General features: G+C 40.5%; 4 protein-coding genes across 7 annotated transcripts; 2 read left to right on the forward strand and 2 right to left on the reverse strand.

The window, feature by feature from the left end:
* Window positions 1-2,394: 2,394 nt before the first annotated feature.
* LOC105039250 (anthocyanidin 3-O-glucosyltransferase 7) lies at window positions 2,395-5,563 on the forward strand. Its single transcript, XM_010915330.3, has 2 exons — window positions 2,395-3,045; window positions 4,565-5,563. The coding sequence occupies exons 1-2, from the start codon at window positions 2,529-2,531 to the stop codon at window positions 5,434-5,436; spliced, it is 1,389 nt and encodes a 462-aa protein (XP_010913632.1). The 5' UTR covers window positions 2,395-2,528; the 3' UTR covers window positions 5,437-5,563.
* Window positions 5,564-20,805: 15,242 nt separating this feature from the next.
* Window positions 20,806-22,539, reverse strand: LOC105039251 (transcription factor MYB36). The gene is made up of 3 exons (XM_010915331.4): window positions 22,135-22,539; window positions 21,789-21,918; window positions 20,806-21,718 (listed from the first exon to the last, which is right to left on the reverse strand). Exons 1-3 carry the CDS (start codon window positions 22,268-22,270, stop codon window positions 20,989-20,991), a joined length of 996 nt encoding a protein of 331 aa, XP_010913633.1. The 5' UTR covers window positions 22,271-22,539; the 3' UTR covers window positions 20,806-20,988.
* A 7,181-nt stretch (window positions 22,540-29,720) lies between these two features.
* On the forward strand, window positions 29,721-43,567 carry LOC105039252 (26S proteasome regulatory subunit 4 homolog A). 4 transcript variants are annotated; one of them, XR_002164001.3, is made up of 8 exons: window positions 29,722-30,318; window positions 34,364-34,609; window positions 35,352-35,521; window positions 35,605-35,821; window positions 36,031-36,171; window positions 42,134-42,243; window positions 43,201-43,228; window positions 43,369-43,567. XR_002164001.3 is itself a non-coding variant. In XM_010915334.4 (8 exons), the coding sequence occupies exons 1-7, from the start codon at window positions 29,839-29,841 to the stop codon at window positions 43,202-43,204; spliced, it is 1,338 nt and encodes a 445-aa protein (XP_010913636.1). In that variant the 5' UTR covers window positions 29,722-29,838; the 3' UTR covers window positions 43,205-43,228; window positions 43,369-43,567. The 4 variants fall into 4 exon arrangements, 3 of the variants coding, with proteins under 3 accessions (XP_073101369.1, XP_010913636.1, XP_019703974.1); XM_010915334.4 differs by having other exon boundaries at window positions 42,134-42,213; XM_073245268.1 differs by lacking the exon at window positions 43,201-43,228 and having other exon boundaries at window positions 29,721-30,318; window positions 42,134-42,213.
* Window positions 43,568-45,789: 2,222 nt separating this feature from the next.
* LOC105039253 (F-box protein AFR-like) lies at window positions 45,790-47,253 on the reverse strand. Its single transcript, XM_010915335.4, has one exon. The coding sequence runs from the start codon at window positions 47,100-47,102 to the stop codon at window positions 45,945-45,947; it is 1,158 nt and encodes a 385-aa protein (XP_010913637.1). The 5' UTR covers window positions 47,103-47,253; the 3' UTR covers window positions 45,790-45,944.
* Between the last annotated feature and the right edge of the window lie 24,836 nt (window positions 47,254-72,089).

Here is a 72,089-nt window from a genome sequence, read left to right on the forward strand (position 1 = left end):
GAGGAAAACGAAAAAGATCATCTATAAAGAAGGTCTTCTGTTGCTTCAAGCCTCTATTTTGTATTTAAGTATCAATTTTTGTCATCTATTATGTATGAAGGAAAATATTTAAGCAAGCATCTTCTGCATATATCACTCGAAATTATGGCACAGCAATGAGGAGGTATTCAAGGAAACATTAATATTATTCTGGATGGCCTGGTGCTCTACTTTGTTTGTTGGTAAGTGGTGATTCATTCTTCTGGCTGATGTATATCTATGTCTTGTAGTTATTACTCAGAGGGAACGAATGATAGTCTTAGACTCTATATTGTACAAAAGTGGTATGTGTGGTAAAATGATAAAAGGGCAAATGTTTCAAGAAACAATTATAGGCCCAAAATTGAACGGAAAAATATGGAGGGAAGGAAAAAATTTAGTATCATCAAAAACAAAAAACGAGGGGGGAGAGTTGTGAGAAAATCTCTAACTACTTATTTTTTGGTTGTTCATATGCGGATTGGATAGAGCCTCTTAGTACATCATACATAGCCCCCTCATTTTTCTAAGATTAATGTTGATCCACAATTTTGGAGCTGGTTAGTTGTTGGTCATATATAACATGTTATCGCTTCAATACAATTATCTTAATTTGGGAAGTATTCATAGCATCATAGTAGTATATGCAATCAAGATTCGTCTGCAGATACATATTACATAAATTAGTAATAAAGAGGAACAGGAGATAGATTACTTATGAAATATGTTTTATTATACTTCAAGCCTATGGTTTAACTTTAAGTTCCAATATTCATGTCATAGCATATATGAAGGAAAAGCTTAAGGCAAGATTCTTTATCATATGTTATGTGCAATTATGGCACAGTAATGAGGTGGTGCTTTCTTAATCCTTTGTACCATTTTGGACGGGTTGTTATGCCAGGCGATATATCGGCAAGTGGAAGATTGCTATTTAGGCTGATATTCATTACTCTTTCCTAGATGGGATTCAGATGAAATGCATGCTTCTATATGAGAATTCTATGTTGCATAAAACTATTAACTGTGGAGAAAAAAAAAAGCAAAAGGGCAAATGAAACGGGAAAAATTTATAGGCCCAAAAATAAATGGAAAAAATTCGAGAGATGGAAAAAAGCTGGAGGGAAAAGAAGAAATGAGGAACATCATTAAAAAAATAGAGGGGAGAGCAGTGAGGACTTGTCTAACATGTTTTTTGTTTTTTCATATATATGCAGGTTTGCTGGTCTTACCTAGAATGTTCTCCACAAGTTTCCTTTACTTCAAGCTTTACCGTTGGTCTACAATGTTTTTTAATGCATATGAATGTTATTCAGATGCGGGTTTCTAATTATTTTTTGCTTGATGGAGTGTTTTTGTTGGGCATCCTGGCTATTTTCTATTTCCTTCCCACAATATTGCTGATCAGCTTAAGGAGACTTTTCTGTCTATTTAGCATCACATTTTCAAGCTATACTAAGGCCTGCTGCTGTCAAATTTCCAACATTTATGTGACAAAATGGTGTCGGTTTTCTGCTGTAGCTGTTTTCACCGGTTGTTTAGCTGCTGATTATTATGCTCTGTCCCAATCTATGAGGTGTTTGCATTTATTTGTCTACTACACACTTGAAATTTCAATGTAATGACAGTTATACTTGTTATTGTGTTTCTTTCTTAACTCTTTTCAGTTTTAAAATGGACAGTTTCTGTAACCTTTTGGGTTTTTGTTTTTGGTTACTCTCATAGGTCCCTGATCCACCAATCCCGAGATCAGTCTTTAAGGTGTAGCTCTCTATAAAATCTTATTTCTCTTTTCTGAACCGGGCAGCTCCTTTGTCTTCTTGGCAGCCTGCTCAGGATTTTGTCATTGTATACTCTCTTTTGGTATGAAAAAACGTTAGCCTTTTTTTATCAAAGAAAAAAAAAAAACTTTTACTGTCTTATATCAAATTTGGAGGTCTCTATAATTTTCTCTAAAAAATAATAAAGAAATTATTTTATTGATCAGGTTTAAAAAATAACAACTCAATTATCAAAAATGAAATAAAATAAATTAATAACCCTGCATCGGCCATCCATGATGGATTCGGATTGTATCTTTTGTGTGAAAAAATGATTGATTTTTTTTCACTATATCAATCGTTAGACAGCATATTACGTGTAACGTGCCGCAGATGGAAGAACGCGATTGAAGCGTTTTGGAAGCTATGCAACACTCGATCCGCGCATGACTTACCACGCCCCACCCACCAGGCCATCGCCTCGGACTCGCGCTACGTACCAGCCCTCGTGGCATTCAAAAAGTGGATCAACGTGGCCCGGTCACTCGCCTCGCATTCGGCCTCGGACTTGATCAGTTGTCAATAAAAAGCTGACACCTTAGCGATCAGCATTGTGGAGGAACAGCAGGCCAATCTCCCGCTTGAATACTCCTCCCAGGTCTCTGCTTCCACTCTGCGACCCCCACGCCACCCCTCCGGCCTCCCTCCCCTTAACGTGCGCGCTCCACAGCAAATCGTGCGTCTTCCGCCATGGGCTCCCACGAACGCCGGCGGCACGACGCCCCGCATGTGGCGCTCCTCGCCTTCCCCTTTGGCACCCACGCTGCCCCGCTCTACTCCCTCGCCCGGGCCCTCGCCGCCGCCGCCCCCGGCGCGGCCTTCTCCTTCCTCAACTCTGCCCGGTCCAATGCCTCCCTCGCTCGCTCCGCCGCAGCCGCGGGCCAGGCCCCGGACAACCTCCGGGTCTACGATGTCACCGACGGGTGCCCGACGGGCTACGAGCTCCCCGCCGACGACCCGGAGGAGAAGGTGCGGCTGTTCCTGGGGGTGACGCCGGGGAACTTCCTGGTGGCAATGGCGGCGGCGGAGGATGGCGGAGGACGGAAGGTGAGCTGCTTGGTGAGCGACGCGTTCCTTTGGATCGCGGGGAAGATGGCGGAGGAGATGGGGGTGCCGTGGGTCCCTCTCTGGACTGGAGGGCCCGCAAGCCTCGCGGCCCACCTCCACACCGATCTCCTCCGCCTGACGATCGGAGCAGGAAAGCAAGGTAAACCCCCGCTGTGTACTTGTTCTGCTACTCCCTGTCGAGATCCGATGGCTACTCTGTTGACGTACAGGATTGCGGGTACTTTCGAATGTTGGAATCGGTCATGGTGCACCATGAAACATAGGCATTAGACGCTCTTATTACTACATCATAATTGCTACAAACCTTACACTTCATTCTGAACCAATCATTGCCACGTTTCTTGTTGGCCACTTCCTCAGGAACTTGTAGGATGCCAAGCCATCACTCTAGCAAAAATTAAAAAAATTTCTACAGTGCTCTAAAAAGTAAAATTATTTTTTATCAAAATCAAAATTATAGCCGTTTGATCCAAAATGAATAGTCAAAATTAATCCACTAAGAACTGCTTTTAGCTAGTCATGTGCATGCTGGAATGATAATTTTCATTAATTTCTTGACAAGATAAATGATAAAAGAGTACAATTTTCTCGAAATTGAGAGGCTATTCAACCCAATCACTAGGCTCTTATTGTGGAACTAGGAGGAGGAGAAGAACACTAAGCCACCAATGGAGGAGTAGAAGGAGGAAGGGCGGGATCTAAACAAAGAAAGAGGAGGAGGAAGGGGACAGTTGGGTCGGACGAGCTTGAGAAGTAGGAAGGTGGTGAAGGAGGAGGAGGAAGAGGAGTGATTGGGACGGATAAGGTAGAGCGATGAGAAGGTAGGTAGCAGAGGGAGGGAGGTGGGTCGAGGAGGAGAGTGGGGCGGCTAGGTCTGACAAGGCCGAGCGACGGGGAGATGATCGAAAAGGAGGAACTCCGTTCAAAGTGGTATGAATAAATCAGAAATTGATGGAGAGCATCTAAAAATAAAAAATAAATATATTTTTTATAATAAAAAATTTTTGGATAGAATTGACTCAGCCTAGAATATCTTGTTTGATTCAACCGAATCTAATTATTTTTTTAAAAAATAAAAAATAAATATGAACTTGACAATCAAGTTCTTAATCAGCTAAAGTGAAATTATCTCAAACTACTCTTACTAATGGATAGTTAAGATCTTTCCTCTTTTTCGTAAAATAATAAAAACACCATAGCATATCCCAACAAAAATAATACACACCAACAATATAAGTCATATTTATTATTTTAGAGGATATATCTTGATGCAATGTTAAGATTGTTTTATTATGATTTAGATATGAAATATTGAGAAAATGAAGGTAGTTTTTTCAAACACAGGATAAGGTTATGTATATCTGATCCTACGGAGAATCCTGTAACAAGGAGTACCATCCTTTCTCATATTGTCAAAGGATAGTGTACCATGGACCAGGCCAGGGACCAACCTTGGTTTTAGTTCATACTTCACATTCAAGACTGGCCTAAGTAGCAACTAACCTACGCTTATGAGCCTAATTTTGGTTTCATCAAATAAGGCTTAAAAAAAGTGAGCACGGATGCTCTGCGGTAATGCACTGTAGAACTATGATTAGTTTGTCACTAAGTTCTTGGTTGTAATTATTTATTTATTGATATTTTGATAATTCATGTAGCTATCCCTGCCCGGGCGGACCAACACCTAAACTTCGTCCCTGGCCTCTCCTACCTGCGGGTTCGAGACCTCCCAGAAGGCGTCGTCTTCGGCAACCTCAACTCCGAATTCTCCCGCCTCCTCCACAGAATGGCCGACGAGCTTCCCCGCGCTGCTGCTGTTGCTCTCAACACCTTCGCTGGCCTCGACCCCGCCCTTGACGCCGAGTTCTCGGCCCAGTTCAACACCTCCCTCCCGGTGGGTCCCCTCAACCTCGTCGCCCCCATCCCAGCCGGACCGGACCGCCACGCCTGCCTCCCCTGGCTCGACAGCCAGGCCCCCGCCTCCGTGGCCTACGTCAGCTTTGGCACCGTCATATCTCCGCCGCCGGCGGAACTGGCGGAGCTGGCAGCTGGCCTCGAGGCCAGCGGCGCGCCCTTCCTCTGGTCCTTGAAGGACGAGTGGAGGGCGCGTCTCCCGGCGGGGTTCCTGGACCGGACTGGCTCTCGAGGGCTCGTGGTGCCGTGGGTCCCGCAGGTGGACGTATTGGGACACGTGGCATCCGGGGCGTTCGTGACGCACTGCGGGTGGAACTCCGTGGTGGAGAGCCTCGCAGGCGGCGTGCCTATGGTGTGCCGGCCATTCCTCGGGGACCAGCGGATCAACGCCCGCGTGGTGTCGCAAGTGTGGGAGGTTGGGGTCGGGTTCGAGGGGGGTGCTCTCACGTGCGGCGGGGTGAAGGAGGCTTTGGACCTGGTTCTGAGGACGGAGGAAGGGAAGAGAATGAGGGAGCGAGCGGGCGAGCTGAGAAAGAAGGCGGTTCGGGCAGTCGGACCGGGTGGCAGCTCGGTCCAGAATTTCAAGGCTCTCGTAGGGATTGTCACGGGCAATTAAAAGTGCTTGTTTCGGTGACTGCCAAGTGCTCTTTTAATTTATTCTCGCATGGTGGGGTTATTCCTTTTTTTTCACGTCTGGTGGTTTAGAAGTTGATGGATGACTCAATAAATCTTCACTTAAAATAGTTTGGTGGTGGTTGTTTGCTGTGGAAGTACGATTATGTATAAGTTAGTGATGGTGATATTTGTCCTGTGCACTTAAAATTTTAGGATTTGAACGTTTTTTTTTTTTTTTTTCTCTTGGTAAAGGGATTTGAATGGTTTCACAAGTTGTGCAACATGTCTATTGGTATCGGTAAACTTTATGACATAAAGAAAGTATTTGATTCACCATCAAAATCAGAATTAGAATCGAAATAACTTAGTATTGAAATCGAAATGGCTAAATCCTTCGAAGCACTTGGTTTGTAATCGAAATCGGAATTGAAATAAAAATTTGAATCCATAAATAAGAGTAGAGATTGAGTTCTATATAGATTGGGTCATTGGACCATTTTCATTCCACTCTGGAACCAGAATGGAATTTCTTCCAACCAAATGATTGGAATGGGAGTCACCCATACCCATTCCGATTTCAAATCCCCACTTCTCCCAACCAAGCACCTTCAAAAATGTTTCTATGAAGGAGATGATGGCAAAGTTTTTATTCATTCTTGCACATCATGAAAAAAAATAGAATGGTGTTGACTACATTTCATAAATCTAGTGAAACAGTGAGTAGGCAATTTAATGAAGTGTTAAATGCAATCTTACATCTACATTCCTACCTATTCAAAAAATCAAAATCAGTACCAAATAACTCGACGGATGAGAAATAGAAGTGGTTCAAGATTGGTTAACTCTTTCTCCTAGGTTTGTCATTCTTATTATTTTTTGTTAATTGATGGTTGTTTGGTTAACATATCATTTTTTTTTTAATAAAGAACTATCTAGCAGTATTAGATGGGAACTATATTAGAGTTCGTGTGGATGGAGAAGGCAAGCCAATATGTTCCCAAGATATACAGTTCACATATGTATTGCCTGGATGGGAAGGGTATGATAATCAGATCCTTCATGATGCAATTTCTAAGAGAAGGGGGTTTAAGGTGCCAAAGGTAGGTTTGCACAACAAAACATGAAATTATATGTTCACCTCCAATTTTGTTTAAGGATTTAATGTTGAAGATATATTTTATGTTAAGTTTTTATTACCTTTATGACACTAGATACATCAATTGTGAGAGGTTTCTTGCTTCTTGTCGAGGCCAATAATATCACCTCAATAATTGGAGACAGGGGCATCAACCAACAACTCCTACAGAGCTTTTCAATATGAAACATTCACAAGCTAGAAATGTTATTGAGAGGTGCTTGGGACTACTTAAGCTAAGGTGGGCAATACTTGGGAGCCACTTATAGTATCCATTCAAAACCTTCTATTGAATCATTATTGCTTGTTGTTTGCTCCATAATTTTATTAGAAGGAAAATGAGTGTTGATCCGCTAGAAGTAGACTTAAGAGATGAGGACCTTGAAAGCACCCTTGAGTTATCAGAGGAGAGTATCACCGTAGTCAAGGCATCAAGTACTTGGAATGATTAGAGATATGAGCTTGCTAACCAAATGTTTGAAGAATGGCAACAAAGTAGACAATTATATATGGGATAATGATGTGTCATGAAATTATATCATGTTATGGTTATATTTGTATTTGGATAATGTTACGTTGGACAATGACGTGTCATGAAACTATGTCATGTTAAGATTATATTTTTATTTGATATATGTTGGACAATGATGTATCGTAAAACTATGTCATGCTATGAATATATTTGTATTTGGACAATTATATGTTGGGCAATGATGTATCATAAAACTATGTCATGTTATGATTATTTTGAGTAGCGTCATATAAGATGCTAGAGAGGATATCAAGGAGCTCACTAGTTGCTTCAACCCTGAAAAATATATAGCCGAAAAGAGATCAAAGATATATGGGGAGCTCTCCAAGATTCACTAACTGATAGGGACAAATTTACTGTTGGAGAGAAGATTATCAAAGACAACAATGAGGCTGAGTTCTTCTTCTCAATTCTCGAGAATATGAGGAGAGAATACATCCTTTCCATGCTTGTTCCAGACTTTTGATATGGTGAACAATGTTATGAGAGGGCATACAAGGATAGTCATATGCTTGTTCTAGTCTTTTGTTAGATGTCATGGTGTTTATCTACCTTTCTTCGGTATGTTTTCTTGAGAAAATTTTCTTTTGATATGTTATACTTGATATTATCATGAACCATATTATGAACTATGCTATAAACTATGTTGCTTCTATCATCTCATTTCTATGTTACTTCTTACTCATATTTCGCTGATGCTATCTATGAATTTATATTTTCTGCTTGTAATTATATTATTATCATGTTTGAGCAACCCCAGTTCTAGGCTGTGTATTTTGGGATTTCTAGATTTTTGAGTTGTATGTTGATTATAATAGTTCCTGTTATTGCCAACAATTTCTATTAATGAAGTTGCTTTTTTTACCCAAAAAAAAATCATGTTGATGGGTATAAAAAATGCTGTGAACTATGATTACAAACTATATTGATAGACATTTAAGAGCTTTTGCAAAAAAATCAAAATGTAAATGGCATTATGCAAAGAGCCATATGATTATAGTCATTATATAAAAACTGATTGGAGATGACAATGCTATTATAATACTATTTTATGTTGATGGATATATTTATAAATTTGATCATATTTTTATATATATTTATCTTCAACCAAACATAAAATCTTTTTTTAATGTCATTTTTTGGAGTAATTTTTTTCACTAACCAAATATAATAAAAATTATTTTCTTTTGCAATTATTTTTTCAGATAAATGATTAACAAAAATTATGAGATTATCCCATAATCTGACATATCCTAACCAAACAGGCCTTGAGAATAAAATGAATTGGGGGACTGCGGTGTAACCGTAAACCCCTATTGATCGGCATTGTACAAAATTATTGCATTGTAACTATAACACAAATATTGCAACATTGCATTTCAAAAGATGGTTGAACAAAATTATAATTATTTTTAGCATATAATTGAATTTATATTTTAATAAGGAAGGATTTCATCTAAAAAAATAAGCTGAAACATTTTATTTTATTCCTTGACCTTGTATCACTATCCAAGATTTGCTTGATGCTTAGTTAATATGAGGCTAATCACACACACACACACATATATATATATATATGAATCCTTACACAAATTTGGACTTTTGTGCAATACAAATTTTTGATGCAGACTAGTTAATGCCATAGTACACACTTAACATACCATGATACATAACTAATATTGTCACGCCTCGAACCCAACACCCGGGTCGGATACATGATGGCCGCATACTTCTTAGAGCAAATCCTAAAGAATATGCAAGGCCAAAAATATTTCATTACAACCTCAACATCCATAATATCTGATTTCAATAATAATTAGTAAAACTTATATAATTACAAATAAAATTTTTTCAATCCTCTGATCAGGTATCATGGCACTCTATCTATCCATCTGCTCACCCGTAAATCCAAGCCATAGCCAATCATCAACATCCTGTAACTCAGAGAAAAAAAAAGAAAAATAGAGGGGTGTGAGCTTTACAGTCCAGTAAGAATTCTCATATCACACCAGTATAATAATATAATATAAAAATAAAAATAAATAATAAAATATAAAAATCTCATATTCAATATTCAGAATAATACAAACATCTATAAATTATCTGTCTTGTCAAAAAAATGCATCATCATATGTTAACAGGTGAAATACTTTTGTTCAACAATTATTTCATGTCTTATTTTTTATTTCTCTTTTCATAATCACATAATTTTTAACCTTTTTCTTTTTGGCTCTGGACTAACCAAGTCTATACCTCAGTCATCATCCGAATCAATTTTCACTTAAAAGCCTTTCAAGGCTAAAAGCCTTTCAAGGCTATCCCAGGATGAGCTCCTGACCAGCTGTCCCACGTACGAAAGTCCGTGAGAGGCTATCCCAGGCATAAGCTCCTGGCAAGCTGTCCCATGCATGAGCTCCTAGCCGACTGATCCACCTATAAGCCAGTGGGGGCTATCCTAGGCATAAGCTCCTGGTGGGATGTTCCACATGATAAGGCTAGTCCATACCTTATCTCTCTTTTTCATTTAATCATTATGTGTTGATTTTATCAAATCAATTTTGACTTATATTATGATCAATTTAGATATGTCGTATCCATATAATCATGCCATCAATCTCTGATACATATATATTGACATAACATACCCATGCTCAAAAATATATAAGCAAATAATGGTATCTCGGATATAGCAAATTCATCGATCTCAAATCTAACGGTGCAAAACTAATGATGTAAGATCAACGATAAAATAGCATATATAATAGTGATCATGTACAGAGATTCTTATCTTTATCGGTGATTGATTCAAGCATAGAAATCAATATTCTTCTTCAATTTATGAATTTTAAAAATAAGATATTTCACTTGACATCTTATGCAAATAATCGTATCTCTTCATGATCCTAATCAAATATCAAAATCATATATGGAGAAAATTATCTGATAATCAATCCTAATAACACAAATCTAGGACCTCTCTTAGGATTAACCAAAATTAGGGTTTATCTATATGTCAGGACCCTCCATTGATCCATAAGATTTTTAGAGAGAGAAAATCCATGAAGAGTAAGAAAATTTTAGAGAGAGAAAGTAGAAAGAGAAAATGAAGAGAAAATCTTCGTATCCTTCAGATGATGCAATTCATGATTGAGATCATCAGAGATCATATCAAGATGACTCAATATGAATTAACCATGATCGATGTTATAAATTTCGAGTAAGGATCGGATTAGGATCCAATTTACTGTACAAATTTCGGAGCAATCTCTAGTCATCATATTTTTATCTCAAATTTACTAGAGTCTGTGATGCAATCAGAAAGAGAGAGAAAGACTCTAGAGAGATAAAATTTATAAAGAGAGAGAAAGGTCTAGAGAGAAAAAATAGAGAGAAAATAGAGAAAGAGGATGGAGAGAGAAGGTAGAGAGAGGAGAGAGAAGGTAGAGAGAGGAGAGAGAGAAAATTCTCTCTTTCTTTTTTTTCTCTATTTTTCTTTTTTTTCTTTTTCTTTTTATCTTTATCTTTTTCTTTTTCTTTTTTTCTTTTTCTTTTCTTCTTCTTCTTTCTTTCTTTTTCTTTTCTTCTTTCTCTTCCCGACTGAACAGAGGACAGACCAAAGGGGACTCGGTGACTCGAGCTCCGACGAGGGGCAGCGGTGTCTGGTCGACAATGACAGAGCAAAGGGAGGCGGGTGGTGAGGTTCGACCGATGAGAAACTTAGAGAAAATCAGAAAAACAGGAGATCTATCCCTTATCTCTTATTTTCCAGTCATTGGCCGGTCGTCGGCGGCCAAAACTCATAGGGAAGGAAGGCTAGGAGGTAAGGATCCTATCCTAGGGGTTAGATATCACAATCGACGATGTCGGTGGCTGGAAAAGAGAGAAAAGAGCCCGATCGAAATAGAGCAAACAGGGTTCACCCTTTTCATAAATTTTCTGGTGAGCTCGACGGCTGACAAGGGTGCACCGTGCCGTGAAAAGGAGGGAAAGGAAGAGGAAAAAGAGGAGAAGGGCTTACCTCTGACTCTGATGAGGTCTCAGATGAATATTTGAGATGAACACAATGAGGACATCCGTGGCTTCAACAGAAAAATTCAAAAAAAATAAAAGGAGAAATCCAATGCTCGTCGTGGCTAGCCATGGAGAAGGAAAGGGGAATTTTATAGAGTTCTTCCTAGGGTTCCTTGTGGCCCTAGGAGTCCTCCCAATCAGATGCAGGGAAGAAGAAGAAGACTCCAACGGGAGTCTTCTTTCAGAATTTTTTTCCTCATATGGGCTTGATTCAGGGCCCAATTGGGTCGGGTGTTATATTCTCCCCCCTTCAAATAATTTCATCCTCAAAATTAAGTTATGTTGTTGAGATACGTACTTAAAAATATACACTCATCGTATCATTCTCATACTTTTGATAATGTCTTACATATTATTTATTTCTCATAATCTTGTTAAAACAAAATTATTTAAAATTTTAAATTCATCCCTTCTTATTGATTTCTCAACTTTTTTTTTTGAAGAACAGTAACATTTTAGACTTATATTAACATACCACAGTTATTTATCCAATACATTTCACTCAAAGTTTATAATTGTCTCAAACTACCTATGATGTAAAAAATAAAGAAAGGTCGAATATTGGACACTCTTCACAATCATCGATTTATTTCTTCTTTTGACCTTCCAACAAATTTTATATGTAGACTCTCATCTTAAAAAAATCTTAATCTTCTATATCAGTCTGAGTAATAATATTAAATTTAAAAAAATATGAGATCTGTATCAAGATATTTTAAGTTTGAACTAGTAACAGAACTTACAAGCTGTTAATAAACTTGAGATATCTAGGATTTCTTGGTATTATCTACAATGAAGCAATCTATTGACAAAAATTATCCGACTATGATCAGATTAGATCAAAATCTATAGCATTCTTTCATTATCAATAAACTTCTTTTTTATTTGTAACTAATATCTTTCATCATAATAGCTTTTGAATCATAAAATTAATATTTTTTAATCAATTTAATCCATCACGCTTTTGCTGCGCACTCTAATCTTAATTTATCAAATTATATAGGTTTATCGAAAGATAAAAATATCTTTGTATGTTAAATCAATCATAGATAGATCTAACTTTCAAATTTCATTTAAAACATAGAGCAAAATTTTAAGTTTCTTTGTCTTTACTATCTCTTGGGCATAGCACATCAAAATTAAATCTTGATCCACTTTCTATATTTAAAATTATTGTATAAGCTTCATCACTCCTCAAAAATCTAATATATCTGAATTAATTAGAGTTAATCTTAGATTTACCTTACAATCATTTAGACAATTTTCAAACCAATCTTTCTTTGTAGAAGAATTAACTCTAACTTGAACAAACTAGAAGATAACTCAAGTCAACATCTTTGTAAGTAGAATCAACTTAGTTATTTCTTGTAGAGCTCTCTTCATCACAATCCTTAATATTAATCGATAAATTCATACAAAATCTTATCCCTTGTATAAGTCATTCAAAATTTAACACTAGCAAGATATCTTAGTTCAATTCAAAAATTTGAATTTTGACTTGAATAATTAATACACTTCACCATCTTCAATAATCATAAAAAAAATTAAAAAATCTAATCCAAAGATGGTAATACGAATTATTAAAGATTTCATCATAATTTGTATATCATACTCTGACAAAATAATTTTTCTTCTTCAATTTAACAATAATATCAAAATATCTTTGATCCATTTAGAAAAGTAAGCTTTTGACTTAAAATTCAATACAACTTGAAAGATCAAGAAATTATATTCAAAATATGATATTTTGAGTAACTAAAAATTTCATCAAGATGTGTATCTCATATTCTTATAATAAAATCCAAGCATATTTTCATCTAAATTCGAGTTTCATATATGATCCTCTTATAGATTCAATATTCAAAAATATTTTTCTCTCATATGATACAATTCTTTTTTAGATTATATCCTAATTAACTCCTTTTTAATAAGTCCAAAATTTATAATGCTCAGAAAATTAACATCAAAATCAGAAAAATTATCATGATCTCCACCCATATAAGTTTAGCATTCCAAAATTATCGAGTATACCTAACATAACCTATCAATACCTCCCACTTCATTTCAGGGTTAATACTTCTCATACTTAGGTCAACCTTATTAATTGATATCCAAGATATAACTTATCAATTTTATTATGGACATCATATGTCACTTATACATAAATTTCATCATCGTATCTATTGATTCAAAATCTAATTATTGAATTTTTTTCTTTTATGTCTATCATGTTCTTTATGATCATAACCTAAGTTCAAATATCACTAAAGTCACAATCTCGAATAATTATAACCTTAAACTCAAATATCACTTAAGTCATATTCTCTAGTAATCATAACCTAATCACATCCTAATGATCATAATCTTAAACTCTGATATTATCTATCATACTCTATTGATTATAATCCTAGAGTTTTAATATCACTTATATGACAATCCCTAGTGACCTTAAACTTGAGCTCTACTACTGTTCTGTCATATTCTAATCACTTGTATCATAGTCCCCAATGATCATAACCAAGCTCTGATATCATTCTGTTATATCTTATTGATCTTACATAAAGTTTTGATATCACTTCATAATCTCTAATGATCTTAATCTAAGCACTAATACCATTTTGTCACATCCTATTGATCTTACATAAAGTTTTGATATCATTTCATAATCTCTAATGATCTTAACCTAAGCACTGATACCATTTTATCACATCTTATTGATCTGACATAAAGTTTTGATATCACTTCATAATCTCTAATGATCTTAACCTAAGCACTGATACCATTTTGTCACATCCTATTGATCTTACATAAAGTTTTGATATCACTTCATAATCTCTAATGATCTTAACCTAAGCACTGATACCATTTTATCACATCCTATTGATCTGATATAAAGTTTTGATATCACTTCATAATCTCTAGTGACTTAAACTTAAGCTCTAATATCATTTTATCATATCCTAATCACTTATATCATAATCCTCAAATGATCATAACCTGAGCTCTAATATCATTTTGTCACATCCTATTGATCATACATAAACTTTTGATATCACTTCATAATCTTAGTGATCTTAAACCTAAGTTCTAATATTATTTTATCATATCTTAATCACTTGTATCATAATCTCCAAATGATCATAACCTAAGCTCTGATACCATTCTGTCATGCCCCGAACCTAACACCTGGATCGAATATGTGATGGCCGCATACTCCTTAGAGCAAGTCCTAAAGAATATGCAAGGCCAAAAATATTTTATTACAACCTCAACATCCATAATATCTTATTTTAATAATAATTAGTAAAATTTATATAATTACAAATAAAATTTTTTCAGTCCTCTGATCAGATATCATGATACTCTATCTATCCATCTGCTCACCCGTAAATCCAAGCCGTAGTCAATCATCAACATCCTGTAACTCTGAGAAGAAAAAAGAGAAATGGAGGAGTGTAAGCTTTACAACCCAGTAAGAATTCTCATATCACACCAGTATAATAATATAATCTGAAAATAAGGATAAACAATAAAATATAAAATCTCATGTTTAATATCCAGAATAATACAAATATCTATAAATTATCTGTCTTGTCAAAAAAATACATCATCATATGTTAACAGGTGAAATATTTTTGTTCAATAATTATTTCATGTCTTATCTTTCATTTCTCTTTTCATAATCACATGATTTTTAACCTTTTTCTTTTTGGCTCTGGACTAACCAAGTCTATACCTCAGTCATCATCTGAATCAATTTCTACTTAAAAGCTTTTCAAGGCTGTCCCAAGATGAGCTCTTGGCCGGCTGTCCCACGTACGAAAATTCGTGAGAGACTGTCCCAAGCATAAACTCCTGGTGGACTGTCCCATGTATGAGCTCCTGGCCGGCTGATCCACCTATAAGCCAGTGGAGACTGTCCCAGGCATAAGCTCCTGACAGGCTGTCCCAGGCATAAGCTTCTGATAGGCTGTTCCACATGACAAGACTAGTCCATACCATATCTCTCTTTTTCATTTAATCATTATATGTTGATTTCATCAAATCAATTCTGACTTACATTATAATCAATTTAGATATGTCGTATCCATATAATCGTGCCATCAATCTCTGATACATATATATTGACATAACATACTCATGCTCAAAATTATATAACCAAATAATGATGTCTCAGATATAGCAAATTTATCGATCTCAAATCCAATAATGCAAAATCAATGATGCAAGATCAATGATAAAATAGCATATATAATAGTAATCATGTACAGAGATTCTTATCTTTATCGATGACTGATCCAAGCATAGAAATCAATATTCTTCTTCGATTTATAAATTTTGAAAATAAGATATTCTATTTGACATCTTATGTAAACAATCGTATCTCTTCATGATCCTGATCAAATATAAAAATCATATATAGAAAAAATTATCCGATAATCAATCCTAATAACACAAATCTAGGACCTCTCTTAGGATTAACCAAAATTAGGATTTGTCTATGTGTCAGAACCCTCCACTGATCCATAAGATTTTTAGAGAGAGAAAATTCATGAAGAGAATGAAAATTCTAGAGAGAAAAAAATTTAGAGAGAGAAATTGAAGAGAAAATCTTCATATCCTTCAGATGAGATAATTCATGATTGAGATCATCAGAGATCATATCAAGGTGACTCAATATGAATTAACCATGATCGATGTTATAAATTTCGAGTAAGGATCGATTGGGATCCAATCTACTGCATGAATTTCGGAGCAATCTCTGGTCATCATATTTTTATCTCAAGTTTACTAGAGTCTGTGATGCAATCAGAGAGGAAAAGAAAGACTCTGAGAGATAAAATCCATAAAGAGAGAGAAAGGTCTAGAGAGGTAAAATAGAGAGAAAATCTAGAGAGAGAAGATAGAGAGAGAAGATAGAGAGAGGAGAGAGAAAAGAAGAAGAAGAGAGAGAGAAAATTCTCTTTTTCTTTTTTTTCTCTATTTTTTTTCTTTTTTTTTCTTTTTTTCTTTTTCTTTTTCTCTTGTTCTTTTCTTCTTTTTCTTTTCTTCTTCTTCTTTCTTTTTCTTTTCTTCTTTTTCTTCCCGACCGAACAGAGGATGGACCAAGGGGGACTCGATGGCTCGAGCTCCAATGAGGGGCGATGGTGTCTGATCGACGGCGATAGAGCAAGGGGAGGGGGGCGGCGAGGTTCGGCCGGCGAGAAACCTAGAGAAAATCAGAAAAACAGGGGATCTGCCCCTTACCTCTTGTTTTTCAGTCATTGGCCGGTCATCGGCGGCCAAGACCCATAAGGAAGGGAGGTTAAAAGGTAAAGGTCCTATCCTAGGGATTAGACGTCGCAATCGGTGGCGCCGGTGGCTGGAAAAGAGAGGAAAGGGCCTAGTCGAAATAGAGCAAAACAGGGTTCACCATTTTCGTAAATTTTTCGACGAGCTCGACGGCCGGCGAGGGTGCACCGTGTCATGGAAAGGAGGGGAAGAAAAAGGAAAAAGAGGAGAAGAGCTTACCTCCGACTTCGGTGAGGTCTCCAACGAGTATTTGAGATGAACACAATGAAGACATCCGCGGCTTCAACGAAAAAATTCGAAAAAAATAAAAGGAGAAATTCGGTGCTCGTCGTGGCTAGCTATGGAGAAGGGAAGAGAGATTTTATAGAGGTCTTTTTAGGATTCCTTATGGCCCTAGGAGTCCTCCCAATCGGACGCGGGAAAGAAGAAGACTCCAACGGGTGTCTTCTTTCAGAAATTTTTTTTTCCCTCATATGGGCTTGATTCAGGGCCCAATTGGGCCGGGTGTTACAAATATAACACAGTACACATTTAATATACCATGATATATAGTTAATATAATACAGTATATACTTAATATATCATAGTACACACTTAATATACCATAATACGAAGTTAATATACCATAGTACATAGTTATCAGATATCTGTGCACACTTAATATACCACTGTATACAAATAATATACCATAACATACAGTTATATACCTGGTGTACACTTAATATACCATAGCACACAATTAATATAACTAAGTATACACTTTATATACCACACTACATACTTAATTTATCACGATACACACTTAAGATACCATGGCATAATTAACACAACACCATATATAATTAATATAAACACAGTATATACTTAATATATCAATTTACACACTTAATATACCATGGCACACATTTAATATACCATAGCACACAATTAATATAGTTCAAGACTCACTTAAAATATGATAGTATACACTTATGATATACCCAGTACATACTTAATATACTATAACATAATTAATGTAGCTTAGTATACACTTAATATACCAACATACACACTTAATATACCATTGTACATACTATGTATGTATACAGTTAATATACCATAGTAAATACTTAATATGCTACAACACAAAGTTAATATACTATAATACATAGTTCCTAGATGTGTATATACTTAATATACTACAGTACACAGTTAATCTAATATAGTACATGGTTAATATAGAATAATATGCATTTGTTAATACAGTGTGATATACACTTAATATAATTTAGTATACAATTAATCCAATATGATATACATTGTATTAGGGTACACAGTTAAATAAATAAATATACAATTATTTTAGCATGGTACACAATTACTCTAATGGTGTATGTAATTAATTCAACATGATACTGATATACAGTTAATGTAGAATGATACACAGTTAATATAATATGATATACAGTTAATCTAATATAGTACATAGTTAAATAAATATAGTACATAATTTTTTTAGCTTAGTATATAGCTAATCTAATATGGTATATAGTTAAGGTATTATGGTACATAATTAAATAAATATGGTACATAATTATTTTAGTCTGATACATAATTAATCCAATATAACATACAGTTAATTTAATATGGGATACAGTTAAGGTATCATGATACACAGTTAAATAAATATGATACATAATTTTTTTTAGCATGTACACAATTAATCTAATATAGTACATACTTAACCCAATGTGGTACACAGTTAAAGGTATCATAGTATATAGTTAAATAAGTATAGTATATAATTTTTTTTAGCCTCGTACATACTTAATCAAACATAATACATAATTAATCCAATATAATATACAATTAAGATGTCATGGTACATAATTAAGTTATCATGGTATATAGTCAAATAAATAAGGTATACAGTTATTTTAATATTGTACATAATTTAATTCAATATGATATAAAATTAAGATATTATAGTATACAGTTAAATAAATATAGTACATAATTTTTTTAGTCTAATATGTATACTTAATCTAATATGATTCACATCCTAATGATATATGTTAATATATCACTGTACACAGTTAATATATCGTTATAAATGATTAATATATCATGGTATATAATTAGCAAACCACAGTACATAGTTAACTTTCGGCATGCTCCAATATCTCTTGGTACAGTCTGATACAAAGCTGTTTCTCTAGATTCGTACCTCATTTGTCGTGTGCGCTCATCCTCCACGGTTAAGGTCTCACTTAGATTTGGCTGCTTTCGCTGATGCAGTAGCATCCGTTTCATTTATTCACAGATTTAATCAAATATTTCCTATCTGGATGATGTTATGATTTAATAATGTAAAAAAACTACCCTATGAAGAATTTGTTTTGCGTAATCATCACATCTTGAGTCCTTCCAACAAAGGCTTCAGTAAATTCAGTGTAGTAGCCAGGGTAAACAATAATTATTCTGAAATGTGAACCCTGCCAAAAGAGAGAGAACCATCTCCCACCACACCATCCTCAACCACATAAGTGGCAAACAATAATTAACCAATCAAGAAAATAAGAATACACCAGCCAACGCCATATACCTTTTTATCTGTGAAAAATCTGTTCAATTAAGGGGGACCCACGTTGTGATCGCCGGAAGAGACTAGGAAAAGAAAAATCGCCCAACAGGATTGAAAAGAAAAGTGGATAGCTAGAAGCATTGAAGACAGACAAGAAAGAGCTGCTGATAAATAACATGCCAAGAAAAACCCCATTGATCCACAAACTGCAGCTGGCAACAGCATTCAGAAGCCAATGGACCAAAAGACTATTGATAGGAGGGCCAGAAGAACACAAGTTCCGTCCTCTGTAATAAACTCTTGACTTGTGAGTTCCAATTAGGAGCACCTGAAGATACTGGATCCCAATATATGTTCCTGAATGCAGTAGCCCTGAATCTGAACAACATAAACTTACCTGTGGTCTAGAAGTTTTAAAATTGGTCGACATGGCTTAACGAATAATGTCTGGTCCACTAATAGACCGGCCGTTAAATTCCACAGATTTGGAAGAATCTTTTGTGATCCTCTTTTTCTTATTCGAGGATACGATATATCAGTTTTGCAAATATTTTTTAACCTTCTCATTTATTGGTCCTGCCATCAAGTTCAAACTTCAAAGACTTTGTGGATAAGGTTGGTGACCCGTGGCTGGACCAACGGCCTCCACACCAAGTGTTTCGGATTGTGCATGTTGAAAGTTTTGGATTTGTTCGCTCAGCCCTGATGCTGTTACTGTAGCTTCACCAACTTGGCGTGGGCTGGACTTTGAGTGTTAAACCAAGCTCGGTGCGGAAGACACTCCCATTGGTTCAATCTAAAGCTAGTCCAAGTTTTATAGTTTGGCATCTTCCTTGCTTGAGTTTCCACCTCCATGTAAGGCATCAGTAAATTGACAAGATGGCCTTAAGCAAACTCGGTGGACTATAAACAAAATAGTCCATTGAATCTAGGGCATATTTGGTGAGAATGAATTAGACTCTAGAATGAGAATGGGAATGAGTGATTCTTATTCCAATCGAATTGAAAAAAATTCTATTTTCATTCTGATCGGAAGGAGAATGCGAATGCTTCAATCTTCCAAAACTCAATTCCTATTCTCTTTTGAGATTCAAATCTCATTTTAGTTTTGATTCTGATCACAAATCAAAGCATTGGAGGATATGACCAGCTCAATTCTTATTCCTATTCCAATTGTTTTCAATTCCAATTCTGGTCATGAACCCCTATAGTAATTTGGTTGTGTTTCCTAGTATCCGTAAGCCTGGACTCCCATGCCGGCCCGAATGGACATGTCTGTAGACTATAGCATGCTTAATGTTCGTAAATTTTCATGCTGTCAACCAAGAGACATGAACTTTTGAGGAGTAAAACGCTTCTAACTTTATGATATTTGCATAGAATATTATCATTCTCAACAAAATGTTGCAATTGGGACAGCAGGCCTTCCAACATGCCTCCACAATAGCGTACATTCTGGTAAAGATGCTGGTTGGGCTAAGATTGCCAGGTGGATGGCGTGTGGATGAAGGGAGCAACAACCATTCTCAATCCACATTAGTCAACCCAATTACACTCTATTAGAACAAAACTAGAAAAAAGTATTCTGCCTATACAACGTCATCAGTTAATAGAATTACATGAAATGGTTCTGAAAAACCAAACAAAAAGCAACAAAATTCTTTATAGCCATTACCCTGGTTCAACCTAGCAAGGAATCATGCCATAAAACAGTAAGGAGGAGGAAGGCAGATGGGCACCTCCGAGGCTGAAACTATGCGTATTGAATAACTGATGGTCAACATAGAAAAAACATTCTTCCAGAAAAACATAGATTAAGAAATGCCCATAAAAGAAGGGTGATGAAGTACACAGTGAGAAAAATAATACAGTATTATTCACCCATTTACATCATTACCTCCATCTATTTAGAGATAATTAGTACTGATTACCGAGTCAGAAATCTGGACCTCAATAGTACCTATAGCTCATAAGGCAATACATGTTGTTGAACCATCAAGTCATCATGGAGATTGTAAGAAGAGCCCAAAGAGCTCATTTGTGATTTCCCATCATCAAGATCATTAGACCACCAATTCATACTCTCTGCTTCACTATCCGTTTCCTTGAGACAGTCTAACTCATTGGCCCGGCGGTCCTCCTTCCCACCATAAAGCAACTCATGGAGCTCGGCCTCCACCGCGTTGAGTTTTGAATTGGACTGCTCACTGTTGAAAACTGTGGTGCTCATAATCGAAGAATGACCATTTAATGTAGCACCATCAAAATTTTCGATAATGTCTCCATTCATGGAATCGAGCAGAACGGGTTCCATTGGAGACATAGTCGAACAGGGTGGCTTGACCACGGTTTCATTGGAGACAACGCTGTATTGGCTTTGTAAGGTCCTCTCCCCCGGAGGAAGGAGATTAGGCCATAGCAAAGGGTTATTGTAGAAGGCAAACGGGTGGTGGAGGCCTTGGAGTTGCAGGTGGAGCTGCAACCTTTCGAGGGCCGACGTGCTGAGGGACTGCAAATCCTTGTTGTGATCCATGTCATTGGGCGGTTCTTTTGAATCGGTGGAGGAGAGGTGGCAGGAGTGAGGTCGATCTCTCCGCCTTCCGAGCAGCTTCTTCTTCAGTTTGGTATGCCAGTAGTTCTTGATGTCATTATCTGTTCTCCCTGGCAATTGGGCTGCTATTATAGACCACCTGATACATTTGAGCGCATTAGTAGTTAGCTTATGGCTAGTATATTTAGAGAGAGAGAGAGAAAGAGTACCTGCTCCCAATGCTTATGTAGAGGCTGCAGATGATGTGGTCTTCTTCTTCTGAGAAACCACCATGTTTGATGTCAGGCCTTAGATAGTTGAGCCATCTCAGTCTGCAGCTTTTCCCGCACCTGTTTAGACCTGCAATTCTCATTGAGGGATGAGAATTTGGATTAACCATGACCATAAATAGACTTGATTTTACTCAAAATTTCCCCCTGATTATAGGAATATATTGAACTAATAAACAAGAGACCTCTTTCTCTAGTTAATTATTTTGGATGGTGTAAATAGTTGGGCCTTAATTGTCCTGCATATGCCGGAGGAGAAGCTAGTGATGATGGGCTGAGGACTAACCAATCTTATGAGGAAGAGCAATCCAATTGCCACCAGTTCCATGCTCCTCAATGTAAGCCTTGAGCGTTGCATCTTCATCAGGAGACCATGGACCCTTCTTCACATTAGCCTTGTCACAGCAGGGAGCCCTACCCATCTCTCTGTCTCTCTGTCTGTCTCTATGAGTGCCAAAAGCCAACGTAGAAAATTAGGTCAAAGGTGGAAAGAAGTGAGAAGATCTGTCCAAGCTTTATAGGTAGAGCCATGACCAAGGGAAATGGGAGGGCGGAGAGAGAAAGGGATTGATATGATTTGATACAATGGTCGAGATAGGACAAAACTGTTGTTCAACGCATTTTCAGGATATTTTTGGATGGATGGAAAAGCTAAACTAAAACATTGACTTGTAGGTTCTAGCCTCAACGTAAAGAAAGGTTCGGCACCGGTGCAACCAGTAGATGAGGAAAAGCACGGAGACGCCTCCAAACCAAAAGGTAAAACATCATATATATAGAATCAATTACGGAAAGTAAAAGGGACTTGATTTCAACTAGGCAAGAAAAGGGAGGAGGGTGGGACCTTAGCTTCTTCTCCTTGTCCTCGTCTTGCTGGTGGAATCTCTGAGAGATATATCACGGCCCAATCTTCTCCTCATAAAATATGGAGAGCCGGCGGAAATGAGCGCAAGTGTTTTATGGAGGGGAAGTGGTGGCTTTAATGGGGTTGCAGGCTTAGATGAACCTAACTGGGTTTTTCTATTTTAGGATTGAGTATCGCATGCATGTTTATTCAAAACAAGAGAGCATTTAGCTTTTTTTTTTTTTTTGAGGGGGGAAAAAAAAAAAACAGAGAGAGAGCATTCCATCAGCACTTGTAATACCATCGATGGATGGAAATAATACCATCGATTAAGAGATAATATCTATGTTTTCTTTTCATTTATCTCACTTCATCACTTCATTTATCAATTCAATTAACACTATTTTGTTTTTCTTTAAAAAAAGGTAATAAATATAGTCCTCTCAACTTTAAGAGGTGGCAATCACAATATTATGAAAATAAACCAGTCACCGTGGGGAACTTAATAAAATTTAAAAAGGATCCAAACTTTTACAATGGCAAATTTTAGAAGACACTACATGAAGGCTTTAGAGTCCGGGACGCGTGCCTGGCTCAAGTTTTCACATTATGCATAGCAGAAGATAAGTTTATTCCCAATTAGCTATTTGGTTAGCTTCTCCATGCTCATTCTCATATACATATGTGAGAAAGCTATGGACTCGGGATAAAATGTAACCAAACAACTGGTACCTCTTTAGAGTAAACTATTACTTGGACACTTCTTTTATTTGTGTTTGAAAAGGTTCAAGCGGAATTATAATTTTAATTTCATGGGCCGGAACAAATTGTTCTGAGTGATGTTAAGTCCTGACCAGCAGATTTGGATTACGCCTGATTTCACCATGCCCAATCATGACTCAATCAAAGATTTGGCCACCTGCATCCAAATCCTCAAAGTCTACAATCCATAACTCATCAAGACTTCCATTCATCTCCACTCTAAAATTTTAAAAGAGACAGTGCCCATATCGGATCAGGTTCTGGTCGAATCCAGGTCTACCATGTTTTATTTACAGATAAATTCAAAGAAAAACCAGTAGGGCCGAGGTCGTTTCAAGTGCATGGTGAGAAGTCCATGGGCAGGTAGAGCGTCAGGAAAGTACGATGCAGCAAGAAGTGGAAAAGGGAGCGCTGGTGTCAGCCGCTTGACCTTGTAGAATTTCTCAACGAAGTTGTTGGGTTGGTAACTGATGATGCCAAAAACAAAAAAACCCAGACAGCGTTGAGGCTTGCGACTGTCAAAAAGTATGAGCTCTCTTCTCTCAAATTCAGTTTGCCTGCAAAATTACGAGTGTAGGCCTTAACCACCAATTTTTTTTCATATCATTATCTGCCATGTCTTCTTCTTCTTCTTCTTTTTATGGAAAAAGAAAGCAGTGAACTACTCAGCTTTTATTCAGATGGGTATGTATAAAGGGAAAAAGTATTCAAGAACAGAGCAAAGAACAGAATATTAAGGGCGACATGCTCCTCCAAACAACAGCATTGGGGTTACAGCAATAGTCAAAATAATAGGGATATACTTGTCTGCACTTGGTTAATATTATTAGCAAGACTCTCTCTACGCTTTTTTTCTTTTTCTCATGCTTTTTAAAGGAAAAACTTGCTTATCTAAACTGTAGTATTCTTGTCTAGTAAAATTCATAACCCTGTAATGCTGCTCAAAATTTATTGGAAAAACTATAGCTACTTACATTCATGTGTTGGCTAGTCATCACATGTCTTCCGACCGAAGCTGACTTGTAGCTTGGATTGGCGATGGCTGCTGGGAGACATACAAAACTTGTGGAAGAAATTAAGAGACCAGAATCTCTCTTTGGTGTGGCGTCGCTGTATCAGTATATGATAACACAGACACATCTTTCTCCTACCAATGCAGAGTACACAATTTAAGTTATATCAAAAAAAACAAAAGATTATATGAGCTCAAGATGTTTTTATCAGCTTTTTGTTCAAAATTATGAAATATATAACAGAAAAAATTGAATTGAAGCAACAAATACTGATATAGCAACCTCAGCCTCGCTCACAATTCTAGCAGCTCGCTCTCTCTATATATACATACTTAAACACTTACATACATATCATTTTTTTTGGATGCAAGAGACGGGCAATTCTAGAGATTATCTGAAAGGGAAGAAAGAAAATGTAGCGGCCATTTAACTTGGTCCTTTTGACGGGGAGGCTATTTTACTTGGTCATCATATGCTGTATTGAGAAATGAAAATCAGTAATTAAGATTATCACTAATATATTAAAACCATACCACTCATATGGTCGCATATATATATATATATATATATATACACACACACACACACATTTATAATAATTTGACCTTATGGACGGCTGCTGACTTTAAAGAGTGACTAAATTCCTTTAGTCATGATGCCTTATGTTGAGATTTTGATGAACTGGTACCATCGGCAAACTTGTAAGTCATGCTTCTCCTGTTATTATCTAACTATGCTGTAAATCCTTGTGTACTGAACTTCGTCTTTGATACTTAAAAATGGAAGTAGTAAATGCTAATCCTTTGCACAATGCCATTTGCCAAAAATTGACTCATGTTGGCACCATTAATCCATATTAAAGTAAGGAAAGAGCGAAAAATAAACAAGCCTTATCCGATCAATTATTCTAACTATTGGTAACGTGGGTTTGTTTAATCATTCTTGCCGTTTACCTTCTCTATAACATCAATGATTTGAAAAAAGCTCCCTCATAAAACAATGGTTTTCCAGTCCAACACGCTTCTTTGTTTTGAGAAATGCACAGCCCCTATAGAACCTTCCTTCCCTTAAATAATATATGTGCTTTTTTCTTATTTCATGTGCTATTTAATTAGTATCTAACTAGCACATCAAATTAGGTGCAGGATTAAAGGAATCGTAGTGGACAAACCATACATTTCACAAAAGAACAAAGCCTCCGTTAGCTAGGGCCTAGACTTCCTATCTTTACATTTTTATATTTGTCTGACCAACATGTTCTTGAGGTAAAGAGATGACCTTTTCCATTGTGAGGGTTGGTAACCAATTATCGATGTCCATAAATCAATATCTAAATATATGCTTGGTCCATTGTAAGCAGAACCATTCCACCAAAAATATTTGCAGTCAGAGTACGTACTCTGAAGTAAACTTGAAGTATTAAATATTTCTGCTGTGTTCAGCAATTTATGTCAAACTTATCAATACTCATCAATGTAATGTCAGACTAATCAATCATGAAGTTCTTAATTTTTGAACAGGACAGCCGTGAAACAAGCATCCAAAATTTGCTGTTGTCATCCCCCCCATAGGAAAGGTATATGCTGATCCTGAGACAATCTAACCAATGTCTCAGCTATTTTTCTATTTTCATTTAAAAAAAGGCCCAGACCACGTTTGATCCAGATGAAAACTTACGTTCTTAATTTGGAAAATGTCAGAATTTAGATATAAAAATAGGCTGCATGTGGAACAACATTAGCAAATCCCTTAAAGGAGAGAGATGGAAGAAGAATGATTACTGTCATGAAGCAAAGAAAAAAACTGAGAGGGACATTAATATGGTAATACCAATCAAACTGGGATTTGGGGAATAGGGATCACAGTATCTTCCAAGGAGAAGAAGAAAGTTGCTACCCTGACCTCCCTCTGCACTTGAGGGCATTGGAGTAGAGATACCTAAAACAATATCTATCCATGCTTCCTGAGGGTTTACGCCTTGGGAAATGCCTTGATAAATCTAATAACTTGGTCCACCATTTGGATAAAATGTGGTTGACTTAGTCCCTTCAAGAACCATAATTTGTTAAGCAAAGGTTTTGCTAGTGGTGTTGTTGATCTTCTTGATATATGGTTTATTTTCTCCATTAGCACTGACCAGAGTAGTTCAGGAGCAGGACACACTTTATTAGTTGACTAAGAGACAGCTTGTTAAAATGATAACAAGCATACATTGGCTATGTATTTTCTCCTGCTTTATCGAACCACTAAAGCTTGCTAATTGGATGTACAAAGGATGTGGAAGTTTACTTTTTGGGTACTGTGAGGGACACCTCGCAACCGTATGGCCACAAGCAGAGACAACGTTTGGTATGCTTTTATTTACAGAAGACAATCTTTTGAATGTCAAATTCGGTGCTTATGCTTTCTTCAAAAAGAATGCGGTGCTTATGCTATCCTGAGGGCTGAAGCAATATGGCAGTGAGGCAACAAGTTGACTAACAAAAATTCCATACATTGGCCATATAGTGTACATTTCTTATCCAAATCACACAAGATGGTTCATTAGTCATGGAAGCGTTCAGTAAGACTAAGCAATCTGGCTTACAATAGGGTCATACGAGATATTTTGTTGGTGACCATACTTTCAATTCCTTGAACATGTCAGATGATTTTTTTGACATAAATCAGATGCAGATGGTGAGTCATCTAGGCTTTTAATATGACCAAGGAAAAGGGAGAATGGCTCTGAGCCTTTGCACAAGTTTTTTTTATTTAAATATCACCATGAAATCTAAATGAGAGGAACCACATGGCTCTATAGGTTTTATATGTCCAGAGACAGAGGGAAAGGATCCAGTTCAGCAGACTCATTTCAGATGGGCCTTATAGTCTTACAGTCTAACAATTTTCAGGAGGGCAGTGACATCAAATTCGTTGGAGATCTAGATGATGAGATGAAGTTAATCAGCTTTGTGACGCATCTTGAGTTAACTATTATTCATTCATCTGTTGCTATTACTGGACCCTGCACTTCAGCATTCCTTACATATTGAAAAATTTGCTGGTAACCAGGGTTAGAATATACTGTTCTTGAAGAATTGCATCGACACTTTCTTTTTGCGCCGAAGATTGCAGAATAAGTGCACATGCAGTTGACGATGCAAACGAGATGGGCTTGAACTGTATGAAGGCAAGCCCAACCTAGCGTGGACAGTCCAGGGGCTAGGTGTAAGTGAGCAAACTTGGATTGTACTTGGGCCTGTCAGGTTTGTGTGAAAGTCCTAAAATGCTCTCAAGTCACAAAAGTATTTTGTATGACATGATGAAAGGAACTTGGGCTGTACTTGAGGCTGTCAGGTTTGTCTGAATGTCCTAAAATGCTCTCCAGTCACCCAAGATTTTTGCATAACATAACGAAAGGAACTTGGTCAACAAACTATCCTTGTAAAATACCAATTGAATAAATGAATTTTGCTAATATCCCTTGCTTGGTGATATTGTCTCTAAAGAGATATTGCACATGTATTACTATCCAGTAGCAACACATGGTTGCTTTTCCTCTGCTTCATAAAATATTCTTTAAGTGGATCAGCCGCAGATACATGTAGATTTCATTTTTGGCAAGTGAATGATAAGATAAGATACATGCTTTTGCTGATGATAATACCTCTAATATCTTGATTAATTATTATATACTTCCACAGAAACATAGATAGCTCTTTCTCACACCTGCCATAATAGTCCATTCCGGATTGCATATTTTGTGCCAAAGAAAGATTCTCCTTCCTCTCTATGAATCTTCCATTAAATCATGCAATGACCACCTTGGCGTTTGTGCAGATAGATGGATGGAAGTTCAGAGTGATTTGGCAAATATATCCATGTGAGATGCGATCCAACAATCACCGTCGCAAAATAAGATCAATCATTCATTGTGCGAAAAATCTATATGTAAACCCCATTGAATGAGAATGCTTTCAATCTTTCTTGCTACCATTTTATTTAAATAGAAATAAATGTTTTAAGCATGATATCGACTATTATAATTTTATACCAATACACGCATATTTTTGTCAATTTTTTGGCACATAATCTATAAAGTCAATGAAATATAGTAATGATCCTGTAACTATCATCCAAGTTGGCAAGCTTTAGCTCCCATATGCGTTGAATTGCATGTGATATGCTCGGATGCATGCAAAAGGCACGTATGGCCACTTCTGAGCTGAGCCTTGCAAGGGTATCATTCATTTGACAACTACATATTGGGCTAGATTTGGGCGAAAGCCCACAGTATGGCCTTTCTCATGTGTTGGACCAGCTATAACGGGCCAGCAAAGCCTCTCAAGTCACGAATCTGCAATTACGGTTGCCGTTGAGGCAGTGGCTTCTCTTGCTACCGCACACGAGTCCTAAGCAGGACTTGAACAATACATGATGTCGTGGTGTTCTTTTTGGGTGCGAAGCGGGTTGACCGAGTGAAAGATAAAGAGAAAAGAGAGAACGAGAGGAGAGAAAAAGAAGAAGGAACAGAAAAGGAGAGAGATTGGATAGGATTGTTTGGCCACTTCTGAGCCAATAGCCAATATATAGCTGGTCATGTTCTAGCCATCAGTTTTGTTTACTCATTACAAGTATATATCATCCTTCTAGGTCTATATAAAAATCATAAAATTTAAGACAATATCAAATCCCATGAGCTTTGGCTCAGAAACAATTGGGAATTATTATATAAAAATCAGCATTGGTACTGGATAATAATTATTTTCTTTGCAGTATAATGATTTCAGCTGATTAAAAATTAAGATATTCTCTACTCTGGATGTGGATAGTTGGGGCTAAATTTTTCATTCATAATCACCGGTGATGAAATGATAGTTGTGATTAAATAGGTTCTCGGGATATATAGGAGCCCATATATAATGTAGAATTTATCCAATCATCCATCATGAATGACAATTATTGGAAGAAGAGATGGATGGTGACTCATTAACAATCATTTTACGTGGAAATAAGAGAGCGTTTTTCTTTCTTATGAGAAAAGAAAGCAGGTATGTTCAGATGAGATGCCAACAACTAAATGATAATATGTTATTAGAACAATTAAGTATCGAGTCCTGTCCGCTTAATATCAGATATCGTGCATCCTGGTTCGGATTTGGTTTTTTTGGATCCGATCCGAACCCGAGTCCAAACTTGAACCCTTTTTACGCCGGTGTCGGTGATTTAAGGCTACCGATCGGCGATCGCTCCTTTTTTACTTCTATTTTAATCTCGCTTACTTTTATTCCTTTCTTCACCCTGAAACAAAAAGGCGGAGCGAGTAAACCCATTCGCTTCTTCTCCTCCCGACCTCAGAAGAAGAAGAAACCCTAGATCAGCGGCAGTCATGGGGCAGGGCACGCCCGGCGGGATGAACAAGCAAGGCCTCCCGGGCGACCGGAAGCACGACGGCGACAAGAAGGATAAGAAGTTCGAGCCGGCGGCGCCGCCGTCCCGCGTTGGCCGGAAGCAGCGCAAGCAGAAGGGCCCCGAGGCCGCCGCCCGCCTCCCCACCGTCACACCGCTCACCAAGTGCCGCCTCCGCCTTCTCAAGCTCGAGCGAATCAAGGATTACCTCCTCATGGAGGAGGAGTTTGTCACCAACCAGGAGCGCCTACGCCCCCACGAGGATAAGAACGAAGAGGACCGCTCTAAGGTCGATGACCTCCGTGGATCCCCTATGAGCGTGGGCAACCTCGAGGAGCTTATCGACGAGAACCACGCCATCGTCTCTTCCTCGGTCGGGCCCGAGTACTACGTCAGCATCCTCTCCTTTGTCGACAAGGACCAGCTGGAGCCGGGATGCGCGATACTCATGCACAATAAGGTGTGAAATTTTCGATCGCGATCTGTTTATTATCTGATCGTCGATCTAGGTTTTGTGAATTCTAGGGTTTGTGAATTAAGGAAGAACAATTTTTGTTGATCGATTTAAATTATATTTCGATTTAGCGTGGCTGAAGTGTTTAATTGCTGATCTAGGGTTTCGGATTTATCTATGTTTTGGGAGGAAAATGGTGGATCGATGAGTTTTTTCTATTTTTTTATCTGACTGATATGCAAGCGGTATAGGTAATGGGCTCGGTTTATTTGGGATCTAGGGTGCTTTGGGTCCTCGAGATGCATCTGGTTTCATCTTTGTGAAGAGATGAGATAGCTCGATATGAGGAATACTAATTTCTGCCACTCTTGCAGAGGATATAGTTAGGTTGACATGTTTTTGATTTTCCTTGTATCTTTGTTTCTTTAGTTGTGTTTAAATATTATGGTTCTTCATCACTGGATTTGGAAGGACAAAGATTTGATGTTGAAAATTGGTGTACTTTCTAGGCCAAGTTATGGTTTTGCTTTATGTTTTTCCCTGAATAGGTCATCATTGACATTATCATCTAAACCTCTTGCCATCAAATTAGCCATGGAACAAGACTCTAGGTAGATTAACCTTAATTTGCGGACCAATTGCAAATGCGACATTAGGCTTCTAAATGTTGGTGCCTGTAGATGAAAGCACCTTATTAACCACATAGGGTGCAAATCACTCTAGATACAGGTAGAATGTAAGAGGGTATAGAGAACTATTTTTGTCCTCGAGGCATGCCTGAAAAGCCAAAGTAGAAAACCCAAACACATTCATTATGTCAGTTAATACACTTCTGTTTATTGAAGAGGTCATTCTGGAGACATTTTCATATCAAAGGTCTATAGGATTAGAACTTGGAACCTATATAAGCTACCAGCAGAAAATAGGCTAACTTTTTGGAAGAATTGTTGATCTCCCCACCCTTGTGTTGGCTACATCATAACCTATATTCTTCCAATTCTATGTTTTTATTTCCTTCTACTGTGCGTTATTCCTATTTGAATTACTTGCATACTTATGTTGTGGTCATATTCACATTATGATAGTTAACATGGTTAGTTCGTCATGTCATTTATATGAATGTTCTCTTGATGAATAAAAATTACTGCTTATCTTCTCATCTTGGCATTTTATCTTCATAGTCTGATCCCACTCTAAATTGAGAGCTCTAAGTTACCTGTCTTGATAAATGAATGTATACATATTCGCTTTAGAAAACATGAAATGTGTATGATTTGAAGATATAAATATTAATGTAGTTTCAGAATTCAACCCAACCTCATATGTGATTTCATTCATGCTAGAGATGATTGTAATTCATGTGAACTTTTATTTCTTTGGTTACTTTGCCAATGGTTTTCTTGGCTTCTGCTTCAAATTGATTTGCCTTCCCATTTTGCATTTATTGAAATTTGTCTTCTCAATAATCATCCAACATCTTAAGATCTGACATGGAATGGATAGTTGTATAACATTTGATAACCTTAGGAATTCTTTTGTTGTTTCCTGGGGAAGAAGTTTGAAGATGTCAATTTTTTCATTCAACGTCACTTAAGGAAATGTTTTAAAATATTAATGTTTAAACAACATGCTTTAAGGTCTTGTTTAGTTGTGCGAAAGAATGAAAAAAAAGAAAAGTAGATCCGAGGAAAAGGAGGGGAAAAAAGAAAAGAAAACTAGGGGTTGTCTTTTGTTGAACTAAAAAAAATGCCAGTTTTCTTACACGATGTTGAACTGAGAAAATTGTAGAGAAAGCAGTTAAGATATAGTTAAGTTTTCTTGAACCACTTGCTGATAATATTTGAAGTTGTCAACCTTTTTTTTTTTGGGGGGGGGGGTTACTGGAGACTCACCCTGAAACTTCTTTAAAGTACCAAACAATGGAAAAGAAGTTTCATATCTAGTGTAAGTTTTTTTTCTTTTATTTTACTTTCTAAGCAATCAAACAGAGCCTAAAATTTATGGACAAGGATTTCTATTGGTTCCAAAATGTGGTGGTATGTCCACTTACTATTTTGTGCTGTATATTAATGGTACAATGATGTGCTTTGCTGAATTAGTTAATGTTAATCATCGGTTTTCTTCAACTATTTCTTGGATGGTTGAGTAGTTTGAGTGGCAACTTCAGTAGGAGTTTCTTTGTTGGTATTTGGATAGAAGAGAGAACATTAAGGTAGCAGTGGGATTTTTTTGGATGTTGATCTTGATAAATTTGTCATTATACACAGACACAAGGAGTTAGATTTATAGTAGACAGACTCTAAAAAGACTTTGTCAATGTAGTGTCCATGAGAATGTGCCAAAATCAAGTTGACAGATTTTGGAGATGTCTTTTTAATCATTTCTTAATTTTCTTGTGTAAACTCTTATCTACAGTTGCATGTTGCAATTCTTTGATGACCTCCTTGTAAGAGGATTCTCATTGAAGTTCAGGTTTCTTCTAATTTCTTCCATGAATTTTGGTGGACATGAAGATGCAAAGGAAGATTAGTCTATTTCTTTTTAAAGGCATTTTACTCAGAATAATGTTATTTGATCTAAGTTTTTTACCCTCCCAAATAAGTCTTGGCATCATATTAACCGCAATCCGTACATATACTTGGCATTTCAAAACAGAAAATTGTCAATGTGTCTTTCAATTCATTCATTTGGTCTACATAAAAAAAGGTTGCATGCCATAAAATCTAATGTCATCATAAGGTCCTATTCCCAGCCATCGCATGAAGTTTTGAGCCAAATCTTTGCCTTGGATATCTTACATGCGTTTTTTTTTTTTTTTTTTGCTGAAATTTTAGTGCTGCCAATGATACAGCTTTTAGATGTTCATCCCATATCATTGAAAAACAAGCATGGAATGACAATAAGAGTGTTCAGCAAGTTCCACACACAACAACAATTGAGCAACAAGACAAATAGTGTGACATTTAGAAATATCCATTCTAAATAACGTCAAGCTTGGAGAGGGCGAGTGATGGCATAATGGTCAGATTGCTCCATTATGAAATGGAGGTCATGGGTTCAAAATATGGAGACAATCTCTCTGCACATGGGGGTATGATTGTGTATGTCTATCCCTCAGATCTTGCAATGGCAAGAGCCTTTTTGTGCACTGGGCTGCCCTTTTTAAGTTAAACCTAGACATTGAGGGTTTTTTTTTTTTTTGTGAGTTTAGATAAAGATAGAATTTTGGAGAATCTAATCGTTGATTTATGAGCAAATCATTAATCATTTGGGTGGTAGTGCGGTGCATCCATCTTCAGTCAAACTTCCCTTCCCTCTCAGAAACTTCTTTGACATGTAAGTACTGCTCAAGTAGCAGTATATGTGTATGTGTGTATGCACGTACATACGTATGTACATTTGAAAATGTCTAGGTGGGGGTTGGGCATGAATGTAGAGATGCTAACTAGGGAGTGATAGGAGAAAAATGAGGGGGAAATCATGGTGGTAACATATTTTGGAGAATCACTGCTTTTAAAGATTTGGAATGCCTACACCTAATAAGATGATGGCATCACATCCAACGTGGTCACATGCTTTGGAGAATCACTGCTTTAAAGATCCGGATTTCCTACATGTTGTAAGATGATGGGATCATATCTTTTTTAGATGAGGTTGAAGAGTCCAATTACAGTTAAACACCTTTCCCATGCATCCTTGTAGGTGAATTATCTGTGCTACTTGGTTGTCACATTGGTAATCCTTTTTTGTAGCTTACCCAGCTATCCAACATCCCCATGACTTCTGATGCATAGTTTATGTTTTTAGAAGATCATCAGATTCTAATGACCCTATGATTTGTCTTGCTTTGGCATCTGATGTCAGAAGTAATCGAGGAAACACATGCCATCCATTTATTTCTTTTTGTGTGGTATTTGATCCTTTGAATGTTTGATTTTCTTGTATTGCTTATTATTTATGAACTGCTAAAATATTATGGAGTTTTTTTTTAAGGCATTTACTTTATTGATTTATTACAGTTTTTACTCATTTTTGTATAAGCTTTTTACAGGTTCTCTCTGTTGTTGGGCTTCTGCAAGATGAAGTTGATCCTATGGTTTCTGTGATGAAAGTTGAAAAGGCCCCTTTGGAGTCTTATGCTGATATTGGTGGTTTAGATTCCCAAATTCAAGAAATCAAGGAAGCGGTTGAACTTCCTCTAACCCATCCTGAGCTGTATGAGGACATTGGAATCAAGCCTCCCAAGGGAGTTATACTATATGGGGAGCCAGGAACAGGGAAAACTTTACTTGCCAAGGTCAGGGTTTCATGTGCATTGTCTTTTTCATAATTCTTAAATTAGGTGGCCCATTTAATTGCCTTGATTGTGTAGATTCACCCCCCCCCCCCCCCCTTTTCTTCTGCTGCACACGTTTGTATGTATACGGTGTTCACTGAAATCTGAGATATTGGCTAGAAGGCTTTGCACATTTATCTCTCTTGAAGCACAAGATCATTTATTATTAGGGATATGCAGGACTGACAAATGGTCTTGACTAATATTGTGGTACTTGATGGTGAGCCTTGGAGATGGTAAGGTTGCTCTATTGTGACATGGAGGTCGCAAGTTTGAAACACAAAAACTGCCTTGTTGTGCATAGGGTTAAGGCTGCGTACATCTAACCATCCCCACACCCCTAATACCGGGAGCCTTGTGTAAACTACCTTTTGGGTTGCACTTGAATTTTTGAAGAAATTGCAAAATTATCTTTTGCTATGCCTTTGCTAATTAAATGCTTACAAAGGTACACATGATCATTTATTAGGAGTGCTGTGGGGCTGTCAAATGCTTTGACTAAAGTTAATTTGATTTGACAAAGTTACATTTGATGAAAGCCTTTTTGGTACTTGAACTATAATGACCTCTTTCAAAAAATCTGCAGAATTGTGTATGGCTGTGCAGATTGAATGTTTACAAACTGTTAAAGTTATTTTTCTTCTGCTTTCTTCACTTACTAGTATATGTGTCATAAATTACATTTCGAGCATGATTTTTTCAGGCTGTTGCTAATTCAACATCAGCTACTTTCTTGCGTGTTGTTGGAAGTGAGTTGATTCAGAAATACTTGGGTGATGGTCCAAAACTCGTAAGAGAACTCTTTAGAGTGGCAGATGAACTTTCTCCTTCAATAGTCTTCATTGATGAAATTGATGCAGTTGGTACTAAGAGGTATGTAATGAAATTACTGTTAGAGATGCTTGTACAATTATATCTATTATGCTATTGAGCGATCATTCCTGGTATTTCTGTAGATATGATGCTCATTCAGGAGGAGAGCGTGAAATACAAAGAACTATGTTAGAATTGCTGAACCAGTTAGATGGTTTTGACTCAAGAGGAGATGTCAAGGTTATTCTTGCAACAAACCGAATTGAAAGTCTTGATCCGGCCTTACTTCGGCCTGGGCGAATTGATAGGAAGATTGAATTCCCTCTGCCTGATATTAAAACAAGGCGACGCATTTTTCAGGTAAAGTTCATATTTGGTCTGATATATTAGGGATTTATGCTAAGTGATCATATTAAATCATATTTATTTACTCCCATATAGATCCTTCCACATTCTGTAACATAGACTTGTGTCACAATGTTAAATATCTATCAGTTGCTTCTGCAAGCCTGCTCTACTTTCGCTGTTGTGATTTTCTTTTCATTTCAGACTGTGTTTGCTTTATGTAGATACATACGTCCAGAATGACGTTGGCAGATGATGTCAATCTGGAAGAATTTGTTATGACAAAGGATGAGTTTTCTGGAGCTGATATCAAGGCAATCTGTACTGAAGCTGGCTTGCTTGCTTTAAGAGAGCGCAGAATGAAGGTAAGATTTCTATCGTCAATGGTGATTTTATATATATATATATATATATATATATATTTTAATTTTTTTTTTGAAAACAATGTTCCTGGGTTGTGACTGCTTAAATTATCACATAATACGGCATAGACTGACACACACAAGCACAAATACAAACTCTGAAACATACACTAATACAAAGATGTCACGATCACAATCTACATGTTCAGTAAGATGTTGTATAATGAAGCAAGGAAATATTAATTGTTAGAAATCATTGATGTGACTATTAATATGAGCTGTAGTATTAAGAGTTTATGATATTTGGAGAAGTCATATCAGTTTTTGTTGTGGACTCTAACAGAGCAAATTCTCCTCAATAATGGTAATATCTTATGAGATCCACCTTATTCTAGCTCATTAATGGACCACTCAAAACTATATCCTCAACTTGGTGGTTGATATTAAAGAAATTTAGCCTAATAATTTTGAGAGTTTGTTATGGCAGCTAGAAAAGTTCAATCTGTTGGTGGAGGAAGTCCTTCATAAGTACGGGATGGTTAATTTGGAAGTAAAAAAGAGCTTCATTTGTTTAGAGCTAGGAAGAGGCCTGCCTTGGATTCGTTCACCCCAAGTGTGGCCTAGCTTGAGTTACTTGAGGGCAGTGCCACCCAACTTCAATGCTAGGAGTTGAGTGTAATAGCCCAACCCAGATTATTTGAGGATGTTTCAGGCCCAAATTAAAATCCAAATATCAAACCTAAACCTAGCATAATTTGACAGGATATGGCAAGCCCTATCTTGGGCACATTCAAATTAGGGATGGTGTATTCAGAACCCGCTGATCCATCTTTAAGCGGAAAGCCACCTTTAAGCGGAAAGCCACTTTCAATTCTTGTGAATTGAAGGATGCAGCAAGCCATCCCATGCGACAACTGGGCATGGCATCAACAAATAACTACAATTAGACCCCTATGAACTTCAATACAATAATAAATAATGCCTCTCATCAAAAGTTTACTACTACTGAAATACTGAAACTGAAAGTTATGCACTGCGATATTAACTCGGAGAAGAGTGGTGACCTCATGGTCCTCAATTTTGTTTCTTTTGCTTGTTGTAACCTGCACTACCACATGCCTCTAAATATCAGATGACCATGATACTGGCGGAATCTCTCATACTAGCTTCTCTCAATCAATCCATGTCAAAGGAGGTGGGCAATGATGGTTTTGGAGCATGTGCAGAAGATGGGATGTGGAAAATGTGGGTTGTAGGCTTGTGGAAGATTACAAGCTGCATGAAGAATAGGATCTTATTGCTACTGGTGCATCATCCAATAAAGAAAAATAGAATAGATTAAGAGAAGGAATGAGAAGAGAAAAAGATGGAAAAAGGAAGGGCTGCAGTCAACATTTTCACTCCAATAAAATCTGTTTAGCAATGCCAAGACTGCATTACATAGACTTGAAACCATTAGTTATAACAATAACAAAACCCTAACCCCAAAGTAGAATGTCCAAACTACCCCTAGAAGTTATCAGATACTAATCATGTACTGTAGTACGTACAGTACCTTGCATCGTACTGCAACATTACGATTTGATAAACCCTCAAATAAGGCTTGAGATCTTTTAATCTCAGTCCTTTATTCAATGAGCCAATCTTCCCAAATCACTGAAACAAAGCAATATAATAAAGATAAAACCTAAACCTACTAGCAACTCCAATGATCTGTAGTCCTCCGATGCATGCATGAGCAATCTTGGCTGGATCTGTCAATCAAGAATTTCTGGATAGATCCTTGGTTGAAAGCAGGTTTTGGGCCTCAGCAAACTGCAGAGAAGACAAGAGGTGATGTGGGGAAGAGAGAGAAGGGGGAGAGGTGTTAATACGGGTGGTTGGAGGGGATGGGGGTACAGGTGGAGACCAAGGGGAATGGATGTGCTTTTTCTTTAATAGGTTCTTTTTATTGTTATACTTTTTATTGGAGGAATTATTACAGATCCAACTTGTACACATCACCTGTAGTACAAAATACACTAAATTTGAATGATTTGCTGCAACAAAACTTCGATCATGGCTGTCATGGAACATTTTTTGCACTTTCTAGGACATTTATGGGGCATTATTTTGAGAAAAGTGTCCAAGAGCAGTGAGAACAGCTGAGAACCTGAAAGACTTCTATGTTTGAATGGACTGATGACATTATTCATTGTGATGAAGGGACAGGTTATTGAAGCTATTCATTTTGATGGAGGGCATTGCCTGTGTGCATTGGTAGAATGATTAGTTAATATTTGTTCTTTCAAATGATGGATATATTTGGACCATAATAGAACCATTAAAAGATGAATTGGCAGATCTTGCTGGAATTTGTTCTTTTTCATTAAGGAAAAAGCCATTTCTTCCTTGTCCAGTTCTTTAGATTTGTTTAATTTGTAGAGAATTTAGCCATTCAATTTTCATCAAAAATATGCATTAATTGGTGATAGATCTTGCTGGAGACTACAATATTTATTTGTGGTGAACTAATCTGGGAGTATGAGACGGTACTTTGATTTTTTTTAATAACAATATCAATAAATATGATGGGTGTTTGATTTTTTTTTTTTTTAATACTTCCATCAGTTTCAGTGGTCATTAAAAGTTGGTGTCTAAAAGTCTGGCTCTTTGTTGATTTGTTTGTTGGGAATTTAGCCAATTGCAAATTTCATCAGTATTGCATATAAATTAGTGATGCATTTAGCAGGGAAACTGCAGAGTGTGCTACTTGTTTTTGGCAAATTGAGTCCTCAATTATGAGATCGTGTTCTTTGTTTGAGTTAGCTTCGGAAATGGGTCCATCATGTTGACTTCGGAAATGGGTCCATCAGGTTGACTTCTATATTTCCCATCAGATTCAAGGGTGATTAAATTTTTGTAGTTAGTTTCCAGTTTTTCACACTTGGTTAATTGATTGGTACTATAGGGCATTGCCTTTCTCATAAATATTCTGCACAAATTGGTGCAATGCTTTTTGATGGAAGGCTGGATTAGGGGGGATTGACTGCCTGATAAGGTTAATGAATATGAGAATGTGTGTTGCATGGATGCCTTTTTTATGGGTCGGGGTACTATTCCGATTGGCACATCTTAAACATCCTTTGTCCTAAGTGTTGAGACGAAGCAGGATGGCGGCGTGTAGGAAAAATAGAATGGCCCCATCCCATAGGATTTAAAACCTTGGTTATAATGATATATTTTCTTATTGCGGTATAGATCAAATAACTTGAAATCAAATTTATAAATTGAGTATTTTTAACAACTTTATTTGATACATCTTTTTGCTCATTGTCCACAAACAAATTAGGCTAACGGAACTAGATTGGTAGAAAATGATACTTTATTTAGGAAAACTTCATATGGTACTTTAACAATTTTATTGAAGAATCATCTCTTCAGCTTTTATTGTTCCAATTAAGTTAGGATAGTGGAACCAGATATGGGAGCAAGAAATATTTCATCTAACAAAGGCCGCACGCTAATTTATTTAGCTGCATGGAATGGTTGTGTTCTGGGAAATCAACTTAAAGGGTGACAAGTCTCTCACTGACTTTGTCCTTACTCCTTGGATTTCATTTGCATTGACATATATATAATGTTTTCTAACTTTCATAAGTACTAGAATTATTTAGGTATAAAACATGATAGCACATCAGCTGTAGATTATTAAATTTTGAGCCACCTTTTTAGGTTCAAATGATACATTTAAACTAATCTTTACAGTTCATTGGGTGTGGATTATCTTCTCATATATCTTGATGGATATGTGGACTCAGTACCCTTAGAGAAATGTCCAAATAATCTTAGACTCAATGCAACTAAGCCTTAATCCCAAACTAGTTAGGGTCGGCTACATGAACTTTTTGCTCCATTCCACTCGCCTCTATGTCATACTGTCTAGATATCAAATCTTTCCTTGCTACTTCATCCCATATGATTTTTGGTTCACCTCTATCCCTTTTCATTCCTTCTACATGTATTAAATTGCTCTTTTGTACCGGTGCATCCTTGGCCTGTGTTGTATATGTTCAAATCATCTAAATCATGCTTCTCTCGTTTTGTCCTAAATTGGTGCTATCCCTATCTTTTTAAGAGTAACATCATTTTTTATTCTATTTTTTCTTGTATTACCACATATCTATCTTAATATTCTCATTTGAGTCATGCTTATCTTGCACCTATGTTCTAACCATCCAACATTCTGTACCATGAAGCATAGCTAGCTATCCTGTAAAACATTCCCTTCAACTTGGTAGGTATCCTATGATCACATAATATCCTAGTTTCACTTCTCTATTTCATCCATTTTTCTTTAATCATATGGATAGCAATCCCTGTAACTTAATGATCCTCAACTTTCATTCCATCTTCATCTTTATTTTTAATTTTATTAAAATTGCATTCCATATATAAACTCCTTAGATTTTAGTGCACTCCATAACTCCAACTTACAATTAATCCATCTTTGTTTCATCATTGAGACTATATCATCCGCAAAAGGCATGCACCAAGAAATATCATCTTAAATATGCCTTTAAGCTCATCCATAACTAGCACAAAAAGGTTGGGACTTAGAGCAAATTCTTGGTGTAAACCTATTGTGTTTGAAAGATGAAAACTCGCCAGTATTGCTATCATTAGTTTTCATACTAGTAGCTGCTCTGTCATATGTATCCTTAATCACATTAATTTATCTAATAAAAACTCTTCTCTTTCCTAACACCTACCATAGGACATCTCTAGGGACTCTATGATTTGTTTTCGTTAGATCAATTAAAACCGTAGGAAGATATTTGTTTCTCTATACTTCTCGATTAATCTCTAAAGGAGAAAAATAACTTCTATAGTCAGCCTTTCTGATATATAACCAAATTGGTTCTCTGAAACTTTTATATCACATCTCAATTTATGCTCGTCCTCTTCAAAGTTTCATAGTATGGCTCATGAGTTTAATCACGATGGTTAGAACGATTTTGATAAACACCTTGGTTTCTCGTAAATCAGTGCTAAAGTGATTTTCATCCATTTATCAGATATGTTCATGATCTTTAAAATTTTATTAAACTAATAGTCAACCAAATACTTCCACATTGTTTAAACCTCAATAAGGATTCCATTAGGTCCAACTACTTTTTCGATTTTCATCTTTATCATAGCCTTCTTTATCTCTGATACTTTTAATTCTATGTGTTTCCTTAACATTTCTTCCCTCAGTGGAACTAGCAAGATATCCTAAATCATCTACATGATCTTTATTGAATAGCTTATCAAATAACTTGTCCATCTTTTTCTCATCAACAAAAAACTTTTCATCTGCATCCTTTATATGTTTAACCTGAGTCAAGTCTCTTAGTTTTTTTTTCCCCTCTCAGTTTTGCAGTCTTACTGATATCTTGTTTCACATCTTAAGTGTCTAACTTATGATATTAACTCTTGATATGCCTTAATATTCTAAAAATCTTATAACCTTAAGTTTCTCCTATATAGCTGGGGCCTAGAACTATCATTCTATCATCTGATTGTAACATCTATCATTTTTATTTCACTTGAATAAGCACTTTGTCAAGTTTGTTCACTTATTCATGGTTTTGACTAACCCACTTTGCTTGGAGGGGTGGTCCTTCCATGATGTTGTGTCTTGCATTTCGTGACCAATTAGAATAATTAGGAATCATTTGGATTGGAGGGACCTAGAATATCTATTTTCTCCATTAGTCATTGTTTAACTGATTCTAACCTTTCATTTCATTGAGAGCCAAGTTCAAATAATGGCTAAAAATATCCTATTGGTTCTATTTTAGTTTTGGGCCATTACTGTTTTGTTAATCAGAGGGTTTAAAATATGTACTCGTTGGCCTTCTTTTTCATAGTTTACTGCATCTCATTTCTTGGATTCAATGAACGTAGTAATGATGGTTTTCTTTATTGCTTGTCGTTTCAGGTAACTCATGCTGATTTCAAGAAGGCCAAGGAAAAGGTCATGTTTAAGAAGAAGGAAGGGGTGCCCGAGGGACTCTACATGTGAGAATGACTTTTCTTCTGCGTTCACAGGTCACACAATTTTTTTAAAAAAAATTGCTCTTCATCTATGAAGTTATTATCGAGGTTTCTCTCTCATTTCATGTTTGCACATTCTTAACCATGGTATTGGTACATAGGTTACAAAAATCATTTAGCTCCAGTGACTAGTACTGGTTGGACGAAAGAATATGCATTTGTCCACATGCAAAAATCCAAAAATTTGTACATAGTTATATGTTTGCTAATAATATCTGAGTACTAATAAATTAGTAATGGTGGGGTCAAGTCTTGTTAGTTATGATCTTTTCCCCCTGGAATCAAAGGCTCGTTGCATTAGCCACATCTTTTGTTTTTTCTTCTTCTGTTTGTTAATGTTTCTCTAGCATTGTGCTTAGAGAAGAGGAAATCTGGATTGAATTCAACTCTTTTGATGCAAAGAAAGTTAGAAAGTGTCTTTTCAAAAAAAAGAAAGTTAGAAAGTGGATATGGCTTCTCGGGCAAGTAAGAGTTTGGTAAAATAGCAGAAGCTTTGAGAACAGGAGTTGATTGGCTTCAAAATATTTCGATGGATATGGTGTAAAAGGGAATAATCTTGTTATGAGAGTACATGGCCTTGGCCAAGACAATGGTTCTGTGATGAATGTTGCACATGTGAGTTCTGGGTTTGGAACTTTAGCAGCTGCAAGTAGCCAGTAGATGATACTGAACCCAATGTCCTGTGGTGCCTTGAGCACAAAGCAACAAATTGCTGGTGGCACTGACAAAAGGCAGTTTTTGTTGGTTTTTAGCCAGCCATGCTCCTAGTCATCGTCAAAGAGAATGAAATCTTGATGGGATCTAAGGATAAGTTGTTGGAGTAGTCACTTGTTCTCTCCCCACAAACCAAAAAAGAAAAAAAAAATTCCTTTTCTTTTCAGTATTGACAACTCGGTGAGATGTCACACTTCTTTTTCTCCCCTTAGTGACATAAATTATTTCTTGGTTCAGGTAATTGCAGCTGAGATTCTTGGTTCAGGTAATTTCTTTTTCCACACCCCCCCCCCCCAAAAACCCCCAAAAAAAAAATCACTTCTTTTTTTTTGGGGGGGGTTGACAATTCGGTGAGATGTCACACTTCTTTTTCCCCGTAGTGACTTGAATTATTTATTGGTTCAGGTAATTACTGCTGAGGCGTGAAGAAGACTTGGAGCGGCTATGTTTAAGAATGGTGTTGGATGAACTCATGTACGTATGGACTGTAATGCCTCTACCATTTCAGCTTGAAAGTCACTGTTATAGTTTGAGTTGCTTTGTTTTTGTACTGGATAATACTGTGGGGTAACGGACTATTTATCTAATTCTTTGCTTGCATGCATAGGATCTTCCAAAATTGCGGCACGATTAAGTTGGAAAATAGCACCAAAAACACCATTAATAAGTCTGAGAAGCGTGGCAAATTGGAAAATTCTGTTTGCATCCCTAATGGTCTGGTCAAATCGAATATAATGCGTGTTTGCTCCTGTTTCTGCTGCCTGAAACCAAATTACAGACCTATTCATGCATTAGTAAACGGTCCCGCCCTGTGGTCGGTGGTTTGAAGCAGGCAGAAAGGAGTGGGCACACAGTAGGTTAGTGTGGTCGTTATTAAGGATGTGTATGTGAATGACGTGGGGCGTATTCTGCATCCACAAGACATTGTGTCCATCATACATAGGTGGCCTCGAAAACCTGGCAATATGACCCCCATGAAGGGACGGAAAGGCTGAAGCTAGAAGGTAGCCTGATTAGATCTGCCTGTATGAACTTGAGATAGTAGTTTTCCAAGCGCTGCTGTTTAAGTCCCTTAGCACGCGAACTTTACCTTTGGAATCCTGGGGTAGCGTGTTCGTCTGGTGTTTGGTGATCATGGTTATTTTGTATCGGCCACAGTTTGTCCTTTTCTGTTAGACGCCTGCCTAGTTGGTTACAAGTCGTACGGAGCACTGGAACTCTGAGACGAGGACAAAGCCAACTTTGCTTCAACCTTCGGATACAGGGATAATTGAATTGCTAGGCTTCCCCTGGTGGTCTCACAATGATTTGGCCTCCAATGATAAAATATTGGATAGATTTAGAGAGGCTGTTTTATTCCAGGGGTAGGGTTTCGCCAGTTGAGGAATTCGCAGTCCGCACTAGTCGACGTTCCGTGCTTTTCATACTTTATTGTTCTTTGTCGTTTTGTGGGTTCCTTGCGGACCATGTCTAACCTCTGTTATTTACTTTTCTTCGAATAATAGCTAAGCCTTCATATTTAAACATTCCATGCGGTAACTGTAGAGTTGTACTGAGTCTACATGTACTGCTAGAAATGATATCCGGTGTTTCTAGGTAAGGGAGTTATCTCTTTCAAAAAATAGAAAATTCTTGAGTCTGTACTGTTGTCTATTTGATAACTTAACCTCTCACAATTATTTCATTATGAAATCAGTAGACATTAGATTGCTTGTATGGTGAAACATGGTGTTAGAAGTAGAGTGCATAACTCAATAGGTGCTTGTGTTTGAGTCGTCCGGTCCTATTTATTGATTTTTTATTTTTTTGAGGCTTTTATGTTACTCAAAACACCCCTGCATTTCTGAAAGCCTTGTTCGGTAAAATTGTTTTGTAATTTTTTTTGTCTGGGCTGAGGTAGATAATAGTTTTAACCAAAATAAGTGGTATAAGTGTATTTAGAAGTTTTCTACCATGATAGTTTTATCCCGATTTGGTAGCAAAAGTGAGCTAAAAATTTATAGAATGTCTTTTAACCGTCCACCAACCTCCTTTATCTCAGAACGAAAATGGCAATTTTGGCAAGATAAAAGGGTATAGGAGAATTTATTCTAGTTTAATTTGCTTTTTTTTTTAAAATTAATCTGTTGAACATGGAATAAATGAGTGCCAGTATTTGCTGAAACATTAAGAGAGCGACTGTACCCTCTGTATCAATTCCTACTGACTGGAATCGTGAGAGAACCAGAGAGACGGATTCATTGTGATTAGGAATGGAGTCCTCCACCATATCTACGTGGCTTTCCTTGCTGACTATTCTTCCAGTTTAGACCCCCCGGCGCCTCCTCCCCCCTTCTTTCTGATGCTGTCCATTATTCTTATGCTGTCCATTATGGATGCGCTGCCCACCCGCGCCCAGCATCTAATAGAAAGCTGGCTTCAATACACGTAAACATATAATATGACAGGTAGATTCTCTCCGGGCAATTCAAGGGACCTTCAACTCCATAGGAAAACAACAAACGAGGAGACTTAAATCTAATTTAAAAACATATGCCAGCAAGCTTGAGGTGCCATTAGCAACGCCCGATCTATCCTTCCAAATGTCCCAACATCTCTCAGTACATGTTTGTACTCCAATTTAAATTTCAAAAGAAAAGCAAAGTCTGTTCAATTACCTACCAACTTCAGGATCTCTACCTTCTTCCACAATCCCATCATCATCTTCACACATCCCACCACCAGTCCATCACCCACCACCAAATAGATAAGCTCACAGCTCACAAGCGTTTGTTTTGTTTTGTTCTCTTTTCAAATTAAAGAAACCTTTCTTTTCCTCCACTGTAATTGTATAAGAAAATTAACAGCCACACAAGCATATATTATTTATTAAATAAAGAGTGGAAATGGAGAAGAAAGGGTACACAAACTTCTCCTTTTGCACACTCCACTCCTATGGAACCTTGAAACCCTTCCTAAACCCCAAAAACTCTTTTAGAGCTCTAAACGTAGAGAACTTGGGAGTAACAAGGCACAAGATCTGCGAACGCCGGCGGCCCCTTCACCACCCTCCACGCCACCCTCAGCCTCCCCTTTCCCCCCTCCTCCTCCACCACCACCGTCCCCACCGCGACCTCCAGCCCGGTCCCGGCCACATAGATCGCCCCCTCCGCCCCGCTCACGGCGTACGGCCGCTTCAGCTCCAGTGGCACCCCGCCCCCCTCCACCTTCTGCCACGCGTCGCTGCCGGCGTCGTACGCCTTCACCCGCCCGTCTCCGTAGTCGGTGACCACGAGGAGACGGTCCCCAACGACGGCGCTCGCCCCCGTCCACCCCTCCCGCATCCCCTCGCTCATGTCCTCCCACGCGTCCCGATCCGCGTCGTAGACCCCCGCCCGCGGCGACGCGTAGAAGGGCCACCGCCACCCCTCCGTCACGTACATCCGCCGCCCCACCACCGCCGCGTCGTACCGCGCCATCCCACACCGCATCCCCGCCGCCGGCGACCACCGATCTGCCGCCGGGTCGTAGCATTCCACCGCCGAGATCCCTCCGTCGCCGCCCCCGGCCGCGAAGATCCGGCCCCCGATCGCCCCCGCCGCGAAGAAGGACCGCGGGGTCGTCATCGGCGCCGCGGTGGACCACGAATTCGTGGCGGCGCGGTAGGCTACCAGGGTTCGGAGAGGGGTCTCGGTGTCCGACCGCATCCCGCCGAGTACGTAGATCTCGCCGCGGTGGGGAAGGGCGGTGCAGGCGAAAGCCGGCGGGCAGAGCGGAGCGCCGCCGCCAGCAGGGAGGGGCATCGGGGGAAGGACGAACCAGCGGCGGGTTCGGGGGTCCAGGGCCTGCCACTGGAGCCGGAGGGTGGTCGGGTGGAAGGCGAAGACGAAGAGGTAGGGGAGGGAAAGGGTAGCGTATAGCTCCGACTTCGCACGGAGGAAGGCCGAGCTTGAGAGAGCCCGATTCCAGGCGGAGGACACCGATCGGGCGAGGGCCTGGTAGGGAAAGGGGAGGTGGAGGAGGCACTGCTCTGCCACCTCGTCCGGTAGCCCGGGGATCAGGGGTTCCATCTCCACCGCCGCCGACTCCGTCGATGGCGCAGCGGCGGAAGGCACCTCCTTCGTCTCCTCCTCCGTCGTAGTTATCGCGCTTGGCGTCATTGCGATACGATCCGAAACCACTCCTCGAGCCTCGCTCGCGCTCTCCTCTTTTCCTTGGACTGGAGGGGTTTGGGTTTTGTTTATACCGGATTCGGAAGGAGGAGGTGGGTCGCAGTGGCGTGCCTCATGGGACCCACCTAGCTAAAGCGCCACCCGGCCCATGATGGATCGTGGGCTACAGCGTGCGGGGCCCAATGATCATTCCACCATTATTCTAATAATAAAATTATAGGCCTCCGGTGTCCGTACAGTTTGCGTGCCATTTTTAAATTACTAAAGTAATAAGGCTAAAAAAGAGAATTTAGGTAGCACTATGCTACCTTTGCAACTAGTAGATGGTTACGTGGCGAGGGATTAACATCATAATTACTTAGCAAATAAGGTGCGGGTCCCACCAAAAGTATTGGGCATTCTGTAGTAAAGTTATGGCTGGTCTTTTATGCCGATCGTAACCTATTATCAGAAGTCGAATGAGTGATTAACCTGAGGGCGTAGGTGCAACGTGAGAATTAATAAGGACGCATATCAAGATTTGTGTTTAAATAATATGTAAAAATGGTGAGGTATAGGTTGTTCAATGTTAAATGTGAGGGTGTTCATGGAGATCGATCGGCGCATCCCTTTAGACCATGTAGAAGAGTAAGCGTGCACTTCAAGACATGCAGACATCTGCTTAGATGCCATAGGCTAGGCAATTGCGTTGCATAAAATAATAGATGCAGTTGATCAAACGTTGATGGACATAATGATGAAAAATATAGACCCAGTGCCTGTCTTTCATATACACATATATATCATACTGTAAATGTGAAAGGTAAAGGATGGTGAGATATCAACTTCATTGACGTAGACAGCTGTAGCCCAATCATATTATCCATAAAGCTTGGGGCCACATAGGGTGGACTTGCAATGAAGAACTCAAGAATTTGGATTAGGAAGGCAAATCACCCATTTCCTGGAAACAACAACTAAAGTGGATTTTTATCTGGATGGGGAAGGCTCTAACCAGGTAAGAGTCCATAATTTTGAAGCGTATGAATGGGGTGCCACTAAGCCGCCCATCCCCACTCCCACCCCTACATTTAGAAGGTGATTTGGACTTGTTGGATGAAGAGATTCATAGTTTTATTATATTGATGATCTATCGGCGTTTCTCTTCCTTCTATTTTGCTAAAGATATGGGATAACAAATTTTCTTGCCCGCTGTTGATTGAGATGGCTGGGCAAGGATTGTTGTTTCTTCTTTGCCGTGTCCCGTGATTCAAATCGCCATCTCTCCTTTATTAAGGTAAAGGTAAGAAAAGGGTAGAGAGACTAAAAATGAGAATGATTGAGATGGCCAGATCAGAGGACGTTGCGGTTGTTTTCACATGGTGTGCATTAGAGCTTTACATGGTCCAGGTCCGTGACACGTCTCTGTGCCAATTAATTTCCCTGGCTGCCTTGGAAAGTGAATCCCCAACCACATGCCGGCATCGCTATTTATTTCTACCCTCTTTTGGTTGGGTTTTGCAAGTTATCCACCTTCACGCGGTGAAAATATATCTACCTTAACTGGTAACGTGCGTGTGTGGTCTAATCATTAGATGGCCCAGCCCACTCGCCATATTCTCTTTTATATTTAAATAATTCAAGATTAAATAAAAAGTACTTATTATTCACTGTACATACCCCCAGGATTTGGATTAATCCATGTAAGAATATCTCCTCCGTCTGTCTTATATAATGTGTGTGAGGGAAAGTTATTGTTTGGACCTGATTTATTTATTATTTAAAAAAAAGTAAAAAGATGTTAAATACATGATAGGACTTCTTGTTAAGGAGAGAAAAGACATGAAATATTAAATATATGGTAGTATACGTTGTTATTGCATACGAAACAAAGTAAGTGAAGGAAAAAGGATTAAATTATGAGCTGTTCATTATAAACCAGATCCAACAAATGATTTTTCATGTGTGTAGGAGAGAGAGGGAGAGAAGAGGTTGGATTGGATGGTAGAGATAAAAGTTATAAAATATAGATAGTCCGTGCGTATATCGGACTCTATATATTGGAATCCGCAAATAGAAGATAGCCCTCTTGTGGGTCAGTAAAATATAGATGAAAAGGTTGGTCGATTAATTTGGTCCAAAACCCAATAGCTTAAATTTTTTGGATTGACTTGAGTACCGATGCGCACATCAGTCCTTTTTAATTTCATTCGAGACATTTAGTCTTTTTAACTACATTGATGATATCAAAGCTGATGGTGACGATATTGAAATTATTGCGGCAAATCCATATGTGAAATATGGGCCTTCATTAAACAGAATGGTACAACATACTAACTTGGCTTATTTGAGATCACCATTTGTTTTTAAATTTTTTATATTGAAAATATGAATTCTAATATGAGAAAGATATTTTATTTTTATTTTTAAAATAACTACTATAATTTATGAAAAAATCGAAAGTCTGGTATCTCCGAAAATAACTTTCAAGCCACCAAACCAACTCCTTATGTCCGAGCTTGGAAGGGTTTAGGTTGTATGATTCGCATGAAAAAATGATTGATCTCTTTTCAAAATCTTAATCATTGATCATATTTTGTATAATTTTTAAAGTATAATATCAATTTTATTAGAATAGATTCTCGTAGTTTAACCAACTATCTCATGTTATCGTCTCCTTGTCAACTAAGTACACGACAACTATCTTTCGCCCTCATCTCTGCACTGACTAAGTGAGTGACATTATGAATTGATCCGACTTAAATCGACGGAACATGACCACAATCAATGTCTGACCGACGACTTCCTCGGCATGTTACTGATTATCTTAATTCCACAAATTTGAGGATCAAACGATGGTTATTCGACACAAGTATTAACTATCCACGGATGTGGGGTGTAATAATCGCCCATGAATGGTCAGTTACTCGGCCTTAATAGTGGTTAATGAGATAACCATCCAGTAAATGCCATAATCTCCACATCTCGAATATTCAGGGATGGGAGTTACATAGTAACGACTTTCTTCATCCTATATAAAGTGGTAAGCATGGGAGACTGAATAAGTTTTTATGGATTACAAGCTTTTGGCTCTTGCTTTTGGCTTTCTTTATTGTTCTCTTTCTCCAGCTAACTTAGGCATTTGAAGATCTCCTGTTGGACAACTTCTGACAAGCGGACTTCATCTTGCAGGTTTCCTGCCACACAATATTTGGGCGCTACAACTCGGCTCACCGCCGACCAACTCATCGGAGATTGATAGTAATAGTTTGGTGTGCTAGGTAGGGGAAGAAAAAGAATATACTCTTCTACACGAATCACTATAGCCAATATAAAAGTATAAAATACTTCCACCAGTTTCGCTCGACGCTCATCACAGCATGATGCACTTTTGATGACCATCGCAAAGCTCAGCGTTTCACGTTCGATAATCACCGCAGACCAACAATAGTTTGCTACCCTAGTGTAGCAAGTGAAGACACTCACAGAGGCTGTCCACAGTCTCCAACAGATTGCGAAACAACAGCAACAACTACAACGACGGTCGAAGGAATCAGCGCCACAGGATGTGCCCTCCAAGCATAGTCGCCGGTCCCGTTCTTCGTCCCGCCACACAACTCGACACCCTCATTGGACGAGTCATCGACCTGTCCGACACTCCCCTTCCTCTGACTCCCGACACTCCCAGTGTGCCAATTCCAGATATCGTAGATCTCCTTTCCCTCGATGAGTCTCACAAAAGGAGAAGAGACCATGGTCTCCATTGAGCTCTTCTGGGGAACGATCTATCTCAGGATTCTCAGCATCCCGACGAGTCTCAAAGATGATTGGATGAATACGATCGTAAGCTGAGGAAGCTTGATCGCCAACTGGATTAGCTCTAAATAAATAATTAAAATTCTACTGATGAACTTGGTATCAACACTCATCCATCTTTTCTCGATAAATTATGGACGAGCCAATTTTCAACCGATTCAAGATGCTACAGATCGAGCCATATGATGGTTCCATCGACCCACTTGACCATCTTGAGAGTTACAAGGCTCTCATGCTTCTCTAAAGGGCATATAATGTCCTTCTTTGTACTGTCTTTCCGATTACTCTCCGAAAGACCGCCTGAGCCTAATATTCTGGGCTTCAATCGGAGAGTATCCGATTATTCGAGCAGCTCGAATAATTTTTCGTGGCACACTTCAGCACCAGTAAAAAGATATCACAAACTTCTGACAGTCTCACCGGTGATTGATAGCAACAATTTGGTGCGCTAGGTAGGGGAAGAAAAAGAATATACTCTTCTACACGAATCACCATAGCCAACACAAGAGCACAAAATGCTTCCACCAGTTTCACTCGATGCTCGTCACAGCATGATGCACTTTCGGTGACCATCGCAGAGCTCAGCACTTCACGTCCGATAATCACCGCAGACTAACAATAATTTGCTATCCTAGTGTAGCAAGTGAACACACTCACAGAGGCTGTTCACAGTCTCCAATAGACTGCAAAACAATAGCAGCAGCTACAGCGACGGTCGAAGGAATCAGCACCATGGGATGTGCCCTCCAAGCATAATCGCCGGTCCCATTCTTCATCCCACCACATGACTCGACACCCTCATTGGATGAGTCATCAACCTGTCTGACACTCCCCTTCCCCTGACTCCCGGCACTCTCTGCGTGCCAATTCCAGATATCATAGATCTCCTTTTCCTCGATAAGTCATGCAAAAAGGGAAGAGACCATGGTCTCCATCGAGCTCTTCTAGGGAACAATCTACCTCAGGATTCTCAACATCCCGATGAGTCTCAAAGATGATTGGATGAATATGACCGTAAGCTGAGGAAGCTTGATCGCCAACTGGATCAGCTCCAAATAAATAATCGAGATTCTACTAATGAACTTGGTATCAATACTCGTCCATCTTTTCTCAATGAATTATGGATGAGCCAATTTTCAACTGATTCAAGATACCACAGATCGAGCCATATGATGGCTCCATCGATCCACTCGACCATCTTCAGAGTTACAAGGCTCTCATACTTCTCTAAGGGGCGTCTAATATCCTTCTTTGTACTATTTTTCTTGTTACTCTCTAGAAGACCGCCCGAGCCTAGTATTCTGGGCTTCAATCAGAGAGTATCCGATCGTTCGAGCAGCTTGAACAACTTTTCATGGCACACTTTAGCACCAGCAAAAAGATGTCACAAACTTCTGACAGTCTCTTCTCCGTTAAACAGCAAGATAGCGAATCTTTGAGAGATTTTATGACATGTTTCAATGCTGTCACCTTAAAGGTCCGGGACCTCAACGAATCGACGGCTATCTCGATCATGAAGAGAGGGTTGCGAAGCTTCAGATTTATTTATTCTCTGAATAAAATACTTTTTTGGTCCTATACTGAGCTCCTTGAGCATGCACAAAAGTACATTCATACTGAGAAGGGTGCAACTGACTGGCCCCAATTCGAAGGAAAAGATCAAAAGAAGATGAAGAAAGGGTGAACCTCAGTGGGATCCAGCAAAACCCATGTTGAGAGGAAATCTCCTCCTCTCCGATCAAGTTCGAAGTCAAAAAATTTCAATGGCAGGTATGACTCTTACACCCCTTTCACTGCTCCTTATGTGCAGATCCTCATAGAGATAGAAGAGGAGAGTTACCTTCGACGACCCCAACCGATGAAGTCGCAGCTGACATCTCGCAATAGAAAGTGCTATTATCGATTTCATCGTGACCATGATCATGATACCGAACAATGAATCCAGTTGAAGGACGAGATAGAAGCTCTGATTAGATAGAGATATCTTAGAAAGTACCTACGGGATCGATCTGTGCAGCTGTCTGCTAATCCTCAACCATAGCTGCGTCTCGAGAAAAAAACTCATACCTAACAGACGGCGAGCATGATCAACATGATCTTGGCAGGACCAAGGCTATGAGGGGCAGATGACTCGGAAAGCTTCTCAAAGCATCCATAGGGAGACAACAACATTGTTTTTTTTTAAAAGGATCTACAAGAAGTTCAAACTCATAACGATATAGTTATTGCTTTTATGACAATAGTTAACTATAATGTAAAATGATGTTTTGTTGATAATGAAAGTTCTACTGATGTGTTATTATACGATGCTTTCTTTCGAATGCGACTTTTCACTAACTAACTAAAATCAGTCAATATGTCTTTGATCGAATTTACTGGTGACTCAATCAAAGTAGGAGAGATGAAACTCTTAGTCACTGTCAGACAACAACCTCGGCAGTCGATCGTTCGACTTAACTTCCTCGTAGTTTGAGTCCTTTCAGCTTATAATGTCATATTAGGGTGGCCAGGGCGAAATGCGCTTCGAGCAATAGTCTCAATATATCATTTGCTCGTATGCTTCCCGACGAGGAATGAGCCTGGTGAAATAAGAGGAGATCAACAACTAGTACGACAATGTTACTTGACGATAATTAAGGAAAAGAGATCTACTGAAGCTCTTCTCATTGATAGATTGGATCAAAGAGAAGAAGAAAATCAAGGAGAACTCGCCAAACAACTCCTCTCAGTACCTCTCAATAACGAAGATCCAACTAAAACCATCCAAGTTGGATCCTCGTTAAGCGATGACCTTCAAAAAAAACTTATGGCCTTCCTGAGTGAAAATGCTGATGTTTTTGCCTGATCTATTTTCGACATGCTAGACATTCCTTCTGACGTGATTGTCCATCGATTGAATATCGATGACTAGTGCATGCCGATGAGATAAAAGAAAAACAATTTTATCCTCGAGCGATAAAAAGCCATCGACGAAGAAGTTGATAAGTTGCTGGCGACCGACTTTATTTGTGAAGTAAACTATCTTGATTGGCTTGCGAACGTCGTAATGGTCAAGAAAGCTAAAGGCAAGTAAAGGATATGCATCGACTACATCGATCTGAATAAAGTTTATCCAAAAGATAGCTTTTTGCTTCTCCGAATTGATCAATTAGCCGACGCTACCTTAAGTCATCAACTACTAAGTTTTATAGATGCCTTCTCTGGGTATAATAAATCCAGATGGCAGTCGAATATGAGGAGAAAATGGCGTTCATTACCGGCAAGGGCTTGTACTGCTACAAAGTCATGCCTTTCAATCTCAAAAATATCGGAGCTACATATCAACGGCTGGTCAACAAAATCTTCAAAAATCAAATCGATCATAATTTGGAGGTCCACGTCGGCGACATACTCGTAAAGAGCAATGAAGCTTCTCTCCATATCGATGACCTAGCAGAAGCTTTCGACATCTTGAGAAAATACCAAATGAAGTTGAACCTGACTAAGTATGCCTTTGGGATAACTTCATAAAAGTTTCTCATATTTATGGTAACAAAACGGGACATCGAAGCTAACCTCAAGAAGATTAAGATAGTTCTTGACATGAAACCTCCTACTTCTCGACAGGATATTCAAGAATTGGCGGGATGTGTTGCATCTCTTAGCCGATTTATTTTCAAATTAACAAAGCGATGTCTCCCATTTTTCAAGATCCTCAGGTAGATGAAAGACTTCATCTAGACAGAGGATTGTCAGAAGGCTTTCGATAACTTAAAGCTATATCTAAGTTCTCCTCCACTCTTGACAAAGCCAAATCTAGGTGAGGAGCTATTTATGTATTTAGCTACAACCTCTGAAGCCATGAGCTCGGTGTTAATCTGAGAAGAAAATAAGGTGCAAAAATCCATCTACTATATAAGTTGGGTCTTACACGGGGTAGAAACAAGATATTTTCGGATTGAAAAAATCATCTTCACTATTATCATGACTATTCGACAACTGCATCCCTACTTTCAGGCCCATTCGGTAAAGATCCTAACTGATCTTCTCTTGAGAACTTTACTCCAACGATCGGACACTTTCGAGAGAATGATAAAATTGGCGATCGAACTCAGTGAGTTCGATCTTTCTTATGTCCCTCAATCCTCAATGAAGGGTCAGATACTTGCCGATTTTGCTATCGAGTGCACATCAACTGACAATCACAAGATCGAAGAGGAATTTCAAGAAGGAACTTCAAAACCAGCATGGATTCTACATGTAGATAGAGCTTCAAATGTCTAAGATTGTGAAGAAAACCTCATTTTAACCGATATCAACGAGATGGTGACTGAATATGCTTTTCGATTTGATTTCAAGATCTCCAATAATCAAATCGAGTATGAAGATTTGATAGCATGATTAAAAAAGCCAGAGATCTCGATGTGAAATGACTGAAGGTATTCACTGACTTTCAATTGGTGGCTAGGCAATCTCAAAAAAAATATGAGGCCCGAGACCCTATTTTACTCAGGTATCTTCGGAAGCTCAGATCTCTTTAAATAAATTTTGACTATTTCAAGATCTTTCACATCCCTTGCTTGAAGGATGTCCGAGCTAATTCTTCATCCTAACTCATGAATCTCTAGATGCGATAAATTGGAAAAAATCTTCATTGAGCATCTGAAAAATCCAAGTATCGATGTCGAAGAGGAAATGCATCAAATTCAAGTTGGTCATGAATCGAGTTGGATCGATCTTTTTGTCGGTACTTAACTAACTGACAGAATCTTGCTGACTGACTATGTTGAAGCACATTGGATAAAGCAATTGGTGACTCAGTATGTACTAATCAACAATCAATTTTATAGAAGATCGACATCCCTACCCCTACTCAAATGTCTTCATCCTTCTAAAGCTAACTACGCTTTTCGAGAAGCACACGAAGGTATTTATGGTAATCACCTAAGGGACAAGTCATTATCTTACAAAATTCTCCGATAAGGATATTATTGACCGACTATGCAAAAGGATGCTATCGACTTAATGTAGAAGTATGATCAATGCAAGAGATTTGCCAACATCCAAAGACTTCCATCGAGTCATCTCATGACTATCTCAACACTTTGGCTATTTGATCAATGAGGAGTCGACATACTCAGTCCATTTTCGCCTACCAATGGACAAAGAAAGTTTATCACCGTGGCTATCAACTATTTCACCAAGTGCATGAAAGTCGAGCCACTGGCACAAATAACAGAAAAAAAAACTACCAACTTTTTATGAAAATCTATCATTTATCGATTTGATCTACTGCGAGTAATCATCATTGATAACGATCGATAATTCAACAATGTCAAGTTCGAAAAATTTTGTGCAAAATATCATATTATCTATAAATTCACATCGGTTGAATATCCACAATCCAATGGAGAAGTTGAGGTGACCAACAAGATAATATTGAAGGCCTAAAAATAAGATTAGATCAAGTTAAAGATCAATGGGCCAACAAATTCTATAATGTACTTTGGTCTTATAGAGCCACTCCTCGGATTCCGATCGAAGAAATTCCTTTCAAACTGGTATTCGGGACAGAAGTTGAGATCCTGATAAAAATCGATCTACCATCAACTCGGATAGAATAGTACGATGAATCAGTTAACTCAGACAAACGATGTGGCGACTTGGACTTGCTCAATAAAACTTAGAGACAAGCTCAACTAAGGATGGTGTCACATCAACAATGGATAGCTCGATACTATAATTTTCGAATCAAGCTCAAGATCTTTCGAGTAGAAGACTTTGTCCTTGGAAGAGCTGAAGTCTCCAAACTGAATGAGTAAAAATAATTATCTCCAAATTGATAGGGCCCCTACAAAATTTCAATGATATTACGACCAAGGGCATACAAAATTGAGAACTTAAACGGCACGAAAAAATTTCTCAAATTTAGAATGCAGAAAATCTATAGATGTATTATCAGTAAGATTATCTAATATTAAAGATTTTTTTTCATAATTCTGTGCTTACTAGTTCACATACTTGGTAACTTACCGAACAACATGGTCGATTGACACCCGACCATATGATTGCATCATCGATTGGTACTTGACGAAACGTTATTCGGCTGACACCCGATTAATGAAAAAGCAAAATAAAAAGCAAGCATTCGATTAGCTAAGGTAGTTGGTCAGCTTTCACCCGATTGACTAAGGATCGAATGATCCAAAATAAATTAGAGAATTTCTCTCTAACCAACTATGTCCTAATTCAGCGGGATGTTCTACAATAATCGACTATGCTTCAATTCGATAGAATGCTCTACGATATCTGACAATATCCTGATTTAGTAGGATGTTCTACAATACCGACTATTTGACTTAGAAAAATTTTTCTAAGTCTATCTCATTTGTTACAAGTTTGCAACTTTCTACCAACTATCTTAGTCATTTCACAAAAACAAGTGAATATGTAAAGAATTGCAGACATACATACAAGGCAGAATTAAAGAAGAAGATCATATTATTACAAAGAAGAGTTCGATACAAGGCTGAGTAAACAAAAGCAAAAATATAAAACAAAAGATAAAAAGTTCAAGGAGTCCGAGGATGGTCTTCCATATTGTTCGCTTCCTCGTCGCTCTCCGAGCCTTCTTCAGGGGCATTCTCCAATTGTAGCCCGCTCAGGTCTAGCTTGGGTTGAAGATGACCAATGGCCTTCTTGCAATCCTCAAACCCAAGTCGGTAGGCGACCGCGGAGCCTTCTGCGACTTCATCCTCAAACTACTGAGATGCCCAAAACTCAACCAGTGCCCGAAAAGCTGCTTCTTGGGTCTAAGTTTTTGCCATCGATAGTTGTTCCTTCAGCTCCTAAGCGACTTTCTCAGTGTCCTACCTTTTGCCCCTCTCCACATTGAGGATGGCCTCCGCTGACTTTGTCTCCTTCTAGATGTCGGCTCTTAGCATGTCCATTTCTTCCTTATTCTTCTTCAATTGGGACTCCAAGCTGGCAGCCTTGTCCTGAGAAGGAGCCAACTCAGTCTCCAACAGGATGATCCTCTCCTAGTATTTCTTCTCCCGCTCCTCAACAGCATGAAGAAGTTCTTCGGCAACTTCAACCTGAACATTAACAATCTAGGCCTTGTCTTCCAACCGGCAATTGAGCCATTCAAAAGTGGTCAACCCCTCATATAAAATTATCGTGTTGTATGCCAGCTGCAAGAGGAAAAATCACTAAGTTAACTGTTCAATAGAAAAAATGATAAACAAATACTAGAAAGAGAAGTAATGAACTTACCGATGTCGATGACGCATAGGAGCTCGAGATGATCCCTGCGACTGGACGGTCCTTCCTTTCTTTCCAGTTGACGAAAAGCATCACCATCTTCATCAACTCCCCAACGAGTTGATGATCTTGAAGCACTCTGTCGGTTGGCTTGATATGCATTCCAAAGGTGATATAGGCCTCTTCAAAAGAATCTGAAGAGCCAAATTCGACAGTGAAGGTGGGGGGCATTGGAGCCTTCCTCCAGTTGGCATCTCCGCGACCCACAATCCGATCGTCACCCGACTAACCACAAGCCGGTAAGGCCTAGACCGCACTGATGAGCCTGGTCGGGGCTTCGACGATAATGACATCATCATCGATGGAGATGGAAGGTGCAGGAGGTGGTGGCGAAGATCGTTCGCATAGAGGTATTCGAGGCGGCGACGGTGGCTGTGTGCTCCTGGGGACCCGAGAGGAGGGTCCTTCCCTTGACTTCTTCGATAGGCCTCGAGAAGTTCCACCAGGCCCAAAACTCGATCTCTTCTTGACAGCACAGTGGATCAACTAAGCCGAGATGCTCATGCCTATAAATCAAAGAGAAAGAAGGTTAGTCTATGAATAGAGAGAAAAATAGGCAAAAAGACTCCAAGAATTTACAAAAAAAAATCTACCTAAATGGTTGGTTTGACTTATCCCAACGTTATACAACGACTGCTCCTCGAGAAGCTCCCATTGCGTGGGGACTTGGACACCGAACAGTAAGTTATACTACTCTCGATCTTCTTCTAGGACTACTTCATTTTTATTCGGGGAGAGGTTGGGAGTAGTCCATATCCAATTAAAGCCTCAGGGGTGGTCGCCACTAATATAAAATAATCTATTCTTCTATTCGTGGATGGAAAAGAAAAGTCCGATAATAATCTAATGACGGTACTAGGGGCTGAAGAACCAACATCCTCTTTTTTGAGGATATTTTTTCAAAATAAAAAGAGCATGAAAGAGAAAAATTCTCGGATCAAAATGAAGAAGACGACAAAGGACGACAAAAGAAGGAAGGATTCTAATGGAATTAGGGATAAGTTGGGTAGGAACTATCTCATACAAATAAAAAATGTTGGCAAAGAAAGGATGTACAGGAAATCGAAGTCCCGAGCAAAAGAACTCCTTATAGACGGCAATGTAGCCGTCTAAGGGGCGGACAACCCAATCATCTTTGTCAGGCGCCATCCATCGATATCGACTAGGGATATGGTAGCGATCTCTTAGCTACTAAATATCGATCTTAGACAACTCAGATCTCTCGTGAAGAAGTTCAGCAAGATTCTCAGGAGCTGGCCGATTATCTAACTCTTGAGGACCTAGATGATCCTGTTGAGAAGAAATATCTTTGGGATCATCCCATGGAATATCCTTGATCTTCCTCCGGACAGTTGGAGTTCGAGAACCTTAGTCCCTCATCATGTTCTCGTCTTTCGACTCCCTATCTGATGAAGCCATTCCTAAGGAGCAATCTCAGAAAAAAAATTAAAAAAGATTGGAGGGAAGAGAAGTTCAACCTCAAAAAATGATGGTGATGAAGAAACTGACGACAATGAAGGAAGCGATAAGGAAGGAGAAGGCCGACGATGACGAAGCCTAAAACACTCCCAAGGAAATGAGTCCTACTTGCAGCTAAGGATGAAAAGCTTTGGACTGGAGGTGAAGAACTCTGGAATCAAAAGAATACCTGAAGGGAAGGTGGCCCCTATTTATAGATACACTCGACGGTCATGATCAACACAGAAAAACTTAACTTCATTGGAGATTCCGACATGTGGCCGTAATCCTAGCCGATTATTCTTTCGGCTTTTCGATGCACCATCATTGAGATTGCACCAAGTAAGCCGAATCCGTGTGCCAACAAATCAAACAAATGGCTGGTTGACATGTGGATGACTCGGGCTGCTTAAAGAATTATTATTCAGCCGTTCGATCTTCTATAATCATTATGGAAGTCTGCTCCGGATGATTCGAGATATTAATTGCTGCACGATCTATGATGCGATAATTACAAAATGACAAAATGATGGCTCACTCCACGAAACGACAGAATAACTAGGCACCAGCTTTCAAGATAATAATAAATGAAGTTCATTGGAGAAAGCAACTTGGATCTGTACATCGATTAACTCCTTTCATCCGATTAGATTATAGAATCGGACTCAGAAGTTAGGTTGGGGTAGATCCTTGTCGCTTAGCTGACTATCTCACATCTTTGCCTCCCTACCAACTAAGTACGCGATGACTATCTCTCAACTTCATCTCCGCACCAACTAAACGTGTGACATTATGAATTGATCCGAAGACCAACTTGGTTCAACATACAATCAACGTCTGACCAACAACTTCCTCGACATGTTATCGACTATCTTAATCCTGTGAATTTGGAGATCAAATGATGGTTATTCGATACGAGTATTAACTATCCGTAGATATGGGGTGCAATAGTCACCCATGAATTGTCAGTTAGTCGGCCTTAATGGCAATTGTTGGTGCAAAAATCCGCCGGCGTTGGAGAAGCTGGAGTCGAGGGAGTCGCGGTCACCGCAGGGACCTGCAAAGAAAGTCTAAACCGGAGTTGGGGGTGCTCCGGCAAGACCCTCCGACGCTCAAGTCAGTTCTCTGCTTCAACAAGAATGGAGTGCTCGAATGAAAATTTTAGCAGAGTTTCGAGATATAAATTAGAGCTTAGAGAATAACGTATCTGGGGTCCCCTTTTTATAGGCGGAGGGTGCAACAGACTGATAGCGACGTTTGTAACCGTCTGGTAGTGGGCCGTTCGGGGCCAGGAGTTTGTTATGAAAAGTAGTGGAGTGGAGTCGTGGCCATCACTGTGGCCTGCCATGTGGAGCCTGTTGCGGAGAGTGGAGCAATGCCCGTTGTCGTGACTTGCCAGAGAGTGATGGAGCCATGCGGAATCCATCGCAGAAAGTGGAGCAGAGTCGTAGCCATTACTGTGGCCTGCCAGGGAGTCCAGGCCTGTCGGTCGAAGCTCGATTGAGGTGTCTGACGGAGAGAAGTAGCTATCCATCTGAGAGGAGCTCGGATGTTGCTGGCGAGCCTTCTACCGTTGGGTGCCTTGGGCGTTAATACTGCAGGCGAGGGCCATTTGCTGTAGGAGCTCGGTCAGAGGTTTTCCGTAGACGAAGTTCAGTTTCACGCAGAATTCGATAGCAGGTCGATCGGCAGTGGATGTCGGATGGCGCTGGAGAGGTTCATCCGCTGGGGGGGTCCGACTGTTGGAGTCTGTGTGTCATAGGAGTTCATCCAGAATCTGTCCGCTACAAAAGTTCGATCGGAGTCCGATCTCCGTAGAAGTCCGGATGGGGATCATTTGTCGAGGAAGCTCGGCCGAAGCCTGCAGTAGAAGCTCGGAGTAGATCGCTTGCAGTAGAAGCTAAGAGTAGATCGCTTGCAGTAGAAGCTCGGAGTCCGACCCTTGTAGGAGTTCGGATGAGGTCTACCTGCAACAGGAGTTCAGGATGAAAGTCCGGCTCCTGTAGGAGCTCGGATGAAGGCTACCTGCAGCCGAAGTTCGGGGAAGAAGTCTGGCTCCCGTAAGAGCTCGGACGAAGTCTACCTGTTCGGGGAAGAAGTCCGGCTCCCGTAGGAGCCCGGATGAAGTCTACCTGCAGTCGGAGTTCGGAGAAGAAGTTCCGCTCCCGTAGGAGCCCGGATAAAGGCTACCTGTAGTCGAAGTTCGGGGAAGAAGTTCGGCTCCCGTAGGAGCTCGGATGAAGTCTACCTGCAGTTGGAGTTCGGAGAAGAAGTCCGACTCCCATAGGAGCCCGGACAGAGTCTAGAAGGTGGTCGACCACTATAGAAACTTGGATGGAGTCCGTCCGTCGTGGAGAATCCGGTCGACACTGGTGGGGGTTTATCCGTCGGCAGAACTCGAGAACGTTGCGGAGGCTCGACCGTCGGAGAGGTTCGAAAAGATGTCGCCGAAGGTCGGACATCGGTAGAATCCCTAGAGGGTCACTTCTGACACGAACTTCGACTGGAGGATATTTTATACCCAACACCAGTCTTCCTACTTTCGAGTTCGAGTTTTGAATGAAGGAAGTACAGAAAAATTTTTACAGCCAAAGTTGCCCCCTTGAATTCTGTGCATGACTGCCCTCTAAAATCTAGGCATTTAATACGCGCGTGCTGGAGTCTTTTCAAATCAGGGCGATCCGAAGAGACCTTTCAGAATTCTCGCTGGAGCGTTGTCCTAGGTACGACGCAGTAATGGCTTTGTCAGCTGTCAGTCGCTTTTAGCCGCCTGCTGTAGCGAGTGGGACATGTGGCGAACATGGATCGGCCTGGGGAGATCCGCGATCATTATAGCGCCGGATCCCAGGGTCTATTTAAACCCGCCTTTCCACCTCCAGGAGTTTCATTCTGCCTGAAAGTCCTGTTGGTGCCCGCCTTCTCTCCGAGAGCTCTGACCTTCCTTGATGTCCGCTTTGGCCCTAGGTGTTCTTCGAGTCATCCCTATCCCTACGTCTCTGCATCCTTCGGAGCGACTTAAGTTAGTCCCAAAACTTTCGTTCCTTCTCTTGCCATCTAGGTGCCCCTTCTTCTCCATTTTTCTTCTGCTGCATTCTTCTTGTTAGGTCCCCCACAAACCTTTCGGCTCTTATTTTGCCTGATCTCTTCGAAATTTTTAGGGTTCTTGCTTGAAATATCTTCTGGCACCTCCGCCTCTAACGGTTCCAGGAGCTCGTCTGCCTCAGTCCCCCAGAACCCTCATGTTGTAGATGAACCCACATCTAGGGCTGGGCCTCGTCCGATTTTTGTGTCAGATGCCATTCCCTGTTCTCTGACTCCGGATGAACTTTTACTGATAAAGGTTCAGTATGGAGTTCCTCCGGAGTACGATCTGGAGCTTTTCGGTCCCGCCAACCGGGCCAGCACCCTCCCACCTGGCCATTTCTGCCTGTACCAAGAGGCCTTCCGCGCTGGGCTCCGGCTTCAGCTTCCGTCCTTCGTCGTCGCTCTTTTCCATTTTCTAGATATTTCTTTAGCTTCAGTCGCACCGAATTCCTTTAGGTTTTTGATAGGATTCCTCTCCCTTTGCCACGTAGTCGAAGTTCAGCCATCTCTTTCTTTGTTTAGGTATTTTTACACCTTTAAGCGCCACCCCTCGACAAAAGATTGGTGGTACTTCTCTCCTCAGTTCGGCAAGAAGGGGTTGCTGAAAGGTGCTCCCTCTTCTATCCATAACTGGAAGGGGAAGTACCTCTACGTCCAATGTCCGACCTTAAAGCTGGGATTGCCCCCTTGGGGCTCCTTGAGGGACTCTGTCCGTCGGACTCCTAGTCTGGGGGAGGACGACCTTCAGGCCACCCGAAAGCTTCTTAGTTATCCAACTCCTTCCCTTCCCAACCTTCTGAAGGAGCAGTTTCTGTTCAACATCGGCTTGAGTCTCCTGGATCCTGCGAGTATTCCATCTTTCCTTTCTTCTTCTTTTCTTCTTCTCTTCTCCCCTTTCTCTCCATTTTTTTTTGACTGTGCGTCACCTCTTCCTTTTTCACCCCATTGCTGATCTCTTTTTCTCTCTCTTCTTTTTTTTTTTTCAGGAATGGATGCCGAAGCAGCATGGATGCTTGCTAGGGGCCTTAAGGTTCACAAAAGAAAAGGTGCTGCGGCCTCCGGATCGGCAAAGAAGGCCAGAATGGAGGAAACGAGCTCGGCCATGCCTGCCCAAGCGGCTCTCACGGTCGATGTTCCTTCAGACGCCGAGCCTCCGGCTCCCCGGGCCTCTTCAAGGAGTTCTCCCGCTGAGGTTCCCACTTCGGGGGCTCACTTCGAGGAGGTGCCAGGGGTTGAGAGGGGGAGGAGAAAGAAGACGGTGGCCCGCAGGGTGAGCGACCGCCGAGCCGCCATTGAAGAATCCCACGGTTTCGAAGAAGAACCGATGGAGAATCCCTTTAATGACAGGGACCTGATAAAGCGACTGGTCGACGGCTGCATCTTGTCCGAAGTCGTCCAAAGGATCGTTCGCGCCGATCCCGAACAGCAGGTTTGGGACTCTCTAGGGTCCTTTCTCGAGGTAAACAGATTCACTTTCCTCATTCTCCTCGCTCCTTCATTTAATTAACTTCTCAACTTTTAGTCTGACCTCCTAGCCGCCCTTGTAGATCGGGCACCAGCTCCTTGCCAACATCGAGGCGACGAACCGGGCGAGGAGGGATGCCATCCAAGCAGAGGAGGGTCATCGGGCTGAAGCCGCCCGCCTCAAAGAAAAGGCTGCCGAGGTAGCCAACCTCCAAGAGGTCCTGAGAAAGAAAAGTAGGCCTCAGAGGAGATGGTGAGGAAGGCGGAGGCCGAGGTCGCAAATTTGACGGAGCAGATTTCAGTTCTGATCTCGGAGGCCAGGGTCCAAGCGGTGGAGGAGTTCAAGGCCTCTGCGGAGATGAGGGACCTGAATGTCAAGTTCGGCCAAGATGCATTCATCAAAGGGTTCGAGCTCTGCCAAGAGAAGATGGTCAAGAAATTTTTCGAGCTCGATCTCAGCTTCTTGGACGAGGCGTCTGAAGATGAAATCGGGCCCTCTCCTACTGCCGCTGCCACTGCAGCCCCCTTTCCAAGAACACCAAGCTCCCCAACTCCTACTTCGGAGGTCTGAGACCTCTGACTTTGTATTTTTTTTTACTACGATTTTTCTTTTCTCTTTTGTCTTTAAGAAACATTCAATCAATAAAATTGGGTTTCTCCTTATGGGGGGCTTCTCTACTCTTTTCTTTTTTCTTTCTGCAATGAGCCGCGCTTTGACGCTTTTGTCCTCCGATGGCAGCGTCCTGTCGAAGCGCTTCTCTTGCCACAGGGAGTTCCGCTGAAGTCCACGATCCAACATCTGAGGAAGAAAGTTCGTCATTTAACAAAAAAGTCGAAGGAGATGGAGGACGAACTTCGCAGGTTGAGGGAGAGCCACTCTGAGGCCATTGCGGAGGCCACCTACTTTTGAAACCTCCACGTGAAGGAGATCATGGAGTACAGTCGGAGGAAAGCGAACTTCGAGAAGGAGCTCGAGGAACATAAGAAACGCACCAGCGATCGATCTTGGGCTCAAGCTTCCAAGATCAGCTCTCTCAGAGCGGAGCTATCGACTGCGCAGGAGAAGACCAGCCAGTTGGAAGGAAGCTCGTCCTGGTTTTTGACTCGGGCTGACTGCGATCAAGAATGGTCGAAGAAGTTCTCCGACCTTCAGCAACAGCTCCAGGATGCTGAGGTGAACTATAATTTATACCGGGCCGGCTGGTGCAAGCAGGTGGACGACTACAGGGGGAAGCTCAGGATGGCGACCGACGAGGTTGCCCGCCTTCAAAAGTAGTTATCTGAAGGAGCTCAGTTTGCTCCTGTTTGGGATCCCGACGAACTCCAATCCCTGAGAGGAACCATAGAAGAGCTATCTGTCGTCCTTCGAGAGGGGAAGGCCGAGCTGCAGCAGTTGAAGATCCAGCTGGTATACGAGCAGCAGGCAGTCAAGGACGCGGAGGTAGAATCTGAGGTCCTGAGAAAGAGGCTCCGAGAGGTGGAGAACGAAAGCCAACAGTTTCATCGGAGGTATATGGAGATGCTAATAAGGGAGAAAGAATTGGAAGAAGAAGTCGAGAGCTTAAGACACTCCCTGATGAGGGTCGAAGCCGAAAGTTCGAAGTCGGAAGAAGCCAGGCCCCCTTAGGGCTCTTTTTGCCTTTCGTCCTTCTATGTCTCTTCTTTTGCCGTTTGTTTGTTTTTTTTTGGCTTTCTGGGCTCTGTAACGCATACTTTGCTAATGAAATGAAAAGAAAATCTTTGTTACCTTGCCCGCGCGTCGTGTTGAATTGTCGTCCGTCGGACTTCTTTCATTTTTTGTCCCGTTCGATGCCGATGTTGTCTGGAGGTTCTTGGTCGTCGCCACGTCAGCTTGCTTTTCTTGTCATCTTTCTTCTTCAGCCTCAAAGGCTCTGTAATGCATACTTAGTTAATGACATGAGAAGAAAATTTTCCGTTACCTCTTTTACTCACGTGTTGAATTGTCATTTGCCGAGCTTCTTTTGACTTTTGCCTTGCTTGATATCGATGCCATTCAGAGGTACCCGATTGCCGTCGCATTGACTCATCCTTTTGTTTATGGCCGCAGATTTATCCTGGACCATTCGAGTTTGACGCCTCCTTTCAGAGTTCGAGCTCGGAGGTCTGAGCTTCTCGTCGTCCCGAGGAAGCCGTCTTATCCTTGGCCTGTGTTGAGAGCTCTCTTGGAGATCGAAGATTTTGATAAGAACCCCAATTCTCGCTGAGACGAGGCTCCCTGTATCTTTGATGTAATTTATTTTTCATTTGTCGCTGATGCAGTTCGTCGCTTTCCTTTTTAACCCCCCTCCCCTTTTTCTTTTTCTTTTCTCGAGTGAGGGTTTTCCCTCTACTCTTAGTGGGGTCGCGGGAGTGCGGAGGGGCCGCTGAGAAGGTTTCTTTTTTCTTATCTGGTCTTGAATGATCAGACCTTAATTGGTGTCAGGATGAGGTCCTTCCCCTATTTCTGATGTAATCGATTTCAGCTCAGGTTAGGACGTGATTCTTCTCCTGTTCCTAACAGGGCTGTGGGGGCACATATGGGCGTTACAGGACCTCTCCCCCCATCCGGTCTAAGAGTAACTGGACCTTCGACTTTGCTCATGTTAGGACGAGGTTCTCCTCCTGTCCCTAACAGAGCTGTGGGGGCGCATATGGGCGCTGTAAGGCCTCTCTCCCCATCCGGTCTAAAAATAATCGGGTCTTCGACCTTGCTCATGTTAGGATGAGGTTCTCCTCTTGTTCCTAACATGGCTGTGGGGCACATAAGGACGTTGTAGAGCCTCTCCCCCTATCCGGTCTAAAAATAATCAGACCTTCGATCTTGCTCATGTTAGGATGAGGTTCTCCTCCTGTCCCTAACATGGCTGTGGGGGCACATAAGGACGTTGTAGGGCCTCTCCCTCCATCCGGTCTAAAAATAATCGGGCCTTCGACCTTGCTCATGTTAGGGCGAGGTTCTCCACCTATCCCTAACGTGACTGTGGGGGCACATAAGGGCGTTTAGGGCCTCTCCCCCCATCCAGTCTAAAAATAATCGGGCCTTCGACCTTGCTCATGTTAGGGTGAGGTTCCTCTCCTATCCCTAATATGGCTGTGGGGGCACATAAGGGCGTTGTAGGGCCTCTCCCCCCGTCCGATCTTAAAATAATCAGACTTTCGGTTTTGCCCATATTAGGTGTCGTTTTCGTTGTCTGAAGGGGTTATCCCCTGTCATTACAAGTCCATGCCAAAAGGGAAAGATGTGCAAATCTGAAAGAAATCTTGATTTAAAGCGAAGTCGTTCATAATATATTTACAGATTTTTCAAATCTCAGGGCTGTAGAAGGTCTGCTCCCCGTTAAGGTCCTCCAGAGACGGAGTTGATGATCCCAATTGGAGACCAATCTCCGGGCTGCTCTTCCCTCCTCGGTGGCTCAGGTTGCGGCAGGACCCTTGGCCGATCCTCTCTACCCTCAGGCCGGCGTCGAATGAACCTATCGAGCCGACCTCGTCGATGAGCTCCTCGATCTCGTCTCAGAGTTGAATGCATTCCTCTGTGTCGTGGCCGTGGTCACGATGGTAGAGGCAGAACTTGTTAGGATTACACTTCCTGGGGTGTGCACACATCCTTTCTGGCCTTGGGAGCTGCTCTCTGACTTCCATCAGCACCTGGGTTTTCGATGTGTTGAGGGGGGCATAGCTGCGGAATCTTCCTGGGGGAGAGCCCAGCCGAACCCTGCACTCCGGGCTTCTCTGCCTGCGTGCTCGGGGAGGAGTCTGGGCGTGCTTGTACCCGAAAGGAGTTCGAGAACGTGGCCGAGCTTCTCTCGGCCCTTTTTCGACTGCGGGCTTACTCGAGTCTCCCACCTGCCGCTCTCTCGCGGTCTCCTCATCCTTCATCTTGAAGGCTTCTTCTGCTCGGACGTACCCTTCAGCCCGAGCCAACAAATCAGCAAAATTCCTGGGGTACTTCTTTTTCAAGGAGAATAGAAGGTCGTTCTTTTGAAGGCCGTCTTTCAGAGCGGCCATCGCGATCGATTGGTCCAAGTTTCTGACCTCCAACGCGGCGACATTAAAACGGTTGACGTAAGCCCGAATGGACTCCCCCTCCCTTTGCTTGATATTGATGAGGGACTCCGAACCCCTCCGGGGATGCCGGCTGCTAACAAAATGAGCCGCAAACTGGTGGCTCATCTGATCAAAGGAAAAGATGGTACCTGACTTCAGCACCGAGTACCAGTTTCTCGTTGCTTCCTTCAAGGTGGATGGGCAAGCTCAGCACAGGATGGCGTCTGACGCGCCATAGAGTAGCATCATTGTCCGGAAGGCCTCCAGGTGGTCAACTGGGTCCGAAGTCCCGTCGTAGCTTTCAAATTGAGGGAGCTTGAAGTTTGACAGGATCGGTTCCTGCATGATCATTTGAGAGAAGGGAGGGTCAGTACAAATGTCCTCACCATAAACGGGGGGAGCATGGCGGAGTTCTTCGATCCGCTAGTTCATCTCCTGGAGCTTTCGATCCAGAAAATCCTCTCAACTGCGAGTCTCAAGGATCTTCTGGCAGAATGGAAGTAGAGATCTTCCAAGAATAGAATCGTGATCTGACTGAGGGCTCTACAACCTCGGATTCGTCTTTCCGGGAAAGACGGAGCGACTGGCCCAAGTGGCCTGTCCTACCGTCGGATTTTGGAGTTCCGACGACGTTCTCTCCAGTCGTACTGATGCCTGCGGCTGTTGCTGCTGCTGCATGGCCTGCACCGCTTCAGTGAGGCCTCTGACCTGCTGAACCAGTAGGTCGAATTGCTCTGCACCAACCGTCGTTGCCGGAGGAGGAAGAGGAACTTGGAAAATTGGAGGTGAGGCCGGAGCCTGAGATCTGGCCATGGAGGCCGTGGATCGCCGAGTGGATGTTTTGCGGGGAGGCATCGGGCGAAGATCTAGTAGAGGAAGGAGAAGAAAATGTTGGAGAAGATGACCGGAGGCGGTCCCGTTGAGCGTTCTTTTAAGAACAAGGGTACTGCGAAGATACAGCCCCTTCCTCTAGCGCCAATCCTGTTGGTGCAAAAATCCGCCGGCGTCGGAGAAGCTGGAGTCGAGGGAGTCGCGGTCGCCGCAGGGACCTGCAAAGAAAGTCTAAACCGGAGTTGGGGGTGCTCCGGCAAGACCCTCCGATGCTCAAGTCAGTTCTCTGCTTCAACAAGAATGGAGGCTCGAACGAAAATTTTAGCAAAGTTTCGAGATAGAAATTAGAGCTTAGAGAATAACGTATCTGGAGTCCCCTTTTATTGGTGGAGGGTGCAACAGACTGATAGCGACGTTTGTAACCGCCTGGTAGTGGGCCGTTCGGGGCCAGGAGGAGTTTGTTATGAAGAGTAGTGGAGTGGAGTCGTGGCCATCACCGTGGCCTGCCACGTGAAGCCTGTTGCGGGGAGTGGAGCAGTGTCCATTGTCGCGACTTACCAGAGAGTGGTGGAGCTGCATGGAATTCATCGCAGGAAGTGGAGCAGAGTCGTGGCCATTACTGTGGCCTGCCAGGGAGTCCAGGCCTGTCGGCCGAAGCTCGGTTGAGATGTCTGACGGAGAGAGGTAGCTATCCATCTGAGAGGAGCTCGGATGTTGCTGGCGAGCCTTCTACCGTTGGGTGCTTTGGGCGTTAATACTGCAGGCGAGGGCCATTTACTGTAGGAGCTCGGTCAGAGGCTTTTCTAGACGAAGTTCGATTTCACGCAGAATTCGGCAGTGGGTCGACATGCAGTGGATGTCGGATGGCGCTGGAGAGGTTCATCCGCTGGGGGGTCCGGCTGCTGGAGTCTGTGTGTCGTAGGAGTTCGTCCGGAATCTGTCCGCTACAGAAGTTCGATCGGAGTCGGATCTTCGTAGAAGTCCGGATGGGGATCATTTGTCGAGGAAGCTCAACCGAAGCCTGCAGTAGAAGCTCGGAGTAGATCGCTTGCAGTAGAAGCTCGGAGTAGATCGCTTGCAGTAGAAGCTCGGAGTCCGGCCCTTATAAGAGTTCGGATGAGGTCTACTTGCAACAGGAGTTCAGGGCGGAAGTCTGGCTCCCGTAGGAGCCCGGACGAAGGCTACCTGCAGTCGGAGTTCGGGGAAGAAGTCCGGCTCCCGTAAGAGCTCGGACGAAATCTACCTGTTTGGAGAAGAAGTCCGGCTCCCTTAGGAGCCCGGATGAAGTCTACCTGCAGTCAGAGTTCGGGGAAGAAGTCCGGCTCCCGTAGGAACCCGGACGAAGGCTACCTGCAGCCGGAGTTCGGGGAAGAAGTCCGGCTCCCGTAGGAGCTCGGATGAAGTCTACCTGCAGTTGGAGTTCGGGGAAGAAGTCCGACTCCCGTAGGAGCCCGGACGGAGTCTAGAAGGTGGTCGACCACCGTAGAAACTTGGATAGAGTCTGTCCGTCACGGAGAATCCGGTCGACACTGGTAGGGGTTTATCCGTCGGCAGAACTCGGGAACGTTGAGGAGGCTCGGCCGTCGGAGAGGTTCGGAAAGATGTCGCCGAAGGTCGGACGTCGATAGAATCCCTGGAGGGTCACTTCTGACACGAACTTCGACTGGGGGGTATTTTATACCCAACAGCAGTTAATGAGGTAACCGTCGAATAAATGCCATAATCTCCGCATCCCGAATATTCAGGGATGGGAGTTACATAGTAACAGCTTTCTTCATCCTATATAAAGCGGTAAGCAGGAAAACTGGATAAGTTTTTTCGGATTATAAACTTTTGGCTCTCATTTTTCGGCTTTCTTTACTGTTCTCTTTCTCTGGCTAATTTAGATATTAGAAGGTCTCTGATGGATAACTTCCGACAAACAGAATTTATCTTGCAGGTTCTATGCCATGCAACATTCGGGCACTACAACTTGACTCACCGTCGATCAATTCATCGGAGATTGGTAGCAACAAATTTTATAGTCTATATTGAAAATAAAAATTTTTTATCATATTTTAAAAATTATATAAAATAGGATCCCTACAGTGGAGGTCGCTAAAGAAGAATATACATTCTTTCGCGTTGTGGTCTACCCTCCAGCATGCAAACGGTGTATGATTTGCGACTCGGAAATCTTATCTCACCCAAAAAATCGCGGGAACGACGTGCTGCGTTGCCCTCGCACTAATTCAACGAGAACCATATTACTTTGCGACATCTGTCTCGAAACTCTGGCATTTTATCCTTCAAATATTTGCCAGCAAACTTGCATCTTTGAAATGAAAAGAAATGCCCCACTAGTGAGACTGTTTGCAGGGGCTTTGTGTTAGATTTCGGTGGTGTCCCATCCAAGTCAAAGCTACACCCCATTCAGTGTTAGATCATGGTTTGCTTTGAACTTTGGGGCCCGCCTTTGGGAATCCGTAGGAGACAAGAAGAACAGGAGAAAGTGACTGACAGCCTTTGGGACTCTGAGCTCGTGACTTAACTAGCATGAAGTCTAAGTCAGGGCTCGCACTGGCCACTCATTAGCCACCCATTTTGTCTCATGATTCCAGTTTCCTCACCTCCTCGGTAGCTTTCGTGCTGAATGGAGAAGAGGGGCCATTTTCTTGATTAATTCTTTGAGAGAGAGAGAGAGAGAGAGAGAGAGAGAGAGAGAGAGAGAGAGATGTATCAAAAGGAGGAGAGGATTAAAGACTTGGAGGAAGAAGAAATGATTAGTGAAGGAGAATAGAGAACCGATTAGCCTTCTTATCAGCTCAATGTCCCTTCAAGGGCTACAAGAATCTCTCGACTGTCCATGTTTTCCATGGATTCTTGGGTAAACAAGACACCGTCTGATTGTAATATTGGTGGAAAATATGTGCTTGGGGTATGATATTCCTAGCTTGCATGGTTCAGATTGGATATGCCTCTCCCTTTTCTTGGTTGTCTTGGATATACTTGAAG

Source organism: Elaeis guineensis, chromosome 1 (assembly GCF_000442705.2).
Source record: "Elaeis guineensis isolate ETL-2024a chromosome 1, EG11, whole genome shotgun sequence".
In the NCBI taxonomy this organism is placed as follows: Eukaryota; Viridiplantae; Streptophyta; class Magnoliopsida; order Arecales; family Arecaceae; genus Elaeis; species Elaeis guineensis.

Bases quoted from the DNA above. Each gene is read 5' to 3' on its own strand.
- LOC105039251 (XM_010915331.4), bottom strand. From the start codon at position 22,270: ATGGGTAGGGCTCCCTGCTGTGACAAGGCTAATGTGAAGAAGGGTCCA. The intron at 21,919-22,134 runs GTTAGTCCTCAG...TGAGAATTGCAG, and splicing joins TGCTCTTCCTCATAAGATTG to GTCTAAACAGGTGCGGGAAA. The intron at 21,719-21,788 runs GTACTCTTTCTC...CAAATGTATCAG, and splicing joins TACATAAGCATTGGGAGCAG to GTGGTCTATAATAGCAGCCC.
- LOC105039252 (XM_073245268.1), top strand. From the start codon at position 29,839: ATGGGGCAGGGCACGCCCGGCGGGATGAACAAGCAAGGCCTCCCGGGC. The intron at 34,610-35,351 runs GTCAGGGTTTCA...TGATTTTTTCAG, and splicing joins GGAAAACTTTACTTGCCAAG to GCTGTTGCTAATTCAACATC. The intron at 35,822-36,030 runs GTAAAGTTCATA...TGCTTTATGTAG, and splicing joins CAAGGCGACGCATTTTTCAG to ATACATACGTCCAGAATGAC.
- LOC105039253 (XM_010915335.4), bottom strand. From the start codon at position 47,102: ATGACGCCAAGCGCGATAACTACGACGGAGGAGGAGACGAAGGAGGTG.
- LOC105039250 (XM_010915330.3), top strand. From the start codon at position 2,529: ATGGGCTCCCACGAACGCCGGCGGCACGACGCCCCGCATGTGGCGCTC. The intron at 3,046-4,564 runs GTAAACCCCCGC...TAATTCATGTAG, and splicing joins GATCGGAGCAGGAAAGCAAG to CTATCCCTGCCCGGGCGGAC.